Source organism: Danio rerio, chromosome 4 (genome assembly GCF_049306965.1).
Source record: "Danio rerio strain Tuebingen ecotype United States chromosome 4, GRCz12tu, whole genome shotgun sequence".
Classification (NCBI taxonomy): Eukaryota; Metazoa; Chordata; class Actinopteri; order Cypriniformes; family Danionidae; genus Danio; species Danio rerio.
Genome location: NC_133179.1, coordinates 70,092,179 through 70,164,267, shown reverse-complemented (window position 1 = coordinate 70,164,267; position 72,089 = coordinate 70,092,179). Strand labels below are relative to the sequence as shown.

At 39.0% G+C, this 72,089-nt stretch overlaps 1 protein-coding gene across 1 annotated transcript; it reads right to left on the bottom strand.

The window, feature by feature from the left end:
- Positions 1-27,944: 27,944 nt before the first annotated feature.
- On the bottom strand, positions 27,945-42,666 carry si:cabz01069020.1. Its single transcript, XM_002667438.7, has 3 exons — positions 42,627-42,666; positions 34,369-34,568; positions 27,945-30,937 (listed from the first exon to the last, which is right to left on the bottom strand). The coding sequence occupies exons 2-3, from the start codon at positions 34,466-34,468 to the stop codon at positions 30,021-30,023; spliced, it is 1,017 nt and encodes a 338-aa protein (XP_002667484.2). The 5' UTR covers positions 34,469-34,568; positions 42,627-42,666; the 3' UTR covers positions 27,945-30,020.
- Positions 42,667-72,089: the final 29,423 nt, after the last annotated feature.

The following is a 72,089-nucleotide window of genomic DNA, read 5'->3' as shown; positions in this document are numbered from 1 at the left end:
CGTCTACAGCACCTTGCCAAGAGAATTCTATGCATTCCAGCAACAAGTGCTGCGAGCGAGCGCTCCTGCAGTGCAGCAGGGCGCATTAGAGGCCAGGCGCTCTCGTCTGAATGTTGAAATGATGTGTCAAAATGCGTTTTCTAGGCTACAATAAAAAAATTATACAGTACAGTGCGTTTAATTTAGGCTATTTATTTATTTTTGTCCCTGTGCGCCAATTGGAGATGGAGTTCACTGCTGATATTCTGAGACCTTTATAGGGATGCTTCTCATTTCTTATTTGTGTATCCTCGTTTCCTTTCCTTGCTTTCTTTCCTCGTCTTTCCAGCCCTATAGGATGCGAGGGAAGGACGCAAGGAAAAGACTCAAGGACCGACCGAGGAATCGAATCAAGTGAAAAGACACGTCCTCGTATTGTTTAGCGTCACTTCAAAGCGTCAATTAATGCTGGATTTGACTTGCACGTTTGGATTAACTGCATGTCGTTAAAGTCATTCTCTTTTTTTCTAATAATCAATAAAGAAACATTCATTTAATAATAAAAAGGAATAAGCCATTCAAATAAAGAGCCCAGTCAGCAGATGACGGGCGGGTGCGGTTTTAAAATTTGGTCAAAAATGTTAGCGCGGATGGATGGCGGACGGATGATGAGTTTTGTGTTGCGGATGAAATAATAGCCCATCCGCGCATCTCTATTGTGCATGTTAGGCTAAGCCTCTTAATCTTTTGTGGAATTCTGGGTTCTTCTCTTATGAAGGGAACTAAATGATCTAAATTAATTTCGGGAAATTCCACACATTTTTAAATGGGCACTTTTCCCCTCCAATTTCAAAATTGTGAATGGTCCCCTCAAAAAAAAAAATAGCATCCAGTTTCCCCCTTTCCTCTCCTGACTTCCTACATTTTTTCGGAGCACTCTTTCCCCAATAGCAAAAGTGTTCTTTTCTTGCCTTTGACTTTTTGTCTTGAGGCTTGCATGTTTTTTTTTTTTTTTTACTGTAAATAACCCCAAGTTATTTAAGTTAGGTTTCAGTATTAATTATTTATCCTGCTTTTAATTACTTCTCTATTTCTTAAAAAATTGTGTTTTTGTTATTTATTTGAAATCCGCTTTGCACCAAGTTATTTAGCCTATAGAGGCCCTTATTTTGACGCGCGGCTTGCCGGAAGTGGTCAGGTGAGCAGATCACGGGGTTCGAAGAAGCGCGCCTAGCATAAGGGAGAGAGCGATCGCTTGCACAGAGCTAAAATTACATTTAAGGACTGATTTAAGAGGATTTAATGCATATTTGAGTTTGTTTTTTGTTCTGTTCATCTTCATTGTTTGAACACCTGGTTGGAAGGGAGAACAAGGTAGATAAGGAAATTTATATACATATTGCTAAAATTTGGTGCATCTGTTGGCTTGCTAATAATTTAAATTGCTATTTTTTTTTTTTTTTTTAAATTAGTCATATTTGCAGATACTTTATAATATTGTCACTAAGTTTATTGTTTTGTCTTATTATGTGAATTTTTATTCATTACATCTTTTCTATTTGTGTTTATTCATCTGTTCTTAGCTCTTACGGTGTTGTACAGTCTTTAAGGACGGCTGTCGCAACAATAAAGGCACAAAGGAGGACAGTGCAACATCAGTGCATGAGTTTAATCCTTTTATTTCTCCAACCGGGCTGTTACATTTTCGCCTCAAATACTTGGTCCTGCAGCTGTATGGCAGGCACAACTATCTCAGCCTGCAGGACATCTTCCACAGTATCATTGACCTCATAAATAAAACAACCAATAAGACATACATGTAAAATACAAAAATGGAAGCAAATGAATTTGTGAGTAAAACTTGCATCAAAAGACACAGGAACCTGTGAAAAATACAGAGCCTCCCTTCCAAACATCAATCGGAATGGGGAGAACTGCGTGGTTTGCTGTTTTTTGGTCTTGATGTTGAAAAGTACGGTGTCAAGATACTGGTCCCATGTCTGCTTCGGTTTTTCCAGACAGAGTTTTCCAAGAGCACTTGGGGGAGGGGGGGTTAAGAAAACGCTTAAAGATAATACCTTGTGTACCACTTGAAATAATAAACATGCTTGACTGGCATGGACACAGAATCTTACCTCTTTATTGTGCCATTCATTTTCTCCACCGACCCATTGGTTTGTGGATGTATGGGTTACCATACGGACCTGATTAACAAACTCCCTTCCTTGATCTGGTGCACCAAATCTATAAAATGTTTAGACAGTGCACCAGGAGACCTCCTCTGTGGATTTTGAGGGAAGGGGATATGCTTCTACCCATTTTGTAAAATAGTCGCGCACACACACACACACACACATGTATTGGTGCCCTTTAGATGTCATGGGCAGCTTCCCAACCAAATCCATCCCAACCAAGTCCCATGGTTCATTCACCTACACAGAATAAAGATATACAGAGGGATAGAATATTAAATATAATATAATACAATACAACTTATTGTTACAATTTATAATTTAACAAAATGTCAAACTGAGTTGGGTCCATTCTGGGAATAAAACCGTAATTTAATTGTATTTACACTGCTTACATTAGCACTATTTATTGGTTAAAAAGCTGACACTTACATGCGGCCTTACTTATAGCTGCCAGGAGAATGCATTTCAAATAGTATGCAGAACATCAGACGAATGTGTCGAAGGACACTGAGTCAAAGTGTTACAACTTGGATACATTTTATAGACAAAAACCTTGATGGGTTAAAGACTTTCAGGTGCTTGCTGGACATAATCAGGTGCATGCTTTTGTTTATTTTTAATCGGTGGCGCCTGCAGGCGTACGCCTGTTTGCACTGTGCGTACCTACCATAAGAGGGCGCGAATTAATGCCGCTTTTTATTTTTTAAAATTTATTTATATTTTATAAATATATTTTTTTAAATATATAAAAAAAAAAAAAAATATATATATATATATATATATATATATATATATATATATTTTTTTTTTTTATATATATTTTTTTTTATTATTACATAATTTAAATTGATTATTATACAGTATACACTACGATATATTTATAAAGCAAGAAGGATGACAACAAATAAAGGTGTGCGTTTTAAAGTGTGTATGTACTTGCATGGTGGGAGATGGGTAAACAAATCTATTGGCTTTAGTTTTACTGGTGGATTTTCCGCACCTAAAAATCACCATTCAGATAGCTATTGTTTTAAAACAAGGTTAAAATGAGTAAACGCTCTTTAAAACAGCAAAACTTAATTGAGACATTTGCCTAAAGGCCTAAAACTAATGAGACAAATACTGATCTCCACACGGGGTGGAGACTGCAGTCTCATTAATTCAGCTTTATTTGTATAGCGCTTTTACAATGTAGATTGTGTCAAAGCAGCTTCACATAAATGGTCATAGTAACTAGAACAGTGTGGTTCAGGTTTTAGTGTTTAAGTTCAGTTCAGTTTAGCTCAGTTCAGTGTGATTTAATCATTACTGAGAGTTCAAACACTGAAGAGCAAATTCAGCACCTGAGCCGGGGAACCGGTCTCGTTCATCAGACAGATCAGAACCAGCTGCTGCGCGGCCTCCTCGCATGGAACAGCTACCGTTCAAGGTGTTTTAAACTATTTTACCTGACAGACTGGCATAAATAAGCAGACATCTCATTTCTCACGAGTTTCTAAAGTGTCACTTTCAACCGAGTTTGTTCCACTGAGGTAAATGTTCAGTGCTGTTGTGAATATGCGAATTTTGTAAACGCCTGTCCTCCTCTTCCACATTATATGATTAAATAAATTAAATTGTAATTGATCGGCGCAACATGGGAAAGTTTAATTTAGGCTTCTCTAAAACTGAACATCTCACTTTAATTGAATTTAGCCTAGATTATTATTTTATTCAACCCAGGCTCATTGTGGAAATGTAGTCCCGTGGACGTTTCTGGAGACCGCGGAATACGTCCCGGCGGGTACGTACGGCTGCAGTTTTTGTTTTCGCGAATCCGCGAGAGGCCCCTGTTGCGCGCTTTTTCGCACCTCAGACGCCTCTCGCGAGCGCGGTTCGCGCCCACGCTGTTTTCGCGTGAACCCGCCGGAGGCCGCTGTCCAACTGACCGGATGATTGACTGCGCGACTGGCCAATCGGCCGACTCGGCCTCCTCCTTTCCTGAACCCAACCAATTTTACAGATCGACCCGCCCGCCCGCTCGCTTCCCTAAACCCGAGCAACAGTTTACAAAAGCCGTCCAAAACAACAAAAGCCCTGATTTTTTTTTATTCCACCGCGTTTTCGGATTTTGCCGCGTTCTCGCCCTGTCACGAAACTCGTTCACTTCATTTTGGGGATTCTGTTTTTGTCTTACCTGATTGCTGGAACTGCTCTTCCCCGGACTCGAAACCGGTCGCCGTGGTCGAGTCCTCTCCGCATCTCGAGCTTGTCGACGTACACGCTGAGCCCTCCACAAGGAGGTAAGGCAAGCGCGAAAGGGAACATCGTCACACCGCCCTGCAGCGTTTGCTTGAAAAAAATAAACGCAGCCATACGTACCCCCCGGGACGTATTCCGCGGTCTCCAGAAACGTCCACAGGACTACGTTTTCAGAATGAGCTTGGGTTGATTTTATTTGACAGTTCAGTTCGTGGTTTGGCATTGTTAAAGCATATTGCGGGTTTTGAAGCACTTCACTTCAAATGTTATTGGTTCTTCTATTTTATCTAGAAGATAACTGACCAAGACAAATATTTGAACAAAGAGACAAACAATACGAAATTGGTTTTAAAAATACATTTTTTTTTTCTAAGAAAAATATAGGCTGCAAATTTTATTTGTTTGAGCCCGTCTACTTCTCAACTGTGCGGGTGGATGATTGTCGGTCAGTGGAAGGTAAGAATTTAATTAATGCTTCACTATATTGTATTGTATCACAATTTTCTGTCATATATTTGCAATTTTTTTAATATGTCATAATTTTAAAGATTACGTCTTGAGCGTCTGATTTTTCCTTGGTGCTGATGTGCTTTTATTACATTTAGATTTCAGCGAAATATTAAAATTAAAAAGGAAACAAGTAATGTCATAACGAAAGCCCTTGAATAATGCAGCCGTTGACAGCAAGCATCAGTGTTTCTTGAGATGACTGGCGGAAGGGGGCGGTGCTGAATTTTTGCTTGCCTTGGAATAAAATCCTGCAGGCGCTCCTATTTGTAATAATCCATCATTTAAGCAATTTAGTGCTTTTTAAAAGACTCCCAACTTTTTATTAACTGACAAAGTTTTTTTTATTAAATTCAATTAAGTTAAACAACAATTGTGAATATTTTTATCCTTAAAATACAAATTCTTTTCATATACATAATTTGTGTTTTCACTATAAGTGTTCTTTAAAGGGCACATAGGTTACCCCTTTTTCATATTTATTAAAGTCTTTTGTGTCCCCAGAATGTGTCTGTAAAGTTTCAGCTCAAAACACCCATCAGAGTATTTATTATAGCTGTTTGAAGTGTCTGTATTATGCTGCGTTCACACCAGATGCGGAACGCACGTCAATCGTGAGTGATTTACATGTTAAGTCAATGCAAACGTGCGAATAGACATCCTGCGGCGCGAATGACGCAAATTGCGCGAATGGCGCGGGGCGAGTTGAGCGTTTTGCGCGTTTGACGCGCTTAACGAGCATTTCGCGCGAATCTCTCGAGTTCGAAAATCTGAACTTCAGCGTACATTCGCGCCGCGTTAACCAATCAGAAGCTTGCTCTTGTGGGGGCGTGATTGTGACGTAGAACCTGTTGTCGGTGTTCCGAAGGGAAATCCTCCAGCCTTCACCGAAAACAGTTCATCAAACATGGCTGGGCTCAGTCAGAAGCACCGCTGAAAGCCTCCGTCATTCAGGTTCAGTTTCTGGAGGAGTCTATGAGCTCACAGAGCTGGATGCATCTCTGAAAGGATGTAGTGGACTCAGACACAATCCTAAACGTATCGACGCTTTTTTTCAGTCTTCATAAAGCACATAAACACTGTTATTTTCTTCATAAAATCCATGTTAGCCATTTAGCTATGAAGCTAGAGGCTTCTGGCAGACAGAAGCCCTGCCCATCATGCGAATCCGCGTCTGTTCTGAAGTGAATTTGACACACGAATGAAGCGGGGTTTAACGCGCAAATGAAGCGAGTAAACTCAAATGTTCACACGGCTATTTACGCGCAAATAACGCGATTTATCCGCGCGTTCCGCGTCTGGTGTTAACACAGCATTATAGCTAAGAAAAGGTTGTTGCTGTTTTTTTGCACTGGGGCTTTAAGGCGAGTCATTCCCCCCCCCCACCGTTCCCACGTGCCTGTCAGCAACATGCCTCAACACGCCCTCGGCTGCCTCAGGAAGCAGATCTCACATAACGTTTGTGAGAAATACTACAGTAAGAACTTTACCAATCAGTGTGACACACACACACACACACACAATGACACACACACACACATAGCACAGACACGTAGCGCAGACACACACGCACATACATAGCATAGACACGCAGACACACACACACATACATAGCGTAGACAGTCAGACACACACACACACACACACACACACACACATTTATAGCGTAGACAGTCAGACACACACACACACACACACACACACAGAGACAGTGAGAGAGATGCGCAGCTGTGCTGATAAAGTGAATCTGAAGTGAATGGCTGTACTTCATTACACACGTTTTAAAACATGTTAAACTTGTAATACTCATTCTTGATTACGTCTGACGATGATTGATGATCCTAGCAAACTAAACAGACCTTTTATTCCCGGTTGCTTTGTGCTCGTCCTGTCTTGTCGTTATGATTTTATGCATTACTACGGAGACATGTTAATGGGCGCAGCTGTCAATCAATATTGGTGGGCGGGGGGAAATCGCACTCCTACGTCAAGTTGCCGTCGATCTGAAAACCGCTCCAATTGGTCCACCGTTCATAAGTTGTTAAATTGAAAAAAAAGGACTGGGTGTGTTTACATCACCCCAATATGACAGTATATACACTATACTTACACACATGTATGTCCTAACAGCTTGAAAAGTAGAATCTTCACTGTAGGTGCTCTTTAAATGAAATAGCTAGACATAATTAAAACATAAGCAATATTACCACCATTGCTGTATCATACTTTATATCGTAAAAAGTAATATATAGAGGGAAACCATTTTCCTCAGCAACTGGAAAACCTGTTCCATTTGTGTTTAAAATAGTGATGAAAATCACTAGAAGTTTCTTTAAACGGCCAAATAGTTGTGATTTTGATAATAAGGGTGAAAATAAGAGGAAGTGATGCAGTGGACGATGAAGAACAAACAGACAAAAATCCTCAGCCGCCGACAGCTGTTGTTACGGGCCAACCAAGCGGCAGCAAGGAGGTCAGGTGGTTTGGAGTGCGTTGTGAGCACCAATCACAACCGAAGGCAGAGGGGTGAAGCCCCTGGTGCTAAAGGAGCTTATGCTGCAGTATTTTTTCCCGGTGAAACGAGTGCTTGCAAGACCGGGAAATCCCACATTCGGAAAACTTCTGATCACTTCCTTAGGAGAAATGTTTCCTAACTACAAAACACGGTCTGAAGTGGCGCTACCCAGATAGCAGATAGTAATCAGCCCGAGCTCGGCTGCCCTTCGGCGCCTCTGGCTCCGACTAGGCATCGGCGAGAGTGTTTTCCAGGCCGAGTATGGCCCGCAGCTCGCTCCCACACATGTGTTTGTGATGCGGCTGTAAAGCACTGGCCCGATTCGTGTTAACCATATCTGGCCCGAGTCTGTCAGAGTCCGAGCCGCTTCCGGCAAGGACTCTCCAGTGTGGCGGCAGAACGCGGCTTTAGCCTCCAGAACAATTTTAAAACTGTCACGAGAAGTCGACTTTCCGAGGCAAAGACACAAAATTTAATGACAATTGCCTCTGCATCGGTTTCCCTTGATACGTTTTTTAGTGATTTTGTTTGGACTGTTCCAGTGAACTTTAATTTGTTTTTATAAATAAATAATTTAGTTTTTTTTATTATTTTCATTTTCGTTCAAATAAAAATATTAATAACCTTATGAAAGTATATGGGAAATGTTTATTTTTTGTTTTAAGATCAGTTTTACGTTGAGTGATGTCACTTCCTTTTGCTCCCGTCCCGCTCTCGTCAGAACTGATTTGGACTTGAATGAGACAGGTATGGTGTGAGTGAGCTCCGTCTTAAAAAGCTAAAATATAGTCGATTAGGGTAAAATGTTTGTTTATATCAGTGGATGACATGTTTTAATGATGGATTGAGTCAAGTAGTGTCCTTGTTAAGCATTATTTTCTTGTATAAAGTGAGTTTTGATGTTATAAGCTGTTATGGCCTTGTTTCAAGTTGCCGCCCGCGCCAATTTTTTAATGTCGGCTTATATATTCTTTTCCTGACGATTTTATTACTTAATGACAATTGCCTCTGCATCAGTTTCCCTTGATACGTTTTGTAGTGATTTTGTTTGGACTGTTCCAGTGAACTTTAATTTGTTTTTATAAATAAATAATTTAGTTTTTTTATTATTTTCATTTTCGTTCAAATAAAAATATTAATAACCTGATGAAAGTATATGGGAAATGTTTATTTTTTGTTTTAAAATCAGTTTTACGTTGAGTGATGTCACTTCCTTTTGCTCCCGTCCCGCTCTCGTCAGAACTGATTTGGACTTGAATGAGACGCGTGATTTTTTTTTTTCCCAAACCAGTTCAGCGCAAACCACGCCCCCTACGCGAAAACCCCACCCCGCTGCTGTGACACGCGCGATTTCATTGGGCAACGTTGTTACTTGTGTCTGAGAAACAAGTTCAGAGTGCACATCAATCAAGTTCGTCGTTAAAACGGGGACCGGACCAAGATGGCGCTCTAACAACAAGCGGATCGATGTGCTCTGTAAGCTCAAACATTGTAATTGGCTAGTAGTGTTATTAGTTGAAAGCTATTTTACTCTGTGCAAAGAGAGAATATAATATAAATACTACAGAATTAGTCCCTGTTTGTGATAAGATGGGTAAATCGGAGAAAAGGAAGAACAAAAACGTGTCTCTGGGGACAGCTAACGCTGCTAATGTTAGCAGTAACGTGAGTGAAACGATGGGAGCCTCATGTAGTTATGAAACGGAAAAATTACACAATTATTCAAAAATTAGTGTGGACTTTGACGAATTTATGATGTGTGAGGAAGAATTCCCTGCACTTCCAGAAACTCCATGCAAATCACCTGCTACAAAACAACGGAAAACTGAAAGTTCGGAGGTTGCCATTCTCTCCCAACTCGGAGCTCTTTCTCAATTAATAAACACCCGTTCTGATGCTTTAGAAAATGTGATCGGAGAAAACACAAGAGCGATTACCTCCATGAAGGAGGTAATTAATGAAAATACAAAACAAATTACAAGTGTGAAAGAAGCTATCGAATTTGTGAGTGCTGAGGTTAACCATCTGAAAAACAAGTATGGAGTGATGGAATCCACACTGAATAAGGTAGAGGAAACGTGCGTGGGACACGACCGAAGGCTGTCACAGTTAGAAAGTTACTCGCGGCGGTGGAATCTCAGGATGCACGGCATTCCGGAAAATGAAAGAGAGGATGTTCGTGGTAGGGTTATAGACGTTTGTCAGCATCTCTTACCAGAGGACAAGGACAGACTCTCCAGCGCCGTCGACACTGTACACCGGTTAGGTCGCAAGCAACCAAACAAGAACAGAGGAATTATTCTACAATTTGCTTCCCGTTTCTTTCGCGATGCTGTTTGGCGTGCAGCAAAGGACTCTGCCTTTTTGCGCGAAAATAACATTAAAATATCAGAAGACTTATCCCTTGCAGATAAAGAAAGAAGAAACAAACTATGGCCAGCAGTGGAGAAAGCAAGAAAAGATAATAAACGAGCATACTTCATCGGAAGTAGGGCTTTCGTAGAGGGAAACGAAATATTCCCTCCTGCTTGAGACTTTACATGGGAAGGTGTGATGTTAATATTAAGTTGGTTAAAAAAAATGTCTTTTTGTTAAATTGATGGCCTTTTTAGGACAATTAAAACTGATTTAATAGTTTACTTCGCTAATTTCTTATTTTTACACAGTTAAGCCAATAGTAAAGGGGTATTTTACAAAAAGGGCCTCAATTTGGAATTTGACTTTACAATTTTATTTATTTATTCTTTTTTCTTACCTTTCTATTAACACACCTGAAAAAAAATATATCACTGAATATAGTCTATAAAAACTTTATGGGCTAAAGTAAAATTGTTCAACTGAGTAGCTTCTATACTTTAGTAATTTAATCTGATTTACAAAAATTTTTTTGTTCTTTGATGTAAAATTTATGCACCTTAATTAACACTACATTATTTTTATAGTTCATATAGAGTTTGCAGTTCTCATCGTTCTGAATGAAGCTTTGCAAATCCTTTTTCGAGAATAATCTAGTTTAATATTCTAGGTTATATCTTCTTTGTTATGTCTCTTTCTATAATTTCATTTAATACACGAGGGTTAAGAAATACTCTAAAAAGAAAAGCTATATTTTTGTATATGAAAAAGTTTAAAACTGATTTTTGTTTTTTGCAAGAATGTCATTCTGTAAAAGAGGACTATAATTTTTGGAGATCTCAGTGGGGTTTAGATTTATGGATGGCTCATGGTACAAACAAATCAGCTGGTGTTTGCATCCTTAAAAATCAATTTAATGGGAAAATTATTTGCTCTGAATGTGACTCAAATGGCCATTATATTTGTCTTGTAACTGAAATATCCAAATCAATGTTTATCATTGTTAATATTTATGGGTTTAATCAACAAAAAGAAAATGAAAAACTTCTTGATCTAATAGAACAACACATTTTGAAATTACTTACTAAATACCCAAATGCTTTTTTAATCCTTGGCGGAGATTTTAATGTTGCATTGGATAATAGGTTAGACAGATGGCCTCCAAAATCACCTGATAACTCAAATCTTTATTTTAAAACTTTCATTGAACGATTCTGTTTAGTTGATAATTGGAGAGACACTCATCCTAATCAAAAATGTTTCACATGGGGAAATAACTCTCTTTCCAGACAATCCCGTATAGATTTGTGGCTTATCTCAAGAGATTTAAATAAGGCTAATTCAGACATTATTCCATCACCCTTTTCTGATCACAGATGCATCTCGATAACTATTCCTTTTTCAGAAACTGCCAACTTATGTAGAATCAATTCTTACTGGAAATTGAATTGTTCATTGCTTAACTATAAAGAAGTAAATGAAAAAATCGAATTTATAATTTGCAAGTACTGGAAAAAAGCAAACGAGGAAAATGTTTTTGGAAAGAATTGGGAGTTAGCAAAATATGAAATCGGAAAGTTTTTAAGAACATTTAGCAGTAAATTAGCGAAAGAAAGAAAAGAAAATGAAAATATTATAATATGCAAAATTTCTGATTTTCTATCTAAAACTATTTTGTCTGATAGTGAAAAGGTTGAATTTACCCATTATCAAAATAAATTAGATCAAATCTATCAGGAAAAAGCAGAGGGAGCATTTATTAGATCACGGAAAAGATGGTTGGAAGAAGGTGAGCAGAATTCTTCTTATTTTTTTAGATTGGAAAAGCAACAACAGCAAAAAAATCTAATTGAAAAACTTATAATTAATCAATCAATATGTGAAGACCAGAAGACTATTGCTAATTTTTGTGCTAAGTTTTATAATGATTTGTACACCTCTAAATTTAATAAACAAAATGCTTTAGATTTTTTCGAAACATTATCTTGTGTAAAAAAATTGGAGAATGCTGATCAGGCTTTTCTTGAAGCTCCAATCACATTAACAGAAGTTGAAGAAGCAATTAAATCATTAAAACGGAATAAATCTCCTGGCACTGATGGTTTCATTTCAGAATTTTACCATATGTTTAGTAAAAATATTGCTCCCTTCTTGTTAAGTGTTTATAAGGAAAGTACAGATAACTCTCTTCTCCCACCTACTTTATGCCAAGGTTTGATTACGCTAATCCCCAAACCAAATAAAGATCGAAATTTATTAGATAATTGGCGTCCAATAACTTTGTTGAACAACGACTACAAAATAATTGCTATAGTTTTAGCTAAAAGATTAAAAGTAATTTTACCTTCTATTATTGATGAAACTCAGTCAGGCTTTATGCCAAATAGACATATATCTAATAACATAAGATTAATTTTAGATATCCTAGACTATTCTGATATGATTGATGGAGACAGTTTCATATTTTTTTTGGATTATTATAAAGCCTTTGACACTTTAGAACATGGTTTTTTATTTCAAGCGCTTAAAGAAATTGGGTTTGGTGTTACTTTTTGTAAAATGATTAAAATGTTATATAAAAACATAAATAGCTCTATTAAGTTAAGCAGTGGTACTTCCCCAAGATTTTTTTTACATCGTGGAGTAAGGCAGGGATGCCCAGTATCACCTTATTTGTTTTTAATTGCAGTACAGTTTCTTAATTTACATATCAAAAGGAGTAATTTAAAAGGAATTACTATTGGAAGTACAGAGTTAATTATAAGTCAACTAGCAGATGATACAACATTGTTTTTAAAAGATTCATCTCAAGTGGCGGCTGCATTAAATACTCTACAAACATTTTCCAATGCATCTGGTTTAAATCTTAATTTAAATAAATGTGAATTACTTCCCATTAAAAATTGTGGTGTTTCCTCAATTTGTGGAGTAGCTGTTAAAAACTCAGTATCTTACCTTGGCATAAATATAACTAACGATAAAAATAGATGTGATGCTAACTTTAATCCAATTGTTGCAAAAACTAAAAGAAAATTGAATAGTTGGCTTCAAAGAGATCTGTCTATTAAAGGAAGAATTTTGCTCACCAAAGCAGAGGGCCTGTCTCGTCTTTCTTATGCAGCTCAATCTCTGTACGTAGATAAGCCTACATGCAAACTAATTGATAAAACTTTAACAGACTTTGTCTGGAAAAATAAATGCCACTATATGAAAAAGACTGTTATAATAAATTCGTATAATAAAGGAGGTCTTAACTGTATTGATTTCTGCTCTTCAAATTATACTTTCAAAATTAATTGGCTTAACCAGTATCTACATAAAGAAGACTCAATTTGGAATATTTTCCCAAAACAGGTATTTTCTATTGTTGGAGGCATTAAGTTTTTATTGATGTGTAATTATAACATAACCAAAATTCCTGTTAAACTTTCAAATTTCCATCAACAAGTACTTCTGGCCTGGACTTTAATTTATAAACATAATTTTACTCCTCACACATTTTCTATTTGGAATAACCAAAATATTTTATATAAAAATAAATCTTTGTTTTTCAGTGATTGGTTTAACAACGGTTTGCTTTTAGTTAGTCAGTTATTTAACAAAAGAGGTTTTTTAATGAATTACTTTGAATTTATTTCCGAGTATAACATACCAGTAAGTCCAAAAAATTTCGCCATTGTTATGGGAGCTATAACATCAGGAATTACTATGCTTTTCAAAAGTACCATTCATCTCACTCCTAAAAAAGTGTACCTTTCTGATCCGACAGAAACATTTGTGGGTAAAATTTGTTTTTCAAACAAAAAAGATAGAAATTACAAAATTAGATCTCTTTTTATTGAAAAAGTTGCTACATTGTCCCCTGTAATCTCTTATTGGAATAATATCTATAGAGATTTGATATGGGAAAAAATATGGTCTTTGCAACAAAAATATTTTCTCACCAACAAGGTCAAAGAGGTGTCTTTTAAATTGATCAACAAATTTTATCCTATAAAACAATTTTTGAAAAAGTTTCATTCTAATATTGATGTAAAATGTTCATTTTGTCAATTTCATACTGAAACTGTTATTCATTTATTTTGGGAGTGTAATTATGCTGTACAATTTTGGAAACATATTGGATTATTTATTAATGATAATATACAACAAGATGTTTCTGTTACTTTTAAAGAAATTGTTTTTGGTTATTATGAATCTGCCCCTACTAAGAGAAATGCTTGTTTTGTTATAAATTTAATTTATTTTCTTTGTAAATTCCATATCCACAAATGCAAATTTACTAATACTAAACCATATTTTCCTGTGTTTTTGCAAGAATTTAGTCATTATATACAATTAATTTCATTATCTAAAAATAAGAAAGCAAACAGAACTATTTCATTTTGTAATGACTTTAATTTATGTACTGTTCTTGATTCTTAAATGTCTTACCCTCAAGTTTATATCATGTTCTTTATTTTTATTTTATTTTTCTGTCTTTCTCTCTCCTATCTCTTTTCATTGACAATGTAATTCATATTCTGCATTGTAAACAAATATTGTTACAAACTTGTCAACTGTTTTTTTGCAAATAAAAAAATTAAAAAAAAAAAAAAAAAAAAAAAAAAAAAAAAAAAAAAAAAAAAGTTCGTCGTTAATGGATCTATTGTTGACAAACGGTAAACATTTCTTTCTTAATAATGTTTAATATTAATAATTTAGTCATGGAGATGTGAGTGTATGTTTTTATTATTTCATTTTTTATAGTGTTCATTTTATTTATTTTATCTTTATTTTATTATTTTCCATCGCCCTCAGGAGAGTACGATTGTAGTGCCAAAGATCAAGCTGCGGATCTAAAGGTAAAAAATACATTGTTTTTTTCATTAAACACACAAATATATGGCCTTGTTTCAAGTTGCCGCCCGCGCCAATTTTTTAATGGCAGCTTATATATTCCTGACGATTTTATTACTTGATGACAATTGCCTCTGCATCAGTTTTCCTTGATACGTTTTGTAGTGATTTTGTTTGGACTGTTCCAGTGAACTTTAATTTGTTTTTATAATTAAATAATTTAGTTTTTTTTTATTATTTTCATTTTCGTTCAAATAAAAATATTAATAACCTTATGAAAGTATATGGGAAATGTTTATTTTTTGTTTTAAAATCAGTTTTACGTTGAGTGATGTCACTTCCTTTTGCTCCCGTCCCGCTCTCGTCAGAACTGATTTGGACTTGAATGAGACAGGTATGGTGTGAGTGAGCTCCGTCATAAAAAGCTAAAATATAGTCGATTAGGTTGAAATGTTTGTTTATATCAGTGGATGACATGTTTTAATGATGGATTGAGTCAAGTAGTGTTCTTGTTAAGCATTATTTTTTTGTATAAAGTGAGTTTTGATGTTATAAGCTGTTATGACCTTGTTTCAAGTTGCCGCCTGAGCCAATTTTTTTAATGGCGGCTTATATATTCTTTTCCTGACGATTTTATTAATTAAACAGTAAAAAAAAAGGTGGATTATGTCTGTGAAATCGGCATGCAGTTAAAATTGTCAAAAGATATTGTCATGTTATGTCCAGTTTGTGTCTTTGTAGTCATTTGTCTTTGGTTTGGTAATCCGCTTCAGTGTTAATGGGGACAAGTTTGCAAGTAATGCAAGTTTGTGTGTATGTTTATTGTGTGTTTAAAGTAAAGAGAAACAAATTGTTTGATGTAAAAAAGGAGTTTGTTGTTGGATGAGAACTGATTTGGACTTGAGTGAGACAGAACAGAGAGCTGAAAGTGTGTCTTGTGTGGTGTTAAACACTGTCCTGTCCTTAATAAACCCCAGACGTGATCCACCAAAGCCAGTGGTGTCGTTGAATTCTTTATGGTGAGGGACGAAGTCCGCTACAGTTTGATTACGCACAGGCAAGCACCCAGTACAGGCTGACGCAGGAGGATATGAGTTATTGTTCATTTGTCGAATAAATAAATGGATAATTTAGCTTATATGCTCATCCTGCAAGTTCATTATTAAAATATAAATAACAAAAGCGATTAGAAAATATGCAAATTAATTAATGGTCAATAATAGGTTGTGACGAAATTTTTACAACCCTCTCCGTCAAAATGACAGACAATGACAAAGTCTAACGCGACCTCTGATATAGGGAGACCATTTTCCTCAATCTGGAAAAAATCTGTTCCCCGTGTTTTCAGTATAAATACATGCTCTCTATATAAGTGAGAAGGTTTACATGAATAACTCATTTAAAACATCACCGTGAGTTATCTAAAATAATGAAAGACACAGGTCATTAGAAAATGCAGTAGCGTTTATTTTTTCCATGGCTTAAATTGTTTGAAAGCCACCATGAGCTGATTCAGTACACGAAATTATGACGTCACGATACTGAATTTGCGCATGCGCTGTGAAGGGGGAACTAAATTCTCTGGGGCTGTTTCTCAATTCCAAGAACACAGAGAACGGACTTGCGTTCTTGTGGAGACCGGTTTTGCCAGGTGTCCTCGGAAGAACGAACTCAGGAGACCGCGAGGGCAGAGAACGCGTCCTTTGAGAAATGAGATGCTGCGTTCATCCTGATGGTCATGTGACCTTCACGCGTTTTAAATGGAAATTATTTAAACATTACAGCATTCATACAACGATTTATTGTTTCCCCCCTCTTCAAAATATATACTTTGCATAAAAACATTATAAATATACCCTGCACACTATAAAAAACAAATTTTAATACGAATTTCTGCAAACAAACACCCTTAATGTGTTTATTCCTTTATTAAGAAGTTCATGGTAATGTTTACTTTCACCGTTTGATTTAGGGAAACTCCTGAGGTAAATAAGTGATATCTCTGAACTTTAATAATAAATCTAAATAAAATGCTGCGCTTCCCACCTCCAGTCGCAATGACTTCTGGGACTTCCAGAGCGAGTTCGGTGCTCAAGTCTGCATCGGTGCTTCCTCGATATCAAGATCACATCCGGGAAGTTTCAAGCGTCCTACGTACTTGCGGTCTTGAGTATTGGAACTGAACTTAGGCAGCTAATGATGACGTTGCACGAGAACGCAAGACCGCATATTGAGAAACAGCCAATATGATGGAGGAAATCAGTAAATTGAGCTCTGTGTGCGCAATGTATTAATATACTTAAACATGCGCTCTTTTGACGTGCTAAAAATAGCAGGAACTACTAATGAACTTCTTTAAATTAGGTTAAAATAAAAGGAAAACTGCTAATCTGATCAGCAGAAATATCTTAAACCACAGGTAAATTAGATTAAGATGCAGACAACGTTTTAAAGTATTGCATGAGTTCTTATACAAATACATTTTTAAAATAATACATCAGAATGTATTTTTCTAAATTAATATAAAAGTTAGCTCAAGACTCGAAGAAGGATTGTTCAAAAACAAAGTTCTTAAATTTACTGAAATATTGTATTGTGTTAAACAGGTCTTAAATTTCCCAATCGGGCCAACACACATACAATCACCAGCACTTCATCTCAATTAATTTAAATTGTTTAATTTGATCTTACTATATATACACTTTTTAAAGCTCTCCATGTACTTATAACTACTTAGTGAGGACATTGACCTGGACACTGTTGTGCATACATTTAGTTTATTCAAAATAAGTGTGAAAAGGAGGTAACCGTTTAGGTAGCTAGCTTGAAGCCAGTGGTGCGGTCGGTAAGAACAGAGGTCCAGTCTAGTCACTCCATTTAGTTGTATTTTTTAGCATTGACAAGGATTTGTACTCAGGAGGAAAGGTATGTATGTGTTTGTGTATGTGTCGGTGATTGTGTGTGTGGTTTTCTGCAAGGAAATAACAGAAATACAATGTGCCAGTAGTCAGTAAGGAAATAACGAAATACAAATGCTTCAGTTTACCGACAAACAAAGTACATAACTAAACAGAAATATGGCAAACATGAGCATTTACGTCAACTTAAATCATACAAAAGCCACTTACATGGTCAAATACGCGCACACAGGAAAACAAAGATCAAATTCAGTCCTCTGCACAGTTCAGCCGTGTGCTGCCAGAGAATAGCAAACTGTGGGCACAGGTGCAGTTAATGAAGCCCTTGAGGCAGTCCTGATTGGCCAGAGATTGAATGAGGAGATTGGAGTGTACCATAATCGGAGCAGGGGTGTGACACTGAGTTTGCTGTTTAGGAACAACTTCTCAACAAAGTGCATGTATGCAGCAAGAGATTGCTTGTTTTGACACATTATTAAAAATATGTGGTTAAGAAATAACTAATTATTATTATTTTTTTTTTTGGATGAGGTGAGTAAAAATCTTTTCCATTGGCCCAGCCAGGCAATTTGTTAAAATCCTTGATTGATTAATTTTCATTCAGCTTAGTCCCTTATTTATCAGGAGTTGCAACAACGGAATGAACCGCCAACTATCCCAGCATATGTTTTATCCAGCTGCAACCCAGTACTGGGAAACACCCATACACACTCATTCACACACATATCCTGAGGCCAATTTAGTTTCAAGAGTTCGCACTTAGCTGATGATTATAAGCAAGTTTGGCATGCTGTCCCGGGAGAGAGCCCTGAGCTCGAAGGTTCTTGAGCCCTGGGCTCCCTCCCGTTTGGAGGAAGAGAGGGGAGCCTCGAGCTCAGGTAGATCTCGACAACTCCCCTTTTTATAATAGCTAAAGATTAAGATTGAAGGCTATTAAAAGATATGCTGCATTATTAGATTACCTGTATTGAAATTTAGATTTAACGATTAACTTGTTGTACATGTTTTTGGAATGTGGGAGGAAACCGGAGGACCCGGGGAAAACCCACGCAAGCACGGGAAGAACATGCAAACTACACACAGAAACGACCACCGGCCTGTTAAGGAACTAGAACCGGTGACGTTCTTGCTGTGAGGCGACAGTGCTAGTCACTGAGCCACCGTGCTGCCCTATGGAGGGAAAGGTGAAAAGGTAGGGGTGGAAGGGGGAATTCTTCAAATCGAAGATGACTGTAGTGAGAAAACCCTGGCTCTTTATAGTGGTTAGGAATGGCCTGATTGGTGGATCAAGCATGCTAATGCAGAACCAGCCGTGTTCAATCATAATCACGTGCTCCTCTCGAAATTAGTTTATGAATAAACTTCACTTATTCAATTCACCTATAGTGCATGTTTGAATAATAGAGGCGGGAATAGATTTGTTTTTTTAATCTAGATTAATCTCACCGTAATCTTGGTATGAATCTAGATTAAAATGGCTAATTGAATTCTGCCGAAGGAATTCAGAATATGTGTGCTACCCAAATAATGACCAAAAGTAAGTCTTTGAGAACGGGTTTCTCAAGCCAGGTGGCGCATTAAATCAGGGGCTCATCTCCCGTTTCCAGTAGTGGAGTGTGCTTATATTAGTGGCATTCATGAAGTAAACACCACAATCAAACTATTACTATCATGCAGGGCCGGAGTGGGACTCCTTTTCAGCCCTGGAGTTTCAAGCCTCAGACCGGCCCACCTCAGTTCACGACTGACTATATTAAAATAAGGTAATTTCCAAATCAGTTTCTAATGACACTATCACGTCTTTTTTTGAGAAAACAACTGCTTTAGAACTTCAAATGTCCAACAACCCTAACAGTATTATATGTCTTAACAATAAAAATGAAAAAAAAAAAAATAATAATAAATTACTAAGACGAGGATCGAACCCGGGTCTGCGGGGTCAAAATCTAACGTGCTAACCACTGAACCACAACAGCTGTTCAGTGTAAATTGAGAGCTGCGGTAAAATAATAAATAAAACGGCTGTGGTCAAATATATAACTTAGATAAATAAATTTAAAAAGTGTGACTACTGAGAGCACCGATTCTGGAGCTAGGGATACCGGCCCTCGCGGCCAGAAAACGGACCGGCCCACCGGGAATTCTCCCGGTCCTCCCGATTAGCCAATCCGGGCCTGCTATCATGTAGGACTTTTCGCCATACTTTCCGACAAGATCCGCACACGCGGCTGTCAGTAAAGGACCGCACACATACACACATTGTGAAATAATTAAATTCTATAACACTCTCACCAGTCCTTACTCCTTATTTGTGTCTAACACCCCAGTTTGTCATGGGGGCATGAATGAAATGTTCATGAGTGAAGGTAAAACTGCAGAACTGCAGTTAAAGTCGGCCAAAATTACAGGAAACTCTTACATGAAAGTACTTCAAAACACCTTAATAATTTTATTGTCTATTAAGGCAAGTAACTAGACTACAGATGTCCATGTAAGCGTAGTCAGTCGTGTCTTCGAAGTAAGTGAAAGATCCAGAAGGGCGTCCTGCTGATTTGATTCAGAAGGGCACTTTTTTTTTGTCAGACGGCTCACCGGTTTGACTTTCATTCACCGTCATTCAATTTTAAAAACGCCCGCTCCATTTTGTTTGTATATGTTTCACTGGAACGCGTAAACTCTACAGGTCCCTGATAGATAGCTGTGGAGCTAACGTTAATCAAATTCACCGCATCCATGTTAGCACGTCAGGATTGATGTGGTAATTTCACAGTAGAAATACAAACAGATTCGAAGACTCGTTCTCGCCACCTACAGTGCAACTCGGTCAGGTATACATCCGCTCTAAAATATCAAGGTGAAAGTCATCATAGCTTGAGTGGAATAGACCCAGCTCCCAACCCTACTTTGAGACTAGATTAACGACGATATTCTTCCGAGTCTTGCGTTAACACCGATAACGGCCCACCACTAGTTAATAACAAAAACCTTTTATTTATTTTAGAATAAGATTAAGCGTATTACATTCTAGCTTGTTTTTAGAAAATATAATAGTCGCCACAGTCCTCGACTTAATCACCTTCATGATTCATGCTCATGCACCTCCTTTATTGTACATTTAGTAGTGTTTAGTTAACCTTGTTTATTCTATTGTTAATAAACACTCATTTATTAGGCTGGCTTGAGAAACAAGCCAGACTACTGAAATCCTTCCTAAACTTATTATGTTTTTTTTTTTTATTCTTCTGAGACTAAATTTGCAAGACTATCTCCTCCTAGACCTTTCAAGCTATGACCACCAAACTCGCACCTGACCTCCAAACTATTCTGACTCGTGTTGCTATATCTTTTCCGACTGATCCGACTTTCGGTTTTCCAAAACACGTCCCGGGACCGCCGGAAAAATCCCATAGACTTAACATTGGACCAAACTTTGTGGCCTCATAACTCTGCGTCAGACTGTCACAGAAACTTCTAACTGGGCTCATTTAACTCAGACTATCTAACTGCCAATAACTAATGAGCTTTTAACTCTCTGGCCACGCCCTAGCAACCACTTTTGGACCCTAGAAACTGTCCCATAGACTTCTATTCAAAAGACTCTCATTGACTTAACATGGGATCAAACTTTGCGAGCTCATGAACTCTGCATCAGACTGTCCACCAGACTAATGGCTGAGCTCATTTAACTCAGACTACCAAACTGCCAATAACTGATGAGCTTTTAACTTTCTAGACACACCCTAACTACCAGATACTGCACCCTAGCAACAACTGTCCCATAAACTTCTATTGCAAAAGACTGTCATTGACTTAACATTAGATCTAACTTTGTGACCTCAAAACTATCTATCTATCTATCTATCTATCTATCTATCTATCTTTCCTTTTCAAACTGCTTCTATCTATCTATCTATGTCTGTCTGTCTATCTATAAACTGTTTTAATCTATCTATCTATCTCTCTCTGTCTGTTTGTCTGTCTATCTATCTATCTATCTATCTATCTATAAACTGTTTTTATCTATCTATCTATCTATCTATCTATCTATCTATCTATCTATACTTTTTCAAACTGTTTTAATCTATCTATCTATCTATATATCTATCAACTGTTTTTATCTATCTATCTATCTATACTTTTTCAAACTGTTTTAATCTATCTATCCATCCATCCATCCATCCATCTATCAACTTTTCATCTTTTCATACTTTTTAAAACTGTTTAAACTAAACAAACTATTTCCAACAGACTTTCTCAAGCCAGCCTAAAGTTTGTCTTGACGAACTTTAATAATCTAGTTACAATTATGTCTTCCTTGTGTTGATAATACACCAATAGGCTCTACAAGCCAGACAACGTCTAAACACTTAACATTAGCCGCTTTTCCACTATCGTGCTGAATCGTTCTTTAAACAGAACTGTTCCATTCCGGGCCAGACAGCACGGATACGGTTTCATTTTCCACTGTCGTGCTGCGACAGCTCTTTAAAACATTACACAAAACGCATCAGTAGTTGCCTTGGTAACGCAATGTAAACTGCTCCCTTTGTTCAATTAAAGTTAAATAAGAGCCGAAACTAGTTTTTTTTTCATAAAAGCGAAAGCAGCCATGTGACTAAACACTGTTATGCCGCTCTATCAAACAGGGGTGCTAAATATAGGTACATGTGCACCCTTATTTATTTATATGTTGCGCAGCTCTGGCTAAATTTTATTTGGAGGGAAAATGACCAAACGTGATGATTGAAAATAATTGGAGGGGAAATAAATAATATTTAAAATCTCTGAACAGAACAGTAAAATAAACAATGATAAGACAACAATAATAGTGCATTTGCATTATAGTGGCAGAAATATAATTTTGGACAGGTCTTGTTTAAGGTGATCGGGCACTTTCACTAATAAAAACACAGCACATAAATTATTTTATTTTTAACAATTAATTAAATTACACTCCATTTTTATATCAAAAGTTGATAATGATATAAAATACACTACATTATGATGGTAAAATGAAACCAATTAAGCGATGGCTGTTATTTGTTTTACTATTCAAACATTAAATAATCGGGGGCGCATGTGCTGACCCCAGACACTGGCGTGCTTGTCTCTTTTCGTTTGTTTGTTTGTCGCGGTAAAGTTGGTGCTTGCTCGTTCGCTTGTTTTAAAGTTGTATTTCTAAACTAAATGCAGCAAGTGAAAAAAAAAAAACGAATATGAAACAACACATATATTGCAGGATTTAAAGCATATAAAGCACTATTATATTTAGCAAAATGCTGCTCTATTATCTTTTTATTTTGATCATTTTATTTTTATTATAATAATTATTTTTGTGTTCATAATTAACTAACAAGCTGTAGGCGAATTATTGCTTGACGTTTTAGAAAATATTTGCATATATTAAAGATCACCAAGAACAAAAAACACAGAAACATGTTACATGCCTCATAAATGTCATATAACTTATGTCTAACTGAATCATATAATTGCCTATAGCTGAAATGATGAAAATTGCTCTTTTTATTTTTATAAAACATTTGTCAAAACTTGATATTTTTTGAGTAAAAGCAATACTGACATTTAAGAATCCATATTTATTTAATTCATTCATTCTTTTGATTTGTTTATTAGTGCATATGCTATAATATAAATCATACAACAGTACCTTGGACAGTTACAGTGCCGCTCCGTAAAGCTTTCAAGCAGAAGTCTTTTGGACGGCCGACATTACAACACGAACACGCCGTCCTTCAGGTGGTCTCGCCGGTATTAACAAGCTGTCCTGGCTTTGAATTAAAAAGTGCAATTATTTCCTCGTTGTTAAAAAAGTCTGCAAGTTCGTGTTCCATGGATATAGTGATGTTGTTGTTGTGGAATTTGGACATCGACGATGCAAAGCGTGACTTTATTCGCTTTATTCGATGCGCAGCAGGAAAAAAAAGTCAGCAGCGCAAGTCGCTGGCATGTCTCTCCTGGTTCAGAGCGAGTTTTGTGCTGTGAAATTCAGCGCTGCGTGCAATAAACTCACATTCAGGCAAGCGACGTAGGTCTGTATTCAAGTCAATAAAATAATAACTTTAATGAATAAAATATCTTCGTAAGAATGTGATGAGTTATTCACTTCTCTGCCAGAGACTGCTCTATGGTTTTAAAACCCTTTTCAAACTGTATCGTTTAGACCTGGATCATTATTTTATATTAAATGTACTGTAGTTTATTGAGGATGTCTGATGACTAGCGCGCTTCTGCTGAGCCAGCTGTAGTAGCTTAGCAACCGAGTCGCGACGTCAACACACAGAATCTGTCAGCACAGTTCAGCACGGTTGTCTAACCGTGCCGAGAATTCCGGGCCGAGAACGGTTTGTAATCGTGCCGCGCCGTTCCAGGCTCAGTGGAGAAACAACCGTAACCGTACCGAAGTGTTCTTAGAACGGTTTGGCACGATAGTGGAAAAGCAGCTATTAATACTAATTGATGTAAAAGGAGTAGTTCTCAACCTTTTCCACTTCGGGGCCCACCTCCTTCTCCGAAAATTTTTCGAAGGCCCACGTCAGATTGTCTAGAGAAAATGCTTATTTTAAACCTTTATTTATAAGCAAAACATTTCTTTTGCTTATACTATTATTATTTTATTTTTCTACTAGTGATGTGCGGATCGATACTAAAATATCGATATCTCCTATACCAGATTTGTATGTTCCAGAATCGGTGATCTTATCAAAATATCGATATTTCAGTCATTTGGAGCAAATATGTAGTTCACTGGAAATAGAAACACAGCAGAAAGTAAACACAATTACCCTTGTTCATCTGAATGATGCCAACTTAGTCGGAACTACTTGTTCCTCCGCCTGCCAAGTCATGTGCGCAATATGGCGCTGTACAACTGCAGAGCACGCTAGCTAGCCACTCAGTCCGCTGGCCTGGCACATGTTCTTCAGTCACACTCACGCTGTCATTAGACATGGGTGACCGCAAGCAACCCTACTAAAAGAAAACAGCTTAAACCAGCCAAGGCTGGTTTTTGCTGGTTTCCCAGGCTGGTCATGGCTGATTTTAGTCAGGCTGGTTTTAGAGGGATTTTGGCCACTTTTTAGCTGGTCCTAAATGGTCAGGTTGGTCTTAGCTGGTTATAGCAGGGCAAGCTGGTCTTAGCTGGTGTTAACTGGTCAGGCTGGTTTTAGAGGAGTTTTGGCCACTTTTAGCTGGTTTTAACTGGTTTCAGCAGGTCAAACTAGTCTTAGCTGGTTTTGGCTGGTCAGGCTGGTTTTAGAGGCGTTTAGTCACTTTTTAGCTGGTCTTAGTTGGTCAGGTTGGTCTTAGCTGTTTTAGCTGGTCAGGCTGGTTTTAGAGGGGTTTTGGCCACTTTTTAGCTAGTTTTAGTTGGTCAGATTGGTCTTAGCTAGTTTTAGCTGGTCAAGCTGGTCAGACTGGTTTTAGAGGAGTTTTGGCCACATTTTAGCTGGTTTTAGTTGGTCAGGTTGGTCTTAGCTTGTCAAACTAGTCTTAGCTGGTTTTAGCTGGTCAGGCTGGTTTTAGAGGGGTTTTAGCCACTTTTTAGCTGGTCTTAGTTGGTCGGGCTGGTGTTAGCTGGTCAAGCTGGCTGTTCTTAGCTGGTCTTAACTGGTCAGGCTGGCTGGTCTTATCTAGTGTTAGCTGGTCAGGCTGGGGGACCAGCTAAAACCAGCTTAACCAGGTTGGAAGACCAGCTAAAACCAGCCTGACTAGGCCGAGAGACCAGTTAAAACCAGCCTGATCAGATTTAAAGACCAGCTTGACAAGCCTGGCCAGGCTGAAAAACCAGCCTGGCCTGGGTGGGAGACCAGCTTAGGCTGGTTTTAGCTCTTTTTTCAGCAGGGAAAGTATGTGTGGAGCTACTTCACATACATAAACTCAAACGATGCGATTTGTGACACGTGTAAAAAACAGTGAGGTACTGTGGGAATAACACAAACCTAATCAAACATCTACATAGAAATCCCATGACAGAATATGACTACGTCATGACTGGGCAGTCAGAAGAGGAGGAGAGGAGAGGCACAGGTGCTGCTAGGGCGAGACAGACATTGCTTCCAGAGTCCTTAGGTGCAGCAGGCAGGCACTATCCAGGTACAGAGGGAGAAAATGCGACTACGTGGCATTTTTGCATTTTTTGTGACAATCATAATACAACGGAAAAAGGTTCAAAGCACTTTCATGGGAACCGGAATAACATGTTACTAAACCAAAAGGTGTAAATGTTTTTTCAAGATGTTCAGGCAGGCATTTTAAGATATACATGCTCAGATGCTGTCAATAAATATGTAAGTTGGCTCTTTTTTGTATGATAATTCTTCATTAATAAACAAGAATAACCTGTAATATGTCTCGTATTCAGGGCCGGCGCGTCCATAGAGGCGACCTAGGCAGCCGCCTAGAGCGGCAGTATAGAGAGGGCGGCGTCCGCAACACCCCCCTTACCACCCGCGTCCTCAGTTATGTCCGCGACACCTCCCTCACCACCCGCGTCCTCAGATATATTCGCGCATAGGCGACAGAATAGAAAGGGCAGCATCAGCGACACCTCCCTCTCTCCCTCAGCACCCGCGCATCCTCAGTTATATGCGCGCATAGGGTGGCAGAATAGAGGTCCATGACACCCGCGCGTCCTCAGTTATTTCCGCCCATAGGGCGGCAGAATAGAGAGAGCAGCGTCGGCGACACCTCCCTCAGCACCCGCGCGTCCTCAGTTATATCTGCGCATAGGGCGGGAGAATAAAGGTCCGCGACGCCTCACTTCATTTTCATAACCTGTCACTTTCGTTTTCACATTGGGGTTGAGGGCGGCGTAATCGTCCTCTGCCTAGAGCAGCAGTTCAGCTTGCTCCGGCCCTGCTCGTATTCAGTATGAAGTGACACTTAAGTACACTGCCTGTTACTTCAATTTCCCAAACAGTCATTTTTGGGCAGTATTGGATCAATATCGCTGATACTCGCCTTCATTTTACTTGGTATCAGATCGGAAACTATTTTCTACAGTGTTTTATATATTTAAAAAATCATTATATATATATAGAAAATTTAATATAGAATTTATATTAACATTTATTTTATTTATTTTTTAAACACACACAGATTCAAAGCTCCTGACTTCTCCAGGTATTTCTTTTTACAACTGCTGAGTATTTATAAAAATACTGCTGCTTTGAATTGGACTGACTACTATTCATCTATTGATCTACATGATTGAAAAAAATTGCCACATGCAAACTGGTTATGACTCTAATCATCATTACCTTTACATTTGAGTGACCGTTTGCTTTATACAGCTGAGCATTGGTCCTAGTTGATGTGCAGCGGTCTGTATTTGTAAGTCTGTATTTTACAGTGAGGCTCTTTTTGCACCAAAGTAATCAATAACAGAAAATGGGAAATTCCGTTACACCCAATCATTTTTATATAAAACATATTTAATAATGAAATCAAATAATTACAGTACAATAATCAAGTTAAATTTAAGCTATCTCGCAACCCACCTGCAGGATCACTGAGACCCACTAATGGGCCGCAGCCAACTGGTTGAGAATCCCTGTGTTAAAGGGCACCTACTTCACCCCCTTTTCAAGATTTAATACAAGTCTTTTGTGTCTCCAGAATGTGTCTAAAGTTTCAGCTTCTGCTCTGAACACTATGTAGCTGTTTTTTTTTGCCTGTGCCTTTAGTGCTGGTTCTCCCCGCCCACCGTTCCCAAGTGCCTGTCAGAGTGTGCCTCAATCTTCGCCTCGGCTGCGTCAGATAAACAGCACAGTGACAGACATAACGGAAGCAGGTCTCGCGTAACGTTTGTGAGAAATACTACAGTAAGAACTTTCCCAATGATTATTTGATGTATTTGTTGTCCAGTTGTTTAAGCATCATTCATTTAGAAACCAACTAACTCTAGTGACTCTTACCGTACGTTCACACCGAAAGCGGCGAGAGCGTCAAAGTAGCCGGAAGTCATTCATTTTCAATGAGAGTCGGCGGCGAGGAGCAGCGTGGCGCGTCTTTACCGGCGTGGGCGTTGAGGAGAGTTGAAATCAAGTCAACTTTATGGTATTGAGCTATGATGCGGTTCGGTGGCATGCAATCAGAATGAAGACCTCCACCGCTTGATAGGAGTTCAAAGAACACAGACCTGTGAACTTTGGTTCCGACGACAGTTGTTCTCAAGGATTTGATGATTGCGGTCGCCGAATTTCCAATTATTTACAATGTTTTCTCACACGAACATGCATTAAATAAGTTACTGGCGAGTTACTGATGTGCATTAATGTTATATATATATTTATCTTTAATACAGCGGGAATCTCACGCAACGTGACAGTACAAAACAGTATAGCTGCTTCAGGATATATCAGACATATTGGATAAATAGAGCAAAGCCACACCACACGCATTTTGATCTTCCATTGTTATATGAATTTGCTAAGAAGTGCGCAGCATTTTCATGCTAGAAACATGTGTTATACGGGAATGTAACTGATATGCTGCAATGGCTCCTTTAAAAACAAGATCAATGTAGTGAGTTTTGACGCTCTCGCCGCCGAAGCTGAAGGCAGACATTGTTGTCGCCAGGGCGGCCAGAGCGACCTTGGACGCTCTCGCCGCTTTCGGTGTGAATGTACGGTTACAGTTAAAATATCAGAATTACTGTGAATGTTATTACTGTAGAAGTATAAACATAAAAACAAAAAAATACATTTGTTTTAAATGTACAAAAATGATGATGGCAGTAACATACACTTTTAGAAATACAATAAAGGTGAAGATACACATCTTTACTTTCTCAGTTGCAATATAGTCTACAACTCTTTTCGCAATGTTGACAAGAGTAAGGCTCCCCTCCAGTGTGAATTCTCATGTGGACTTTAAGCTTTCCAAATACCTTGAAACTCTTTCCCAACTGTTGGCAAGTTTAAGGATTTTCTCCAGAATGAGTTCTCATATGTACTGCGAGGTTTCCTTTCGTTATGAAACTCTTTCCACAATGTTGGCAAGAGTAGGGCCTTTCTCTCTCTTCAGTGTGAATTCTCATCTTGACGTTAAGCTTTCCAAATACCTTAAACTCTTTCCCAAATGTCGGCAGGTCTAAGGGTTTTCTCTAGAGTGAGTTTTCATATGTACTGTCAAGTTTCCTTTTATAATGAAACTCTTTTCGCAATGTTGGCAAGAGTAAGACCTCTCTCCAGTGGGAATTCTCATGTGGACGTTAAGCTTTGCAAATGCCTTGAAACTCTTTCTACGCTGTTGGCAGGTCTAAGGGTTTTCTCCAGAGTGAGTTCTCATATGAACTGTCAGATTTCCTTTCGTAATGAAACCCTTTTTTGCAAAGTTGGCAAGAGTAAGGCCTTTCTACAGTGTGAATTCTCATGTGGACATTAAGCTTTCCAAATACCTTGAAACACTTTTCACACTGTTGGCAGGTCTAAGGGTTTTCTCTAGAGTGAGTTCTCATATTTACTGTCAGGTTTCCTTTCGTAATTTAACTCTTTGCGCAATGTTGGCAAGAGTAAGGCCTCTCTCTCTCCAGTGGGAATTCTCATGTGGACGTTAAGCTTTCCAAATACTTTGAAACTCTTTCCCAACTGTCGGCAGGTCTAAGAGTTTTCTCCAGAGTGAGTTCACATATGTACTGTCAAGTTTCCTTTCATAATGAAACTCTTTTCGCAATGTTGGCAAGAGTAAGACCTCTCTCTCTCCAGTGGGAATTCTCATGTGGACGTTAAGCTTTGCAAATGCCTTGAAACTCTTTCTACGCTGTTGGCAGGTCTAAGGGTTTTCTCCAGAGTGAGTTCTCATATGTACTGAAAGGTTTCCTTTCGTAATGAAACTCTTTTCGCAATGTTGGCAAGAGTAAGGCCTCTCTCCATTGTGAATTCTCATCTTGATGTTAAGCTTTCCAAATACCTTGAAACACTTTCCACACTGTTGGCAGGTCTAAGGGTTTTCTCCAGAGTGAGTACTCATATGTACTGAAAGGTTTCCTTTCGTAATTAAACTCTTTTCGCAATGTTGGCAAGAGTAAGACCTCTCTCTCTCCAGTGGGAATTCTCATGTGGACGTTAAGCTTTGCAAATGCCTTGAAACTCTTTCTACGCTGTTGACAGGTCTAAGGGGTTTTCTCCAGAGTGAGTTCTCATATGAACTGTCAGATCTCCTTTCGAAATGAAACTCTTTTCGCAATGTTGGCAAGAGTAAGGCCTCTCTCCAGTGTGAATTCTCATCTTGATGTTAAGCTTTCCAAATACCTTGAAACTCTTTCCCAACTCTTGGCAGGTCTAAGAGTTTTCTCCAGAGTGAGTTCTCATATGAACTGTCAGATTTCCTTTTGTAATGAAACCCTTTTTCGCAAAGTTGGCAAGAGTAAGGCCTTTCTACAGTGTGAATTCTAATGTGAACGTTAAGCTTTCCAAATACCTTGAAACACTATCCACACTGTTGGCAGGTTTAAGAGTTTTCTCCAGAATGAGTTCTCATATGTACTGTCAGGTTTCCTTTTGAAATGAAACTCTTTTCGCAACGTTGACAAGAGTAAGGCCTCTCTCCAGTGTGAATTCTCATGTGGACGTTAAACTTCCCAAATGCCCTGAAACACTTTCCACACTGTTGGCAGGTGTAAGAGTTTTCACCAGTGTGAGTTTTCAAGTGGGCTGTCAGAAAAACCTTTTGACTAAAACTATTATCACAATGTTCACAAGCGTAAGGCTTCTCTCCAGTGTGAACTCTCATATGTACAGTGAGGTTTCCTTTTTTATTGAAACACTTTCCGCAATGCTGACAAGCGTAAGGCTTCTCTCCTGTGTGAATTCTCATGTGTATAGTGAGGTTTCCTTGTTTGTTGAAACACTTTCCGCAATGCTGACAAGCGTAAGGCTTCTCCCCTGTGTGAATTCTCATGTGGACTTTAAGATCTCCGAGCATATTGAAACTCTTTCCACACTGTGGGCAGGTGCAAAGTTTTTCTCCAGTGTGAGTTCTCAGGTGGGCCGTCAGAAATACCTTTTGACTAAAACTCTTTCCACAATGTTGACAAGAGTAAGGCTTCTCACCAGTGTGAATTCTCATGTGAACTGTTAAGTTCCCTTTTTTATCGAAACACTTTCCGCAATGTTGACAAGAGTAAGGCTTCTCTCCGTTGTGAATTCTTGTGTGGACTTTAAGCTTTCCAGGTTCCTTGAAACTCTTTCCACACTGTTGGCAGATGAAGTAACTTCTACTTGCCGTCTTTTTAACTTTAGCCCATGAAGCCCTGCCGGGTTGTAAACAAAATATTTGTTCGCCAGTTATAAGATCAGGATTTTTACACTGATTTGTCTCTTCCATTTCATTCTTTACTTCAGTCTCCATTTTCACTGCCATCACGCCTAAGGCAAAGAATAAATAAATTGTTAACCTCAGTGTACATATAGGCACAAAATGACAGACATCAAAGACATGTAAAACATCAAAACCAATATGTCCACTGGTCCTACAACCATATAACAAATGAAGGAGGTTGTCTCCTGTTGATGTCAAAGTGCATTGTTCTGCAAGACTTTAATATCTGATCAGGCTCCCGTCTTTCAGAGGGACCTCTTACCTGAATACTGAACTCACTTAAAGGAAAGCCAAATTATTTTCAACAGAGGCAGCTACATAAGCCTTAAATCAGTACAAGTTTTACCACAGCTCCAATTCTTAAGCTATCATGACCCTACATTTCATTTCATGATAGCGGTTGATGCATCTAATTGCATAACTGGTGCAGTCTTCTATTAAATGACATGAAAGACCCCAGCTGAAAGAAATGATGCTATTGTTGTTGGGTGCACTTTATCCATTTCAAGATATTATGGACCACGAGTGCCAAATAGTTGCTGGAGGGCCGCAGCTCTGCACAGTTTAGCTTTAACCCTGAATAAACACACCTCATAAAACTAAATGAGTCCCTCAGGCTTGTTTGAAATCTACAGGTAAGTGTTAAAGCAGGGTTGGATCTAAACTCTGCAGGGCAAGAAACTGGTAGAAAGTTAAGGCCATACTGTAGCCAGAAACAAGAGGAGTATAGTACATAGTAGAACCTTATAATTCCAAGGTGACGATATGTCTGAAACAAGATATTCAAAGAAGTCCAAAGAATATGTTGATTCGTAATAAATTACAGCATCTTTCTCTCTAGAGGGAAAACTGTAACATCTAATTAGGCTCCTCTCCTTCAGAGGGATCTCTTAGCTGAACACTTCCGGCCACATATGGCAACTACAGTATAGTAGCATTCGGGACTAGAAACCCCAATCGCACTTGAATTTCCACTTCTGGTAGTACCCTTACATCATAGGTGTCAAAGTGAATTTCTAAAGGGCCCAAAATAATCTTGAACACCTTAATTAATTGGATCAGGTGTGTTTGATTAAGGTTGGAGCAAAACTGTGGCCCTCGAGGAATTGACTATAACATGTGCCTTACATGGTATGCATCATGCATGCAGAAAAGTTGCAATCAACTTCACTTAGACAGGTGTGGTGTGTGCCGCATAGCAACAGTCACCATTCTCACACAAAGAGATAGATGTAGGGACTCATTGGCAGATTTCAGAATCAAAACCAGTCCAACCCTGATTCTAAAATCTTGCTCAGTGTTATCTGGTCCCAGTCATTTAAGGACTGCCTCATGGGGTTAAAACACAGGGGAACCTAACACAGGATAACTAATTTGACCATTTCTGCTAATACTTCTTTAGCAGATGTTCCCCCTGACCATTTCTGGGCACAAAATTTGGTAATGTGGTGGACCAAACAATGGTGCTTTACAAGCCTTTTGGCAGAAAACCTAACAAATTATCTCACAAGACATTTTGCGAGACTCTTCAGGTCATGTGCTACATGTGCCTATACATCCTGGTAGATGTACGCTTTTGAAGAGACAAAGAAACCCAGAAATGAATGCACATGAATGAAAGTAAATTGGGACGCGATTGGGTCAACAAAAACCTTCCAATCAACCTCTTAAAAGTTTTAAGATCATCAAAAGCACAAGAAAAACTTCTGCTAACCGACTACCAGTAGAGTCTTTCACCCTGGCAACCCAGCACAACCTCCACTCACGAGCGAGTGAATCCCAAGGACGTAACTGAAGTCACCAACTAATCAGGAGCGCCATGTTTCCCCAAGTCCAGCAAGCGAGGGAAGCTCAAACTCGAGCAAAAGCGTGAGTATTACAAACAAATGTTGTGTCTTGCTGATCTGGTGGAGACTGATCTTAAGCGGTTAAGGATAAGCCAAATTTCTGCTTTTGTGGTTTTTCAGGTGCGAGTCTAACATCTAGTAATAAGTACTAGAATCAATTTGGACAGTTGTCAGCTCAATTCTCATTTTAAGAACGGCCTCTGTGTGAATGTGCATTTGATTGTTGATTAAGTAGTTAAGTAGTTTCATGTATTAAGGTGTAGCTCAAAAAAGTGCGTTATGAATCACTGTCAAATTGTTGACAAATACCTTGCTCAAATTTGACCCTATACTGGTTTTATGTTTGGCCACAGAAGTAATATAAATGAGATTGGTAAAATACACTGCCTACTAGGCTTGGGCGGTAATATGGTATACCGCGGGTTCTAAAAATATCAACGGTATCAGTTTCAATACCGTTATACCGTCATAAAAAAACAATGCACTTATATAGGAGACAAGTATTAAATATTAACTGTTATTTATTAAATGCCTAAAAATGCGTGTGCGTGATTGTTGTCACGGGACAGTGTGAAGGAGAGCGAGAGGTGAGGTAAGATGGCGAGTCGCGCACCAAGTGACCTGATCTCGAAAAAGAACACAACCTCTGCAGTTTGGCAGTATTTCGGGTTTCGACTGAACGAGAAGAGAGACGCGGTACATACGAACTAGAGCTCTGCATTCCCGCTGCTGTACTGCGGGAGCAGCGGGACCCGACCAGATTTCTTGCAGTGTGGGAATAAATTTCCAAATAGAGCGCATGAGCGCTCAGTAACTGGTGTAATTTGATTGGGAGCTGGCGATTTAACAATATCGCTCCCGAGCGAGCACGCGGGTATCCGTGTGGATGGTGTTTGTGTGTGTGATGCTGTGCGTTGCTGGCTTGGTGCCGTCTATGTGTGTGAATGAGAGAGAGCGTGGTGCTGTGTGTCTGTGTATGTGTGTATATACAGACAGCTTGTTATAGGCTATCTGGACTCTGTATCATCTAGCTGGGAGGTTTTTGGTTTTGCTCTTCTGTTCGCGAATACATTACCCCCCCAAATGACAGCAAACCTAAGGTCGCATATACGGTATTCAAATTCTGAATGGTTTAGGCACAAGCCAACAGTTTGGTGATTCTGTCTGAGCCCTAGATCTTAATTGTTTTTATTATGCACTGTAATACCGAATACTGTGGTAAAATATGGAGGTTTGACGGTATCAAAATTTGGATACCGCCCCAGCCTACTGCCTACTATTTGCTGGACAAGCAGTCAATAAAGTGTAAGCTTAAATTTGAGTTAACTCAAGTGATTTGAATCTTTAGACTGAATCTTAAGATCGTTTCGATTCCTTGAAAAAAGCTCAAATTATTACAGCTTAAAATATTACAGCTACTATGCATTTTCATATCATTTAAAAATAAATTGTCCAACCCCAAGGCTAAGTTAGTGTTTGTCTACTCATTTAATTTAACATGTGTGTCCAAATGAGATAAGTTATTCAAATAAAACCGCAACAGTTGACACTCTCAAAACAGTCTTCGAAAACATCATTAATTTCTGTAGAACTGAAATAAGGATCCAATAGTTCGGTTAATAAAAACCAACCTGTTTGTTCCTCAGGATCTTCATGTTTCAGTGTGAACACTTCTGCAATCCTCAGACCTTCAATCTTCACGTCCTCACTCTCCTCTTTAATAAACGCCATCTTTATAATAGTGTGTCACATGGGAGCTGATTGAGGAGCCCCAATTTCCAAGTTTAAAAGTCTGTACACAGGAGGGTCAGTCAGTCTTAAATGCCATGATCTACCAAAAACAAACAAAAAAGCAACGGATATTAGAATTGGCACTGCAATTCAATCAATTCAGAGAGTACGTTCACACTTAGAGGTAAGAATCGAGTCACACTTTACTAAAATAAACTCTTGTACAGCATTTATCAAACCTTCAACATTTTAATGCGTTACTAAAACTGTTAGGTCGGCACAGTCACTGTTTCGAGCCCCAGCTGGCCTTTCTGTGTGGAGTTTGCATGTTCTCCCCATGTTGGCGTGGGCACGGGTGCTCCAGTGTCCTCCACAAGCCTGAAGACATTCACTTTAGGTAAATTAGGGAATACGCTAAATTGTCCTTAGTGTGTGTGTGTGTGTGTATGGCGATGCAAGAAGGTTGCTGGTTCGAGCCTCGGCTGGGTCAGTTGCCGTTTCTGTGTGGAGTTTGCACGTTCTCCCTGCGTTTGGGTGGTTTTCCCCACAGTCCAAAGACATGTGGTACAGGTGAATTGGGTAGGCTAAATTGTCTGTAGTGTAAGAGTGTGAAGGAGTGTGTATGGATGTTTCCCAGAGAGGGGTTGCGGCTGGAAGGGCATCAGCTACATAAAACATGCTGGATAAGATAGGGGTTCATTCCACTGTGGCGACCCCAGATTAATAAAGGGATTTAGCCAAATTGAAAATAAATGTATGTGTGTATGTACTGGTCCTCCAGGTTGGGGATTGAGTGTTGGGCTCCAATTCGTAAAAATTAGATGTTATGAAACACCAACATGGTGTGGCTTATGCAGAGTTCAGACTGCATTATTTTTAGCACCGATTTTGACTCGCCGACAGGTTTTGAGAAATCGCAGACAAAAGCCTGAAATCACAGGCAAATCGGGATCATTCACGTGAGTGACAATCACACAGTGTGAACTATCAAAGACGTGATCCGAGATAATCCTGTGAGATGTGTTACAAACCCCTGATGCTAGGGCAGGGGTGTCAAACTCAATTCCTGGAGGGCCGAAGCCCTGCACAGTTTAGTTCCAACCCTGCTCCAACACACTTACCTGTAGGTTTCAAACAAGCCTGAAGGACTCAATTAGTTTGATCAGGTGTGTTTAATTAGGGTTGGAACTTAACTGTGCAGAGCTGCGGCCCTTTTGGAACCAAGTTTGACACCTGTGGTCTAGGGGGTTGTGGGGTTTGACATTTGATTAATTAAAATATATTTATATAAACAGTGAATGAGTGCAAAAAGACAACCAAAGTAATGCCAAAAATGTGTGCTTTTATTTACAATTCCCAAAGTGAACAACAACGAATTAATTAAAAATAAAGAATAAGTAAGGCAAAAATATACTAATTTACAATATTTACAACACTGAGACAAATAAAGATGGGAAAAACAAGAGAGCTGGCAGAAGGGACGCAGGCGGTGCTAAAGAAATGAAAAGAACTAAACCCAACCTAAATCTAACTTCCCAGAAGCATCTAGCTAACTAACTATGTGGAAAACAGTATAATTAACACGCGAAGATCTTCCGAATCCTAACTATCTACTCTATCTAGCTATCCAAAAAGTACAAGGAGTGGCGCTCGCCCATAACCTAATGTCCTAAACAGCAGAGTGTTGCAATATGTATGTCACGTGACCTTCTTACCTATCCGCTTCGTCCAAGCCTCGTATACAACGATAAACTAAGAATGATGTACGAATAACGGACGGATAACGTGCACACAGAAACGAGCAACAACAAAAAACACAGTTAGACGGGTTATTCCTAAACGCGCGCGATAAATACCAACAAACGACAAAGCAGAGAAAGAGAAAAATGCAAGGGACTAGCGAGTGGTCTGACGCGCGCTTTTATGACGGGTGGTCTTTGCTTATTGGATGTGACGTAAAGGCTGATTTATACTTCTGCGTCAAACGTCGGCGTATGCTACGGCGCTGACGCACAGCCCTTCGCCGTGGCCGTCGCTGATGTGCACCTTTCAAAAATTGTAACTACACGTCGCAACGACGCGTAGCGTAAGCTCTGTGATTGGTCGGCTTGGTAGCGCTGAAGAGTCTGGGCGGGACTGAGAGAAGCGCGAGTAGTGCGAGCTGGACGCTAGCCTAATGGAGCGATTGTTTACAAGTGTGGAGTCCCGTGAAGGAGCTCCGGATGGAAAGTTTTGTTTTGTGTTTACCTCATAGTTAAAGTTGTTGCACGTCCGCCGGTTCCTGCCTCAAAATGAGCGAGGAAGTGAGCAGGAAGTGAAGAAACTCGACACAGAGGAACATTTACACCTCACTGCCAACAAGCGTTTCGGAAGTGTTAATGCAGACCAACAAGAGACAGTGCGCAGAAGTATAAATGCACAGCTGCGCGCGTTGCCTGCGCCGTGGGTTACGCCGATGGCCACAGCGAAGGGCTATGCGTCAGTGCCGTAGCATACGCCGGCGTTTGACGCAGAAGTATAAATCAGCCTTAAATCTGACTTCCTGCACTAATCTGACTCAACCTCGCGTGCGGGCACAGCGGTTTATCAGAAACCTTTTATCGATCATTTCTTCTGCAATTGACAGCAAGAATGACGTAGAAGCCTTGTCAAATTGATAAGCAGCACCTAAATGTGTTTAAAAGAATTTTTTTAAAAAGGCCAAAATGAGAGGAATTTATACGGCATTTCGACAGTGAAACCACCTCATATTCACTGATTATAAGTTCAGTATTTATTACACGACGGTCTCTTCTTTACATTCCCATTATAACACGTTTAGCTCTGCGTTCTGCTCTGTTTACATTTACATGCTTAGCCAGCATTACATCACAGCACTCTGAAACTATTTCGTCACTTCTCATATCTATAGTCCATTCCAGGGGTGTCAAACGTACGGCCTGCGGGCTGGATCAGGCCCACAAACAGGTTCAATGCGGCCCGCGACATGATTCTGTAAAATAGAAAAATGAGCTGCGATTTGCACTTACTCCTGGTCTGTGATGGATTACTTCAAACTCGGCGCAAAAAAAAGTTTGCGTCTGCAACTAGTAGGCAACACGTACGTCTGTTTATTCACAAACTGTGCATGAAGTGAAAGTAAAGGGTGTATTTTTTGTGTGAACTATTTAATATATCTGCATAGTTGTCCAAATTAATGTCCTGTGAGTGTTTTCAAACGGACACTTGACCATACAGGAGGATCTGGAGAGGCTCAATGGTGTTTCTGCCATAAATAAACTGGCCTATGAGCTTCGGACACACTCTCGCAGATCGAGTCCATCAGATCGACGCGTTTCAACAGATTTAGGGTGTTTTACTGTATTTTACATTTGTCTGTGTGTTTTTGAAGTAGATATTTAATAGTAAATATTCAATCAGCTGGTGTTTTGCAATCTCCCTTGGACCTGTGGTTCTCTTTGAAACTATATGTACAAAAATTGTATATATATATATATATATATATATATATATATATATATTAGCGCTGTCAAAATTAGTGTGTTAACGCATGCGATTAATTTTAAATAATTAACGCGTTTAAAAAAATTAACGCAGATGCAAGTTTTTTTTACTTCCTGTTGTGGTGGACGTGTGTTTAACATGCAAGAAATGTAAATAAGAAAAATAAAAAAATAAGCACTTTTTGAAGGCAAGTTCCTGTATAAAACAATTAGTCGCATCACCAGGCTCTCCAAAGTTTCATGCAATTTCGGGTGTTTCATTTTTAACTTTCGACTTCTGTTGTAAGTTAATACCGCATGGCGAACAGAAAGAAAATCCTCCGCATTTCGTGACTCGGTGTTCCTTTAAGGTAATAAAATCACTGCTTAGGCTACACGGCAGACTTTTAATAAGAGTATAATCTTAATCATATTAAAATCAGAGTATTGGTGTCTTATGTGAATGTACTCAGAAAGTCTCTGGTGAAGTCGCGAGCTGTCAAAGACAGGGCATTACTCTGCCTTTCAGCATGAGTCCTCCAAGTTTAGCGTGTTTCCTCATTAAACGCAATAAAAGCGTATGCTTCGCGTTGTTGTGTCAATCCTTGTGAAATACAGGAATACTTTAGGACGCTTAGATTAAGCAAATTTGATGAGCGTGATCATGCGTGTTGAATCTGAGGGGAGTCGCTCCAGTATGGAAGGCCGTTGGGGCCAAAACGTCTGCAGCGCGTTGTGTGATACTCCTAGTCTTAGCAACTAGATGAATGTAAAGGAGGATTAAGCTAAATTGTTTCTACTCTATAACTAATGTTCTCAACTCACAGCAATAAAACTTTACAATGAGTGCAACAGTTTGCATTCTATAGTTTATTATTTAAATTTTTCATTTTCCATATGTGCAATTCCTGTATTTTGGCATTTTTTTTGCAGTTCACTTAGAATCCAACATGGAAATCAATGTTTTCTTTATTGGCATTGATTGTTTTGAAATTTAAAATGTCATTAACATGCCTGTGTTTTGATTTCTTTAATAAATATGGCTGTCAAGCCAGGATCTTGATGGTTTATTGTGGGTATGTTGTTTACATGAAGAAATCTGTGTTACAAGTTAAACAAAAATTCTATTAAACAATTATATTTTGAATTTTAATAGTTTTTGTCTTGCGTTTACATTAATTTTACATTTGAATAGCCAAAATTACAAGTTTCAGTATTTTAAATGCGATTAATCACGATAAAGTTTTTTTAAAAAGGTGCGATTAATTAGTTAATTTTTTTAATCGATTGACAGCAGTAATATATATATATATATATATATATATATATATATATATATATATATATATATATATATATATATATACACATATATACACATACAGGGCTTTACATTAACTTTTTTGATCACCAGCCACTGTGGCTAGTAGATTTCCAACATTACTAGCCACTTGCCATTTTCACTAGCCACAATTTTGTTGTTTGGAAAATATATTTTATATAAATAAGTGTGACTTTGACATGCTAAAATGACTTGATTTAGATGTTGTCCCAGATCAGCAGTTACTACACACAAATGGTTGGTTAATCTCATATTAAAGAAATGTTATTGTAAAGGATGATAATTAAACTATTAACAAAAATAACTGTAAGCAAAAGAAAGCAGGTAAAATACCACGAGTGATAGTGAAAGGATGATCACGTGCCTGAGAATAATTAAAACGAAAGCAGTGACTGCTGCTGCTGCTTACAAATATTTATATTTTTCATTCTTTAGCTCTTAAAAGCAGCAGGACTGTGGGTACACGAGCATCGTTTTTTGGTCTTTTTCAAAAAGAACCGAACGCAAGTGAACGGAAAAAAAGCGCGAGTAATCATCCTCCCATACGGTTTTCACCTGCTTTGTCTCGCGCAAACACAGTTGTTTTCACTCGTGCTGTTTCTCGATTCTAAGATCACATTTGCACGCATATTGGGCCATCCTTATTGTCGAGTCGAACCCTGCTTTCAGAAAACTACAATGTAAAAATGATTTTCAACCTGCCAAAGTGGCTAGTGGGAGCGGCTGTCTTACCCCCCAAAGCTGAAATCTACCCGCGGGTGTTAATGTAAAGCCCTGTATGTATGTGTGTGTGTGTGTGTGTGTGTGTGTGTGTGTATATATATATATATATATATATATATATATATATATATATATATATATATATATATATATATAAATATATATATATATATGTATATATATATGTATATATGTGTGTGTGTGTGTGTGTGTGTGTATACGTGTAGTTTTAAAATATATTTTTAATTATTTAGTTTTAATTTTATATATAATTCAATTTTTAAAAAAATTATATACTTTTTTTTACTTAGAGGGCACAACAAATGTATTTTAAATATATATATATATATATATATATATATATATATATATATATATATATATATAAAATACATTTGTTGTATAGCCATATCGCACTACTACTCGTGTGATATTGCTCATATACATATATATATATATATATATATATATATATACACATATATATATATATATATATATATATATATATATATATATATATATATATATATATATATATATATATATATAAATATAACACATTTGTACATATATTTATAATAAATAATGGTCCAGCCCACTTAGGATTAGATTTTCCTCCATGCGGCCCCTGAGCTTAAATGAGTTTGACACCCCTGGTCTATTCGCTTTCATCTCCTTGTTTAACATTCAGTAAAACAAGTTTAGTTTAAACAAAAGAAAAAGTCTAGGATATTTTTACATGGAGTGAAAGACTTTTTCTCTTTAAATATTTTCGATGTGTGCACTGTTTAATGATCGTGCACAATACACACATGTACATGTGTAACTAAAAAACAGCTGATTTAATTGTTGCTTATAAATCCAACGACTGTGGTATACAGGATTACTTACAACAACACTGTAATTGTGACATAAAATACTGAGTTTCATATTTACATTCAATGTGGTTCTTTTCTATCCTACAATGTTTGTTGTGTCACTATGTGTTCGATGAAAAATACACACTGTGGGATGTGTTTTTAACAGAAATATTTTGTAAACTGAATTTAGGAATGTAAATGTTGAAAACAGCAGATTACTGGCAACCACAGCTGCTGGTATTTTTCCATAAAATCAAAAAATGAAGAAAAAAAAAACAGCAAAACGGTATTGTGCCACCATTGTGGAGGATAGTAGCGTCTGTGTTCAAGTCCAAGATGAACTGAGAATATTTGATGTTATGCTGCATCTTCTTTTGTTTAAAGGTAACTGTGTAGTTACTAATGCAGTCAAAATCTGTTTGCTAATTGCAGTCACACATGAACACATTATTGCATCTAAAGACTTTACATTTTTCTGCTCTAAGCTATGATTTTGTAAACTGAACATTGTATAAGTTCATGAGATATTGGTATTTTTCGTACATTTATACAGTTTTATAAAACTTCTATATTTTTCACAGAAAGATTCTGGCAACCACAGCTGCTGGTATTTTTTTTCGAAAATTTAACAGATATTTTACACAATAAGGGTTTTCTTAACACTCTCTTGCTGTTGATAATGTTAACATTTATCTTCAATTTCACGAGAAACCTTTAACAGCACTGATAGTTTGATACTTGGTTAATAATCAATATAATTAGTGAAACTGAAATATGCGTTAATGTAGTTATCCATCCATAAAACGAGATGGAATTACAATTAAACTGCCGTACAGCAGTTAAATCCATTGAAAATGAAGTTGATGAATAATTTTTGATGGACAATGCAGTTCCAGCTTTATAGTTTTGTATTGATACATTCTTTAATATATGTTTGCTGTACCTAGAACTCAGTATGATTATAATTGTCATGTTTGGATAGATTACCATTAATGACAAAAAGACGAGCTCTATTTTTATTATTTATTTTTTGTTGTTTGATTATATATATATATATATATATATATATATATATATATATATATATATCCTCATATTTTGTATAATTTGTAAACGCAACGAGGTTATTATTTTTGTAAAATGTTGTATTTCAATGTGTACAAACTGAAAACGAAAAATAAAAATATTATGGAAAAAAAATCCACAAAAATTATTGTGGTAAAACCAATGTTTTTGGTCGCTTTTTTTTTACTTTGAATGTCTCTGCTATGTACGGAGGATGAGCGAGAGCTCTGAGATTTCATCTAAAATATCTTGGTGTTTTGACATGAATGGAAAAACTCAGGGGTTTATAATGACACAAGGAAGACTAATTAATAACAGTATCTTCATTTTTAGGTGAACTACCCCTTAAAGGGGTTAAACTAATCAGTACATGTTACACGAGTTTCACGGAAGCATTTAACATTGAAATAAAATCTGATGCACTGATCTGATGCACTTATGAAAGCTCCAATCCGATTCAATTAAGTTTCTAAACGCTCGTTTTCTCTCATCACTACTTGCCAGGGACAAAACGTGTGTAACCAGGAATAAACTGACTGAGATTATACAATACACTTTTCCAGTAAGCACTTTACCAGTAAACAAAGCTTTACATTATCACAGGAAATCATAATTCATTTGTAATTAATATGTAAATAAAACAACACTCTTTAAAAGTAAACCGCATTAACAGAAGCACTCACCAGTCGAATCATAACAAACAGATGCGCGACGCAGATTTATGGCATCATAACGCCTGACCAAAATAAAAGTCCTGGTCGCGCGCATAAAGATTTATGCGCATTTTTAAATATTTATAATCGGGTCTGTTTTAAATAATACTCATCACGTGTTATAATAATAAAATCAAATGTATTTAAAGCTACTGCAGGTGATCTGACTAATTAACTGACAGAGAACAGAAGTTGAGGACTGAGATAAGAAAGCTGCGAGTCAGTAAAGTATTGTGTGCATTGAAGAGCCGCTGAGCTAACAGCTGACAGGTCGGGAACACACACACACACACAAACACACACACACATACCAAGCGGCAACCTCCCACTCTCCCTCAGGAAGCCAATACGGAAGTAACTAAAACTGCAATTCATCCGAAATTCCGCTAGTCGTGGCCGCTCCTGGCTCCATAATAGAGCAAATTTCAATTGAGCCCACTGTTAGAATGGCCAACTTTACAGCAGAAAAAAAGGTGTTTACAGCCTGGTACAAAAAAAGATTTAGGTTAATACAGCTAATATTACCCTTCATGACAACTGTGAGGGGGGTGCATTTTTTTTTATAACTCATCCGTTTCCTTTATAGTAAGTTTGCATAATTAAGGGCGTGGCCACTTGAGTGACAGCTAGGTCTCGTTGGTCGCCGTCACGTCACCTCAGCTGAATCCTGCAGATTAGCCACTGAACTCGGCATATTTATCGTATTTCTGTGTTGTTTTATGTGGTTTTACACAGTCAACTGCCTTTTGGACTTGTTTCCTACAATTATTAGATGGCATGGCATGCTGAGGGCACTTAATTGTGCTCACAAATGATTCACGTGGCCTCCGTTTTCCATGTGACTAAAGTTATATACTTATATACCATCTCTATACATGTATTTGTTTTATTTAAGTTCATTTATCGTTTATATTTATATTTAGAGCTGTAATGCACTGCAGAATCTGTCAGATTGATTAGCTGTAGGCTCTAGAACAGTCATCTGAAGCGTTGTCATATATGTTACAACCGGCTCAAAGTTGCAACATTAGAGAGACAATACGGACCAGGTAAATTGAAAAGAGAAATGATTTATTAACAAAATGTATAATTAACAAAAAGTATTTAAAGCAATCCAAGTCAGTATAGGTGAAAGTCAGTAGTGAAAAGCATGTGTATGGACGTGTACTGAGCTCATGATCCAAACACAAAACTAAATCAAAAGCGCCAAGCAGAGACGTCCGGCTAATCGAGCTCTCCTAGACAGAATGCCGGACTCCTTATAAACACCCCACGATGAGTCTCAGGTGGGATGACCCACCCACCAATCTGCAATCATGCATGCAGGCTCTGCAAAAATCACACAAAAAACACACACATACAAACAGGTCCCACATGGGACCTAACATCTCCCCCCCTAAAAAAAAGAAAAAATATAAATGCCAAATACCAATAATTTCTCTTCACCTTTTTATACTATTTTTTTCCCTATTTTTTATCTAAACTTGAAACATTAGTACTGCTTAAATTTTCTTAGGATGAAACAGTATATAAGTAAAGCTACAGTTTGGCATACTCCTGCCCCATCTCCTCTCCTCCAGCAAACCGGATCCTGAAAGCATTTAAGAAAAAGAAGAGACACAACAAGACCACCACCAAACAAGAAACTTACCCACTCAGTCACATCACTCAGGATGACCTCGAGACAAACAGTCAGCAAACACATTGTCCGTACCCCTTATGTGTTTAATTAGCAAATTGTAGGGTTGTAAAAACAAAACCCACCGCATCAATCTCTGACTGGGACTTTTCAATGTATGTAGAAAAATTAACGGATTATGATCTGAAAATACAACAACTTGAGAACCACCTCCCACATAAACTTCAAAATATTGGAGTGCCCATATTAAAGCAAGTGTCTCTTTCTCAATAACAGAGTAGTTTACCTGATAGGAGTTAAATTTCCTTGAGAAATAACAAACTGGGTGGTCCACACCATCCAACCCAGTTTGCAAAAGAACTGCACCTGCCCCAATCTGACTCGCATCCACCTGAATCATAAACGGCTTGTCAAACTGCGGTGCAACAAGAACTGGATTTGAGGAAAGCAGAAGTTTAACATTGTTAAATGCTTGCTGGCAACCAGAGGACCAAACGAATGGAACAGACGCTTTTAATAGATTTGTTAATGGGGCTACTACAGAAGAAAAATTTGGGCAAAACCCTCGATAATAGCCCGCCATTCCCAAAAAACGCATTAAATCCTTTTTTGTAGATGGGACGGGGAACCCCTCAATTGCCCGCACCTTCTCTTTCAAAGGACGCACGTAACCATGTCCGACTTCCCTTCCCAAATAGAACACAGTAGCCTTGGCAAACTCGCACTTTGCCAAATTTACTGTGAGTTTCGCCTCCAATAACCGCAAAAATAAAGCACGAACACGCTCCAGATGTTGTTCCCATGTATCGCTACAAACAACTACGTCATCTAAATAGACTGCACAACCCGAAAGTCCTGATACAACCCGATTCATTAATCTTTGAAACGTTGCCGGAGCGTTTCGCAATCCGAAGCTCATTACAGAATAGGAATATAATCCGGAAGAAGTCACAAATGCAGTGATCTCTTGCGCTCGAGGTGTTAACGGAATTTGATAGTAACCCTTTAACAGGTCGAATTTACTTACGAATTTAGCAGCCCCTACTTGATCCACGCAATCTTCGACTCTGGGAAGTGGAAAAGCATCAGGTTTAGTGATCTTATTTATCTTTCGATAATCTGTACAAAATCGGTATGAATTATCAGATTTTTTTACCAATAAACAAGGTGAAGCCCAACTAGAACAAGATGGTTTTGCCAAGTTATTATCAAGCAAATACTGAACTTCAGCCTCTAACGCCTGTTGCTTTACCCGTGGCGCTCGGTAAAAACGCTGACGAACAGGTGTTGCGTTACCAACATCCACATCATGTTCGATCAAATGGGTGCGAGATGGAACATCGCCAAACAACTCTGGAAATTCGTGTATCAGCTTTATTAATTCTCCCTTCTGAGAAATAGTTAGATGGCGCATTAAATTCTCTAAATTAAGAAGCGTCTCTGTATTGGATAACCTAGGTTGCAGCACACAATCAGTTGGAGCCTCTTCTTCCTCCATCTCCGGTACAATTTCATCTGTCTGAGAAACCGTTAACACAGCAGATGTTTTACAATCAGTCTGATCACGGGAATAATATGGTTTCAACAAATTTACATGGCACAACTGCTCACTTTTCTTTCGATCTGGGGTTGAAATAAAATAATTTAACTCTGATATGCGGCGAGTAACTATATAAGGGCCTGAAAATTTTGCTCGAAAAGGTGAAGCAGGCAAAGGCAACAGCGCAAGCACCTGATCCCCAGGAGAAAACTCACGGACTTCAGAATTACGATCAAATAACTGCTTCATTTTTTCCTGTTTCTTCTCTAAATTCTCTCGCGCTGTCTGACCCGCAAGGACCAATCTCCTCCTAAACCCATTAACGTAGTCCAAAAGACTTCTCGGCGGCTCCTCCCCCTTTAAACAATCTTTTAACAGTGCTAACGGGCCCCGAATTTTATGTGCAAATACCAAATCATTTGGGCTGAAGCCTAAACTAGACTGGATTACTTCTCTAGCTGCCAAAAGAAGCCACGGTAATCCCTCCTCCCAGTCGCGATTCAATTCAGTGCAATACGCACGCAGCAAACTCTTTAATGACTGATGGAAACGCTCCAGCGCGCCCTGACTTTGGGGATGGTACGCACTCGACTGCTGATGACGCACTCGCAGTTGTTTTAAGATCTCAGCAAACATTTTAGAGGAAAAATTTGTTCCTTGATCACTTTGAATGATTCGCGGTATACCAAAAATGGCAATGAACTGGGAGAGAGCTTTAACTACAGCTTTCGTAGTAATCTTTCGTAACGGAAACGCAGCAGGGTACCGGGTATTTTGACACATAACCGTCAATAAAAACTTGCTTCCCGATCTTGAAGGTGGTAACGGTCCCACACAGTCAATTAATAAATGCTCAAAAGGCTGCCCCATCACTGGTATGGGACACAGCGGAGCAGGTTTAAGTGACTGATTGGACTTTCCTGTCATTTGACATACATGGCACGTTTTAATGAATTTAGAGACATCCCTCTTTAACAAAGGCCAATAAAAATGTCGCAGTATTCGATTATAAGTCTTTTTAACACCTAGATGACCTCCCACGGGACCATGCGCCACTTCTAGAACCGCCGTGCGCATTTTTGTGGGCACCACAATCTGTACTACTAGCTCACCTCCACAAATCTCACTAGAAGACATCCATTTACGCAGTAACATCCCGTCTTGTACGAAATACCCAGCTGCTGCACTGTGCGCCTCTTCAGGGGACAAAATAGCATCGAACAGTGGAGACAACGTAACATCCTCCTGCTGCGCAGCTATAAGCTCTGCACTAGAAAAGGTAGGAAGAAGAGACAGACCAGGCACATTACACTTTTTCAGAGGAGTTGCATTAAAGTCGCCCTGCACAGATTCATCTAATTTGAATTTAGAACGAGTCACGGCACATGATGGGAAAATATGGGAATCCCCCGCAACGAAATCATCAGATACAGGCGGCGTAATGACAATGGGTAAAGGAGATGCGTCTGGCCACACGCGCTCTCCCGCTAGGTTGTTACCCAAGATCACGTCTACTCCACCCACTGGAAGTGATGGACGCACACCCATAGTGACCTCACCATTCACAAGCTCCGAATGCAGTACCACTCTGTGTAAAGGAACAGCCGTACAAGTAAGAGTGATGCCTTGCACCAGCACATTCTTCCCCAACCCAGACTCTGTGGAAAAAGGCAAAACAGAATTTAAAATAAAAGATTCAGAAGCTCCCGTGTCACGCAAGATCTTAACGGGTACATTTTCACTCCCTCCCGGCAATGAAACGAATCCCTCTGTAACAAACGGAATATAACTCGGATTTAACTCAGGCCTTTTACATGATTCAACAAAAAATGAATCCCCTTCAAAACGAAGTTCAGGGTAAACAGAATCAGCAAGTAAAACAGATGAGCTATTTTGCGACTTTGAACCTTTACGCATATGCTTATTTTTTAGGACAGGGCATTCTTTTTTCCAATGCCCCTCCTCAAAACAATACCTGCACACAGAATCAGGAATGGGTCTTGATGGTATGTGTAACATTTTCTCTGCTTTAAACTCAGGTTTTCGAATATTTGATCTCGGTTCATCAATAGGATAATTCCTACCCCTATTCATTCGATAATCACTCACCCATCTTTTATGCGTTACCACAAAATCATCGGCTAACACGGCAGCCTCACTCGCAGTGGCTGGCTTATTCTCATTAATATAAGTGGCAATGTTTTCTGGAATAATATTCTTGAGCTGTTCAGTAAGGATCAATTCCCGCAACCCCTCAAAAGTGCGCACATTAGAGGTGGAACACCAGCGATCAAAATGTGTAGCCAATTCACGAAGGACTTCAACATGAGTTTGTCTGTCATTTTTTCTCCAAGTACGAAAACGTATGCGATACGCCTCAGGAACTAATTCAAACGCTTTAAGAACTGCAGATTTTACCTTTTCATAATTTCTACGATCTTCCACTGAAAGCGCAGTATAAGCCTCTTGAGCTCTTCCCACAAGTACTGACTGCAACATAATTGTACGGTCAGCGCTTGGCCAACCTCGTTCATCAGCTACACTTTCGAATAAAGAAAAGAAAACTTCAGGATCTTTTTCCATTAAATTTTGGTAGCAACTTTAAATTGCTTACCAAGTCACCTGCTCGATTTCGTTCCCCGACGCCGTCTGCTAAGGGTCTCCCATCAGCCATGATTTTTAATCGTTCCATTTGTAACTGATAATCTCTAGCTTGTCGATCTAATTCTAATTTTTGATCATGTTTAAGTTTCTCATATTCGATTTCACGCTGTTTTACCAACTCCTCTGCCTTTAATCTCGCCAATTCAACCTCTTTTTCTTTTAGTTCTCGCTCGCGCTCTGTTGCCTGCTTGTACATTTCTTTTTCATGAGCCTGTCTCAACTCTAATAATTCTTTTCGCTGTTCAAACGATAAATTACTCTCCGAAAAATCAAACTTACCCATTCCCTCATCAGCAGTCTCAGATACCGGAATTAACACGCCACAATCAACTAATGCGCTCTTAATCAAAGCTCTCAATTCATTTTTTCGCAACCGCTTATCAATTCCCGTTAATTTATAGTTATCAACAATGTCCCACAGCTGTAGCTTTGAACACAAATTTAACTTCTCCTCTGATGGAGAACTAACAAAGTCTTCCAACGAAATCATCCCAAAGAATAAACTTACCCAAATGCAGTACTAATAAATACTTACGACTTACATCTAAACTTCGGACATAAGCAATCGGCTCATAATCAAATATCCCCCTAACTAACCCACATTTCCCACTAACTAAACTTACCTAACTCTTCTGTGTTTTCCCAAGAGTCAAGCCTCTTTAAGCAGCTAATACCGCTGGTGCACAGCTGAACTGTCGGCTCAGAAATGCAACCACGGCCGTGCACTTAACCCAGGAAAACACCAAAAAATAAAAAAAACAATAACCTATCCGGGGATCACCAAAACATATTATGAGCCGAACTTACCTGTCCGAAGCCAAACGAACGCTCTGCTCTGCCAAAACATGCACCTGATTCTCCTTAACAATTACCGGTCCGCATGCCTCTCAATAAGACGAGCCCCCATATGTTACAACCGGCTCAAAGTTGCAACATTAGAGAGACAATACGGACCAGGTAAATTGAAAAGAGAAATGATTTATTAACAAAATGTATAATTAACAAAAAGTATTTAAAGCAATCCAAGTCAGTATAGGTGAAAGTCAGTAGTGAAAAGCATGTGTATGGACGTGTACTGAGCTCATGATCCAAACACAAAACTAAATCAAAAGCGCCAAGCAGAGACGTCCGGCTAATCGAGCTCTCCTAGACAGAATGCCGGACTCCTTATAAACACCCCACGATGAGTCTCAGGTGGGATGACCCACCCACCAATCTGCAATCATGCATGCAGGCTCTGCAAAAATCACACAAAAAACACACACATACAAACAGGTCCCACATGGGACCTAACACAGTGTTATGCTGGATTTCATCATAGTCTCACATTAACTAACACAGATTGTATCTGAAGTGTTTGGAAGTAATTCGCGTTTTCCTCCTGTTGAAAAACGTCATAAGAACAATGTTTAGTGGCTCTGTGTATTACAGCAGCGTTTTTAAAAGTCTAAACACTTTATTGATATAGTGTACAACCAAGCACAAGCGGTCAGAATACAAACGAGTCACAGGTGATAAAGTATTAAGCGTTTCTCCCACAGTATACGTGTGTCTGAACCAGGTCCAAGCTAAATGCCAGCAGGTGTGTGTAGCTCCGCTCACTCTCTGCCTCTTTGCCCTTGTTTGGTATCCCGCCGTGGGTGTGATGACGCACAAACAAAATGGCGACAGTTGGCCGCGCCTACTTGTGGCTTCTTTTGCGCTCTTTAGAAACCTATGGGTGACGTCACGGATACTACGTCCATATATTTTACAGTCTATGACACACATACACTGTATTTCAGACGGCAGACACGTGAACTAGGAGAACGTTTTTCTCTCACGCTTGAACCAAATTTGACAGATTATGTGTGACAAAAACACTCCGTAATCCACTCAAAACGCTATTGAAATCCATTTTCGGATGGCAAATTAGTTGTAAACGCTGTAAACGGAAGTTCTAACATTTTACCGGAAGACTCTGGTCGTTATGGGGGCATCCATGCAGCATCCAAGAAAGGTCTATTTGGATCAGACCATCATCTGCCACTGGCTGGACATTTTAGAATTGAATTTAATACATTTAATAGTATGTGATTTAACTGAAGAAAGGGTTGTGTTCTTTTATGCTCCTGTTTATATTGATACTATTCATCTAAATGCTTTATTTTCATCTTTACAAGCTATACAAATCGAGTTACTTATTACTTATTGGTGTAATTTTTGTAAGTACACCTGCATAATAGTAATAGTAGAAGCGAGTGGTATTGTGCCTCTCGTGTAGGGTATGCGGAGCTAGTGTTGTTCCCATAGTGATAAACTTCCGGTCAGGGCCGGAGCAAGCTGAACTGCCGCTCTAGGCAAAGGACGGTCACGCCGCCCTCAAACCTAAAGTGAAACCGGGGGGGAAGGGGGGGGGGGTCTATTTTGCCGCCCTAGACGCGGATATAACTGAGGCACGGGTGGCGAGGGTAGTTTAGGGGACGCCACCCTCTCTATTCTGCTGCTCTAGACGCGGATATAATTGTGGGCGCGGGTGGCGAGGGTAGTTTCGGGAACGCCGCCCTCTCTATTCTGCCGCCTAGGTCGCCTCTATGGAAGCGCCGGCCCTGCTTCCGGTGAACGGTTAATGTGACTTTTTTCATTTTATACGGTTCCTTTTACAGCATCGATGTTGTGATATAATTAAAATACAATCAGTTAAACAGACTTTGGCATTCATTTAGTTGCTAAAGCGTAAAACAAGATGAAAAGAATGTCAGAATGGGCAGGCTAGCGCAGAAGCTTCATTGAATATACTGGGGTAAAAAAAAAATGCTTATATTATAAAGACATGGCGGGGGAAACGTAGTTTAATGCAGTGCTTTTTGTACAATCTGAGACCCACTTTAATTGGATATCAGTCATTTTTAAAGAAAACAGACCTTATACGCGCCGATTTTGCATTAGCATACAGTTCACCGGAAGCAGTTAACCCATGTTACTGACAAATTAAAAGCCCTTGAGCATACTTCCGCATATACCCTATTGTTAGTAAATATTAATTTAGTCACTAATGAGTAGTGATGAGAGAAATCGATTCTTTAGAAACCCAGAGACAATTCAATTAATGGCATTTAAATATGATTCAGACTGTTTTGTTTATTGCATAACAACAATAGCATACAAAAATAGATGACTACACTACTTAAATTTTTTCCTATTAACATCAAAGAAACAAATCAATAGAAAAATCACAGGGTGGCACAATGGGTAGCACAATCAAATCTAAACCATCCACTAACATCATGTTCAACACAAATAAATATGTTACAATCGGGTGCGGTTATCTATATCTGTAAGCAAGAAGGTCGCTGGTTCGAGCCCCGACTGGGTTAGTTGGCATTTCTGTGTGGAGTTTGAATGTTCTCCCTGTGTTCATGAGGGTTTCCTCTGGGTGCTCCGGTTTCCCTCACAGTCCAAAGTCATGCTAAAATAATATAAGCAGAATAAGTTAAATTTGTCCGTAGTGTATGAGTGTTTCCCAGAGCTGGATTGCAGCTGCATAAAACATATGCTGGATAAGTTGGATGAGAAACATTAGGGATGCGCAGATCTGCTCAAATGTAGTCAGAATAGGTTGCCTCATATCATCAACCCACACCTATCAATTGCTCTGATATAGGTAACCGCACCCGATTGTAACATAATTATTCAATTTATTTGTGTTCAACATGATGTTAGTGGATGGTTTAGATTTAATGACATTAGAGCTAATTCACACTGTAATATGAACATTTACGAAATGTATTAATGATAGTAAAAACACACAGATTGTAAGTTGCTTTTAAATAGTGAAACAAAGTTTGTCTTCACCCAGACAAGTAGACATTTCTTAAATTTACACTGACTCACTGAGAAAATGTTGGATTCCACACAATTCCTCCTTGTTGAGTCAACACAAATCGATTAAGCTAACTGTCTTTGCAAATTTAAGTGGATTGAACATAAAACAATTCGGTTGTCCTAAAACAAACCTCAAGAATCATGTTGATTCAGCTCATTTTAAATAAGTAGTTTGAAAACCCAGCAAAAAAAAAAAAAAAAACATTGTTGAGCGTTCCATTCATTCATTTTCTTTTCGGCTTAGTCCCTTTATTTATCAGGGGTTGCCACAGCGGAATGAACCACCAACTTATCCAGCATATGTTTTACACAGGGGATGCCCTTTCATCCTACAACCCATCTCTGGGAAACATCCACACACACACTCATACACTATGGACAATTTAAACAAACAACTTAAATTCAATAATGTTCAATTTAATTTGTTTGTTTAAATTCAGCCCAAATAAATTGTTTACAACCACTTAACATAAAAAATAGCGTAAATCCAAGGAATCATCTTTGAATATTTTTTTTTTCAGTGTACTGCAAATGTAGTTTATTCAGTTTACCTATAGCCGGGGCCAGATGGAATCTGCGGACGTTTTTTGCTATTTCTGCGGAGAATTTTGGTAAAAATCTGCGGATTTCAGCGGAATTATTTTTAGAGTATCCAGCGGAGTTTCATAACTAAACCCTTAATATATGAAACAAAAAGTAATAAATTACTGAATAAAAACTAAATAAATTTAGATTTACACATTTACTCAAGTTAAAAAACAGAATTAATAATGGGCTAAAAATCTGCAGAAATATGCGGAATTCTGCAGAAAATCTGCGGAAATTCTGTGCGTGCAGATTCCGTGTGGGCCTACCTATAGCACATGTTTTTGGACTGTGAGGGAAACCCATACACAAGGAGAACATGCAAACTTCACACAGAAATGCCAACTGACCCAGCTGGGGCTCAAACTAGCGACCTTTGCTACCCACTGCGTTACCGTGTTGCCCTTGAGTGCTCCATATAGACTTTAATTTGAATGTTACTGTTGCCAGCAGTGCAACACCCAAGCTATATGTTTTGCCTCTACTTCTACAGAATAGAACCCTCCTGTCCGTCCTCTGACATACATTTCTTTAAAACAGGAGCCTGTATATAATTATGTATAACTATGTACAGTTGCTAATATTTTAGAGAATGCAGATAATATTTGCATAACTAATGACTGATCCTACTAGGGTTGCCACCCGTCCCTTAAAATACGGAATTGTCCGAATTTGAGAATGAATTTGCGCGTCCCGTATGGGACGGGTTTTGTCCCGTATTTTTAATCAGTTTTTAAAAGTAGCAAGTCTCCTGCAAGTCATCCCACGCGCATTTTTATGAAGTTGCCTCATTTTTTTTTACTTTTGATTGGTTAATACTTGACGTCATCTTTAGTTTGATTGGTCTTTTTAACTGTCCAGTGAGGTGGGCGGGTCTTTTAAGCAGAGAGCGTTCTCTGTGGCTTATGGTGGTCTGTCAGACATGCAATAACATGGAGAAAAATCAAAGCACAGTCAGACAGTTCTTCGTACCGAAAGTCTCTCCCGAAGCAGACATGGTAATGACAGTGTAATTATTATCAACAATATTTACGTTAGTTGCTAAATAAATGTTCAAAATTTGACCCAGTCTGTGAAAACCTAGATGGAGTTTTTTTTTTTTTACTTACCGTTTTCTACATGAAATAAAGAAAAGTCTGTGAAAATAATAAAAAAAAAAAAAATGTATTTAATATTAACTATGGGTGTCACGATTTCGATTTTTAATCAAAATCGATCTAAATTTATGCTCAATTTCGATTATCGAATCAAAAAATAGAATCGTCGATGCTGCCACGCTACCATGTCACGTCAGCTTGGCTTGCCAAGCGGGAAAAAAGCACGCTTGTTGAAGTGCTTGTTAAACGGCAGACGCAGGAGACCCGTCGACAGAACTTAAACCCTCTCCTCTTTCAATGAAGTCGCCGGTGTGTAAGCATTTTGGATTTCCAGTTAGTTATGTTGACAACGTTCGTGTTGTCGACAAAAAAAACACAGTTTTGCAAGCTCTGCTATGTACGTATTAGGGTTCATCCGATAGACAACACCGGCATCGCGATCCTCCGCCCCGCCCCGCCCCCATTGCAAATCCGCTCGCAAAAAGTACACACTCAGGCCGTGTTTATACTAATATGTCTTTGTTTTTAAATGGTATTTTAGAACGACAACGATTTGACATCCACAGTAGCATGTGGTATTTCTGAGCAGCCCTCTTTCCTCATTACCGCTGAAAACGCACATCACGTGACCACAGACACAGACGCACACACAGCCATGCGCTCGAGACATCGGGTCCAGGCAGTCAGCGGTTCAGTAGACTGCTTCAGACTTTCACTCACAAGTACTTGGTAATTTTAGCGAACACCTCAGATACTGTTGGCTGGTTCCTGTTGGTTGTGCACCTTTTTTACCGACGCCATTATAACGACACAGATCACTGCCTATTCACGAGTCCCACAGAAAAAGAGATTGACAGGTGGTAATTATGTGTGTATCTTGCCTTTATTCATTTACTGTATGATTTGTTTATAGGTAAAGCAAAGACCATGCAGGTCAAGTAGTTTAAACGGTAGGCTACAAATAATTAATTCGTTATTAATTAATTATTCATAATCGAAAATCGAATCGAAACATGACTTTAGAATTGAAATGTAATCAAATCGAGGATTTGGAGGATCGTAACACCCTTAATATTAACTGAGTAAAACCATGTCAACAACTGAAATCACAGTGAAATGAATGTCTTAACTCAAACTTAGGTTTGGTCAGGATTTTTACACACTGGGTCACATTGTAATTTGTAAAAATTCAGTAAATACAATGCAAGTGGATCACATTCCGATGTAATATGATTCATTTGTTAAGGTTAAGTCAGACACATAAGGATTAATTTATTATATGAAACATTACATTTGATACATTAAAGGTGCAGTAGGTGATTGTCTTCAGAAGCATTTGTTGTTGTGCTGGTTGAAAGTCTCTTCACAGTCTAATAGTAATGATTGAAGTAAATGATCTAAATGTATTTATATGTATTTTTATATTTTGGGTAAAGCATAAAACTAAAAAATGTTCATCCAATTAAATAGAGTCGGACCGACATCTCTCATAATTCCGATAAGTAGGCGAATCTGTCTGTCAGCAAATGCAGATTTGAACAACTGCGCAGCTGTTTGTACGCATCTCCGCCGACCGTTGTTGTTGCCGAGCGTTCACGAGAGAGGGCGTGCGCACGCGATCGGTGAAAACCTGCTTAATCAAAACTTTTTAAAAACCTGAATCAATATTGGAGTTACCTTTGCTGGAGAAAGGATGAAACAATAGCTGAAGGAGTTCTCTCAGACAGGTAATGTTTTGTCTTAAAACTATTTTAGCTTCATGCAAAGCTGATGTAACGTTAGATGGTGTTGTTACAAATGGGTTATATCTTCACAGAAGTGTTGTTCAGCCACTAAAATCTTTTGATAAAAGATTGATAAGACTATTTTCAGTTTAAGGGACCTTTTACAACATATATAATATATTTTTTATGTCTTCATTGCATTGGCAGAAGCCAATCATATGCGTTTAGAGCCGGAAAAAGAATTGATCCGCTCACCTCTCCAGTCCTCTATCGGGTCTGAGCCACTCGTTCATCACGAGCCAATCATATGCATTTAGAGCCGGGAAAAGTTTTGATCCTTTCATCTCTCGAGTCCTCGGGTTTGAGTCATTCTGTCACGTGATGAAGGAACGATCATGGCTCCTATCGGCTTAGACTCTGCATTGATTAAGATTATATGTGACTGTCAGTGTAACGTGAACGAACCCCTGACATTTGAAGACATGAAGAGGTGAGCTGAGCAAAGACAACAATACCTTCATAGACAAAAGAGCAGGTAAACATTGAAGTATTATTTTCTCCTTGTTATATTCTACTTATGACTTATTTGTCATGCAGTCAACCTTTTGGGCTAGTTGTAGATGTGTTTGGAAGCAATTCGTAATATTTTAATAATATTTTGGCAAATTGAACCAAATGAACAAAATGACTCGAAAAAAGATTCGTTCATCTTGATGAACGAGACTCAAAGATCCGAGTCAGTAAAATGATTCGAACTTCCCATCACTACTAGTCGCTCTTAACACATGAGAGAGGGTTTCTCTGCTGTGCTCGTGTTTAAGGAGGCGTGGCTCTAGACGGCAGGGGAGGGACTGTGATTCAGAGATTTATGCTAGGCTGTTAGCATTGTGGAAGATCACCTACTGCACCTTTAATAAACAACACAATGCCCATGTAAAGACAATAAACTAGTAAATTGCAACTTTCCATATTTTAAAATAAGAAATAGGCTATGTTAAAACTTTACTAGCTAATGTGTGTAGCCAGTTTCTGTGCTGATTCCATGTTTAGATAGGTGTCACTGCAAAAATTGGTCATCCAAAGCCTGTTTTTGTGGTTACTGTCACACTTTGTTTAACCTATTTTGGCCGATGTTAATTATTGTCAGCTATGCCTATGTGTTCAGCTACGATTATATAATCATTAGAGAAGTCTGTTGAATTGTAAAAGAGATAGACTGCATCTACTTGCATAGATTTCAATAAAAGAGAGTTTATTTTAATGCCCAAGTGTTGGTACTTACCAGAAAACATATTTTAAGTGGCGGTTAACAACCACTGGCATGCTATTGCGCCTGTGATCGCTGTGGTCTAGGCCCCCAAGGCATGTGGCCCCCTCTGCAGTATGCGTCCCTTTTTTTTTTTTGTATTAAAAGTGGTAACCCTAGATCAGGGGTGCTCAACCCTGTTCCTGGAGATCGACCTTCCTAAAGAGTTCAGCTCAAACCCTGATCAAACACACCTGAATCAATTAATTAGGACCTGAACAGCACTTGATAATTACAGGCAGGTGTGTTTAATATGGGTTGCAACTGAAATCTGCAGGAAGGTCGATCTCCAGGAACAGGGTTGAGCACCCCTGCCCTAGATCCTACTCACTGCAAAGAAGATGATCTAAAACCAAGCTCTGTGGCACTCCACCCTTAAAATAAAAGAGACATCTCAAGCACAAGCGGATAGATAACTTTCTATTGTTTCTGGAGAGTGTTATGGTATGACGCGACAAGCGCGAGTGATTTACATGTTTAGTCAATGCAAAGACGCGATTAGACATCCTGCGGTGCGATTCGCACAAATGATGCAGCACAAATCAAGCAAATGACATGGCGTGAATTAAGCGCTTTAGCCTATGATTTTTTTTTATAATCTTTTTTATTGTTTTTAGCATAAGAAATAATCAATAACATAAACAGAACAAAAAAAAAACAACATAAAAATAAAAAATTAAGGGGGGTTACAAAGGCCATTTCAAAATACACAAATAGTCGGACACAACATAATACAACATCATCCAGAAAGCATAAGGAAATACATAGAATTAAATATGAAACAAAAATAATTTACAGAGAAATGCGTAGGCTCCACGATTCGACTTACTCCAGACCAATCTCACTTATAAAGAGTTACAAGTTAGCATTACTGATCTAAAACTTAACTGGGCTCCAGATTTTAAAAAATGTGTTTAGTTTGTTTGTCATCCCATATCGCTTTTCCTCCATGGGCAACACGTAACTTAAGCCTTCTAACCCAAATTTCGAAGACAGGCACATAATCTGACTTCCAATTTTGTAAAATTATTTACTTTGCTAATATCATACACAAAGATACTGCCTGTGATATATATTTATCTCCTATTTCTGAGGTGTCTCCGAAAATGCCCAATTTTGGATCTGGTAACAGACTTATCCCGTATACTTCAGATATAAAATTAAAAATGCTCTGCCAAAATGAACTAATTTTATGGCATGACCAGAATGAGTGAGCCAGTGTACCTTCAGAGTTTTTACATTTGTTGCATTTGTTTCACTTTTGAATAATGAAGTCTGTGTACAACTTTAATTTGAATCAGTCTGTGTCTCGCGTTGATAGAGCAATCATGAATTTTGGAAAGATAATCTTCCCATGACTCATCTGATATCACTGTATTTAGCTCTTTCTCCCACTCTTTCCTAATTTTGTCAGTGTTTGAATTAACCTCATCCAATAATAAGTTATAGAAAAAAAGAGAGACAGTACCTTTTTCTATTGGACTATGTTTTGTTATATTCTCAAGTGTCTGGTGTATGGATATATTTTCAAAACCAGGAAAATTTTCCCTAGTAAAATCCCTTATTTGTAAATATCTGAAAAACTCAGAGGATTGAAGATCATATTTTGATTTTAACTGACTAAATGAGCCAAATGTATTATCAACATATAAATCTCTTATATATACTAATGTCATGGGGGGCAAGGAGGACCCAAATGCAGAATTGACAAGAGAACACAAGGTTTATTTTCAGGAGGTAAACAAGGCTATGCAGGAGGACAGTCAATAGTGCAGGACGATTTCAGGAGAACAGGCTGTTGAGGGGAGGAGACTCAGGATGATACAGAGGGAAGTGTCTTAAGAGTCAAAAAGTAGCTAGGCGAACCTCTGGTTAGGGACAGGGGTGGCAAACAGATTGATCATCAAGGGAAGGGGATCCACAACCAGCGATGACTCAGGAGGGAAGTGACACAAGCAACACAACAGGACTAAACGGCTGGGGAAACAAGAAAATTAAAAAGAAGAGCAAGCAAAAAACAAACTAGAACTAAGTAAATATGAGAAATAATTAAGAGGGGAAATAAGAGCTCAAAAAAAAAAGCAAATAAGGAACTAAATAAAACTACTGAAACTTAAAAGGCTTAAAGAAATAAGCTATAACTAGAAATAAAACAAAGCAAAACACAGAATTAACTAAAGATTAGGGCTAGACTGAGGCTAAGGATCACAAAAATAGCTAAATGAAAACTTGAAATTAGTCTTGAGCTGCAAACAGAAATAAAAGTTGAAAAATGACAGCAACCTTATTGAAAGAAAAAAATAATAAATTAACCGAATCAAAAGGATAAATTAATTCAAGATAAAGATCAAAAAGTAGTGATGTGACGTTGTGCGCAGAGGCTTCGAAGCATGTATCAAAAAACGATACATCTCGCAGTGAAGCAGTGTACCGGAGCTTGATTCGTTTTGCCATCATCACGTGATCAGTGACGTCCGAAGCTTCATTTTCGCCTTTACCCACGTGACTGCTTCGAATTTTGATTCAAAGGTTTAAACACCCTCGTAGTAAAGTGTATAGCGAGAGATTAGGCGTCGATTACATACATTTGTACTGTTTCAAAGCCCTGCACCGGTCCCACACACCAGTAATTAAACTAAAATACAATAGTAATTTTTAGTAAAAAGGTTTTGAACCATACTAAAGTGTATTAGCGTATTTTTACAACTATCTTAAAAGAAAACCAACGCATATCGTAGTATTGTCTTTAACAGAAACCATCTGGCGAGTGTATCCTTAAAGTATCACTCACATAACGTCCTTCTAGAGCACTCGCCTCCCATACAGTTATCGCTGGTTCGATCCCTGCTTGGAGTAGGGCTAATTGTATTATGATAAACTTTTGAATACCTTGGATTTTACCACAGTCATCAGTGGTGTAATGTAATATATCTTATGTAAAAACTACAGTAATTGAGTAATTTGTTTATATTGCTGTTGTTGTTGTATTACTACATGAATGAGTTGGTCAGTTGTGAACATTTGACGTTATGGCAACACAGTGCTTTCCCACACTTCCACCAGAAGAGGTCCTCATCGAGCTCTGATTTAGAAAGCTTCGAGTAGCGAACCTTTTTCCGATACAATTGAGTCGAGCGCTTCACTGGTTCAGAAAGCTTCATTTCACCATCACTATCAAAAAGACTTGTACTAGACTTAACAAAGGAAACAAAACTAGACTATAAAAAAAACCTCTATCATGCACTAAACAAGATAAGCTAGACAAGCACACGAAAGACAGTATGACGAACCGGCAAAGACAAGTGGAAAATGAACTCAATATAAAGGGAGTAGAGAGCACAAGGAAAAGGTGAACATAATTAGACAAACGAGGACTAAACAAGGGGGCGAGGCATAGGAAAACAAGGAGGCAGGACAAGAGGAGCACATGGCCAACACAACAAAAGAGACAACCATGTGCTAATACACAAAACAAACAAAGAGACATTAAACACAGGAGTGACAGGGCTGTAAGGGCTGGATCCTGACAACTAATCCTTTTTCTTTCCAGCGTGAAAATATTTTGTCTTGAGTTCCTGGAATAAAGGCATGGTTTGAACTTATTGGGCAATCCAAATAAGGGAGACCGAGGGATAGTTTAATCCGTTTCCATATCTTAAGAGAGTTATTTATCGCAAAGTTTTCCGTGTAAATTTTTGATTAAACTTTTAATGGACTATTCAATAAAGCTCTCAATGATGTTGTCTTACAGGAGGTTCTTTCTAGTAAAACCCATTCTGGTATTTCTTTAATGCAGCGCTCAACAATAAGGACTGCCCGGTGGCCCAGGGCCAGGGTGCGAGGCGCTCTGGACCGTAGACAGAATTGTTACTGGCCCGATTCGTAGTGCCTTGTCACAAAAGTTCAGTTTGTCTGCGACTATTTGTCAATTGCATATGAATACAGTCTTAGAATCGAGAAACAGTTTGTGCTTTTAAGCCTTTAAATGCTACCTTCTCAGTGATGTTGTAAACACCATATTGCTTTTCGGTTCCTTCTATCTGATTGTATGTTGTGAGCATGTCGTTTTTTGTAACCTGGTAAAAAACAGTACAGGGAAATTAATTTATGAGGCTAAAAGAATGTCTTGGAAGCAGACATTTACGAGGGTACAATGCGAAGATATGCTCATTATACATTTTTTAACATTTAAAAAATATTAAAATTCTAGATTCAAACACATTTTTGACACAATATAAAAACATGTGGCTAAGAAATAGCTATTAACTTAACTTTTTTTTGGTGGGGCCAGTGAATATATTGGCAGGGCAAGTAAAAATCTGAACCGCTGGCCCAATTGGGCCAGTAGAAAAAAATCCTTAGCGTTGAACCCTGTAATGTCTTCTGGAGTATGTCTCGACCAAGCAAGGGACTGTAAATTTGCAGGCCAGTAATAATGTTTGAACGAAGGAAGGTTGAATCCTCCTTTTACTTTAGATTTGCTGGACTGGAAGTGTTTTTTAGATATCCTAACAGTTTTATAATTCCATATAAATGAAGTTATTACAGATTCTAATTTTGTGAATAGTTTAACTGGAATAAAAACTGGAATGGACAGAAATAAATATAAGAATCGGGGAAGTGTTACCATCTTAATTGCGTTAATTTTTCCTACCATAGAAATTGGTAAAGTCATCCAAAGTTTTATATTATCTTTTAACTGATTTAATTTAACATGCCAATTGGGTTTTAACAAAGCCTCTGCCTTTTTTGTAATATTAATTCCTAAATGTGTAAATGAATTATGAGTTATTTTAAATGGAGTAGATTGTAAAAAAATTATATCAATATCCTCAGTAAGGGGCATTAACTCACTTTTGTCCCAATTTATTGTAAAACCTGACAATTTTTTGAATGACTCTAATAAATTTAGAAGGGTTTGAATGGAATTCCGGTTTTGTCATATAAAGAAGCACATCGTCTGCATATAATGATATATATTGGGGTCTATTATTAATTAAAATAGGGGAGATTTGACTATTCTGCCTATGATTTGCTTGAGTTAATAAGGAGCTTGTTTTAGTAGTGGCATTATTACGACGTGGCTTCTGTAGTTGGAGTCCTGAGGGGAAATCCTCCTGCCGACATGGGACTTACCACTCAGCAAACTGGGAACCAACTCAGTTGGAAACATCGCTGAAAGCATTCGTCATCCAGGTGCAGCCTCTGGAGGAGTTGATGAACTCACAGAACTTCTGAAAGATCTGATGGACTCAGACTTTGCACCGATCGAATCCACGCTGTACAGCACATTGATCAACTGTAGTGGTTTTGAATTTTGCTCTATAAATAAACTGAGACATGCATTAAGTTTTGAGAAATGCAAAATGAACAATAATTTTTCGTTGTTGCGTTGAATGTCCTTTTTTTTAATGTCTGTTGCTTTGCTGACCATTTTTTATTAATCAATTTTTGCTTTAGACTTGATGGTGCTGAAAAAGGAAGGAGAGAAAAGTCAAGATCTGAATAAAATGGAAAAGGGGAAGGATGTGTTAATTCTTTTTAAGTAAATTCCTTGTTATGCAAGCTGCCAGTTTGGAAGGTGATTGTACCAGTTTTGATAAGAAGGCTGAGACTACACGAAACAACATTGAGAATGAAACCGATTTGACTTTGTTCATGTTCTATTTGTTTGTGGATACTTTTAACAGGTCCGGGGTCAGCTCTGAAGAGCTCAGTGGCTCGCGACTTCTGTCTCTATCCATCTTGGAGGAAGATGTGACCCCACATCTGCATACCTCTTTGGAAACTGTCTATTTAAGATTGTAAGCTAGGGATGTCCCAGTCAGGTTTTTTTCCCCTTGAGTCCCAGTTAGAGATCTGCGCGGGACTAAATTTTGAATCCCGCACCCGCCAGGTTTTAGCCCGACCGCTCCCGCTTACAGTCAGCATTTGTTGTCCCGCTGCCCGACCCGCCCCGTTTTCTACCCGCCACGCCCGATCCCGCTAAAGAGCGAAAGGGAGAACAAAACCGAAAACCACCCAGCTATACAGAGTCCAGACAGCCTATAACAAGCTGTCTGTATAAACACACACACACACACACACATAAGCACCAAGCACACACACAAAGACAAAGCTCTCTCATTCGCGCGCGCACTAACACACACACCTCTCATTCGCACGTGCGCGCACACACACACAGCAACAAACAAGCTAAACACAGCATCGCGCTATTTCATTTACACACATACATACGCGTGCTCGCTCGGTAGTTGGGAGCGATATTGCTAGACGGCCCGCTCCCGTCCCAAATTAAACCCGTTACCGACCGCTCCCGCGCTTTATTCGGAAATTTATTCCCGCGCCGCAGAAATCTGGTCGGGTCCCGCAGACCTCTAGTCCGAGTCATTTGATTTCAAGTATCTACCAATACGAAATTCGATCCAATACTTCTATAATACATAATGAAGAAATAATGAAGAGTGAAGAAACAGATCCAGGATTTTCCCTATTTTTTATTGAATTCACCTTATTTTAACGTTCAACAAACAGAGCACTTTTTGTGAGGTAGCTTGAACAATCAAGTAATAAATAACAGAAATTCTTCACTTTTATACTTCGGTGCAACAGTGAATATATATACAAAAAATTTAATTTAAAAACAATTAGCACCTCAACTGGACGCCTACCTAGGGAGGTGTTCCAGGCATGTCCCACCAGGAGGAGGCCTCGGAGAAGACCCAGGACACGCTGGAGGGACTATGTCTCTCGGCTGGCCTGGGAACGCCTCAGGATCCCCCTGGAGGAGCTGGAGGAAGTGTCTGGGGAGAGGGAAGTCTGGGGTTCTCTCCTAAGACTGCTGCCCTCGTGATCCGGCCCCAGTAAAAGCGGCAGAAAATGAATGAATGACTTAAAGTACCCGGCAGACAATCCCAGGTTTACATATCTTACAGTTTGCTATGGCAATGTTGTTGTCATCAACTTAATATTAACTCCACACAGCAGAAATATTCGCGCTTTACGCTTCAAGCTGCTTCCGTGTTCACTTTCTCGGCATTTAACCAATAGACCAATTCTCATGTTTGTAAACATTTAGGATGCGGACGCAGGGAGGTGGCAGAAAAAACGGGAGCGCTAGTATTTACAGCCAGGGAATGACATCCGATGCAGTAGTTTGTTGTTGTCTTCGAAATAAGATATATTGATCACATATTATATATATTATTTACATGATGCTTTCAGCATATTATAGCAGCTCGTCACCCAGTGATAAGCACAGTGATTCGACAAAATTAGCGTTACAGTGAGTGAAGTTCATCTGACAGGTCCATTTGCGATAGCACCGCTCCAATGGATATTGGATAAGACGAAATGACCAAGCATCCAGCCCGAAATATACAATCTCATTGAAGCTCCAAGAGATTTTACAGGAGAGAAGTTAAAGGTCTACAAGTCTTTGGATGCCAACAATGTTGTTCTGTGTGGTCATGTGCAAGAAATAATGTTTCATGATTACCAAATTCAACACTATAACAAACACTATCATTTCTGCAATCAAAAACGAAAACGAGTGATGAGTATGGTCGTCACTTCATTCAGCTCCCAAAAACGTCTGCAGTTGGCATTAAAGCAGTGTGGTGTACGGTAAAAGTTAAGCTTTCTGGCATTATACAGCACAACATGTTTCCTATTGCAACCCGTATTGTCTTTTTTTGCAACCCATGTGACGTCATGTGTGACGTAGGTTGGTAATTGTGGTCTTGTGATGCTGCACACATTGCAGTTTCTGTGTGAAGTCAAGATGAAGGTCTAACTCTGTGCCACCGCATACCTATAGATGTGTTAAAAAAAATATAATAGAATGTAAAAGAATATTCAAGTCCTGTTCAGGAGGTAGCATCCGATTCAGATCAAGTCTGAAACCGCAGGATCGGGCCCGATTTCCGATCATGCGATCGCATCTGGACATCCCTATTGTAAGCAAGAGCGGCCTACGAATTCTTTGCGTGTGTTGAAGCTGGCTTCTGCTGATGAAACTGCAAACAATCCGTTGTAAACTTTCTTTTTATTTAAATGTCTGCCTCTGACTCGTCTTCATTGGTCATTTGCCGGTTCTCCAACACTTTTAACTTTAACTATTGGTTTGACGTGTTCACATACAGCTGCTTAATGGTCGTTGAAGAGTGAACAGTGTGTTCTATGCAACCGATGTACATTTAAACGGCAAAATTGCATGCAATCTCCAAGCTAACATATTTAATTTACACTTTCAATGTCTTAGTTATATGATGAATCTACTTACCATCCACTCCCATCTCTTCTGCCACTGCCTCCCATGCCTTTTCTTTGGCTTGTAGGTCTTTATACATGACAGATGTCGGGTCATACAGGACTGTTTGTTTTTCAACTTCGACTATGAGACGAGTGTCATCCATAATATCCTTTCTGTTGTGGCACTGCTACTTCAGCTCTGCTTACTCCCTATGTTGACTCTGCATTTGGCCGTTTACTCTGTTGCACTGTTTACACGTGCAGTGTGAAAGAGGTGTGACATTGTGACTTGGAGTTTGTGCAGTTTGACATGCGACATGCTAAATTGTACCATGTGAGCTGGGCTCAAAGCATTTCAAAACATCTGGGCATTCCACCATTAACCATTTCAAGATGGCCATGGCCCCTTGACCTTTCCCCTTCCCCTGAACATTTGCAAAATGTTTATTGCTTGTAAAATTAGTGGATGATGGTTTTGATCTCTGGATTTTGGTTGATCTTACACGAACTGGAAGCTAGACTAAGTCAACTGTACTGTTTCTATATCAACGTCAACCTTACGTTGTCAGGAATGGGACAGGAAGGACACAAATGCAGGTTCAAATTAAAGATTTTAATGAACAGCAAAGACAGTAGTCAGGGCCACAAAATAGCAGCCAAAAAATAACACAAAAATCCAAAAAGATCAAACAAATAGTCTTTAGGACCTCCTCCGTTACCGGGTATGTTAAGAAAAAATTAAAATTTCCGAGGGGAAAAAAACAGAGTCTCTCGGCCAGTGGCGCGCTGCACACAAGGTGAAGAACAACAAAAAACGGCCGGGGTTAAGACAGCAAAAAATATATTGAGAAAAGAATGTCCTTACAAACTCCTCCGGTAGAGGGCGCACTATGGCCCGGCTGTTTTAGATGTGACCGATGAGAGTGAGCGAGGGAGAGGGGAAGCCGGACGGTAGGTGATGTCGGAGAACTCAGTGCGGAGGGGATGACGGTGCCCGAGAACAGAGGGATATGAGCCAAGAGGGAACATACACAAGAAGGACAGAGCGCTAGAAGGTAGATGACGGCCAGGCGAAACACAACTGGAAGGGATAACACCAACCAACACAACAGGACTAGAGAGACAACCCGGAAGACAGTTACACGGACTGACACGCAACGATCTGACACAGGATGGCACACAAGATTGAACTAAATAGGGGAAGGAGCATAACTGAATCCAGGTGAGACCAATTAAATCATGATAATAGTAAAATAAGGTAACAAGGGGGAGGGAGGAATATTACGTTGAGCACAAGGTGACAGAACAAAACATCCACACGTGCTAATGATGTGAGAACATAAACAAAGGCGGCGTGATCAAACCAGGGGTGTGACATACGTGCCATAGCTGGTACAGCATCCTGAAGCATGGGCAGTGTGCACTGATAATGATCCTGCTACATAGGGGGCATACATAAGCTGGTCCTCGGAATGGTGGTGAGAAGGGGGCACAGTTTCCTGCACAGGGCCGTGCAACGGATTGGTCACAGGATGGAAGAAATTGCTGGATGTAGGAACTCAAGATGCTCTCTGTACGTAGTTTCACTTGGCATAAGGAGAGCACCAACGATGTGGGCTGGGTTCAGTTGGGAGATCTCACTACCACGAAAGCCAGCCATGGCATTTGAAGGGGTCGCTGCCTTGTTCCAGGCCTTTGAAAAGATGGACGAAAACAAGGTTCTGTCTAGCCTTTTACCTACACTCTCTCTGGTGATGACCCTTCCCTCCAACCTCCAGTGATGTTTGAGGCTCTTGAAGAGGATGCTGTCTGCTTGCTTGCAGATAGTGTGTTGTGTGAGATGGAAGGCCAATGACGTAGACATTGTTATCCTTCATAAGGTTTAAAAACTCCATGTTATAAACATGGGAGCTATGTCCATCAAGCAAAAGTACATGTGGATGTGGGTCATCTCTTGGCAGCCTTTGCAATCTTCACCATGGTGTTTGGTAGGCACCCTAGGAGTCACCTTTTGCCTTTGAAAATAATCATTGTGGTGCCATACCCACCAGCAGCATTCAAACTGGCAAGGCAGGTGGTGGTCTTGCCCTTCTCACCGGCTGTCCCTTCAAAACATGGTCCCCCAACCTCAGCAGCCACCCTCTAGGACGGGAAGTGGTCCTGCAAGCCTCTCTCGTTGCAGTTTCAAATAAGGCCTGGTGTAAATTTAAAATAACTTAATGACATCTTCATGATAGCTGAACCACTTCATAACTACGGAGCGGTTAAAGCCAGATGCTCTGGAAGCAGAAAGACCCTTAGGTTTTCTGACACTCAGTGTAAGGTTGCGCTTGAGGAACCCCTGAAACCAGGTGTAGCCAGCTTCTTCGCCACAGAGAAGCCTTTTATCCCTTTTTTTTTTTTGGAGCAAATCGAAGGCAAGTTTCTGAATATATTCCATTCTTAAGGGAAATCCCCTTTTCACAAGTGTCTTCACCAGCTCTGCGAGGACATTTTTGACTTCTTTTGGAGATAAAGGGCTTCCTTCTGATGATGTTTATGTGGTCCCCTGTGCCTTTAATGCTCCAACTGATTCTGGTCTTACTCTCTGTGTCAGATTTGTGTTCCTACTCCATTGTGCCAAAACCAGTAAACGTGCATACACATTCTTAACTGAAACATACTTAAGGAGTTTCAGTGGACAGTACTTCTAATGCAGATTTCTTTCCTGCTGGACTCTGAAAATAATAATAATAAAATATAAAGTTAGTGTAAAGTTACTTTGTTTTTGATATGTACAATTGCTGGCATGCGACTTTTAATGCACAAGTGATTACTTACCATCAAAACATGACACGATGCATTTTTTGGTGTTTCCATCACTTGGCTGGATGCCTGCCGGTCGGTCCCCAGAGCTTGGCTGACGTAGCTCCTTCATACTATCTCAGAAATTCCATTGGCCGCTAGTAAGTCGGTGAAAGGAAACAAAATGATTTTCTGTCTCAAGATTATACATCTGTTATAATCACCGGCAGGGTTGCCCTTGGAGGCTCCCTCACAAACTACATACCCCATAATGCCCTTCACTAACACACCAGTTCCAGATCACTGGTTGATTTTACACACTAAAGCTCATAATGACTGATTACTGGGACTATTTACGTAACACACCCACTCAGTCTTGAGTCTTGTTTCCATAGTGAGCATTACAAAGTGTTTTGACTCGTTGTTTGTTTACTTTTTATGCTGTTTTGCCACCTGTCTTTGACCTTCTCACCTGTGACCAAGATTACTCTTTTGGATTCCCATTATGCTTCTGTTTGTCCCTGTTTTGAATCTTGCCTGTCTGACTACTTAAATAAATCTGCATTTGGACCCTCACCTTTGTTGCTACTCCAGTCCTTACAGGTATCTGGCCGTGGCCAGCGTTGCCAGATTGGGCGGTTTTGCAACAAAACGCCTGCCCCCCTAACCAAACCAGCCATCACCTCCCCTCCCTCCCCCACTTTTCATTCTTACAGATGACTGGGTGGGATTTTTTTTGCACTTGGGAAGGTTTTCGATATCTGAACAAAAATAGCCCTGCTGAAAAATCTAGCTTAAACCAGCCTAAGCTGGTTGGCTGGTTTTAGCTGGTTGACCAGGCTGGTTTTAGAGGGGTTTTGGCCACTTCCAGGCTGGTTTCCAGCCATTTCCAGCCTGGTCTTAGCTGGTCAGGCTGGGAGATGACTATCTAAAACCAGCTTGACCAGCCTAGCCAAGCTGGGAGTCCAGCCAAAACCAGCTATATCCAACTTAAACCAGGCTGGTCAAGCTGGTTTTAGCTGGATTTGGCTTGTCAATTTTCCAGCCTGACCAGCTAAGACCAGGCTGGAAATGGCTGGAAACCAGCCTGGAAGTGGCCAAAACCCCTCTAAAACCAGCCTGGTCAACCAGCTAAAACCAGCCAACCAGCTTAGGCTGGTTTAAGCTGGATTTTTCAGCAGGGAGATTACATGAAAAGTATAACAAATAATTATTATATATTTAAATCTAATCGTGTGCCTTGTTTTATGTCATTACCTGTTTTGTTATTAATGTTTGTGAAGAAATGCACAATATTACCTGTAAATAATTATTAATACAAATGTGGTTTATATTTATGTTGAGACTTATAGAATTCTTTTTTAAAAATCTCAGTCCAAAGGAGTCTTGACTTTCACCACAAATGAGCACTGAAGAAGGAAGCATTGACCATTATAGTAAACTGTAGAATAGACTGCCATGACCACAAAAGGAGGAACTCTTGTTTGTGTCGTCTCTTCTTCCTGGACATAGCTTTCCATTACTGTACATGCTACAGCAAACATTGAAACTAATGATGGGTCGTTCATGAACGATTCGTTCTTTTTGAACGAATCTTCAATATGACTCGGGAACTCCTCTCCGGGAGTGATTTGTTCATCCGTGCGTGTGCACATTTGTGTAGTATAGTGATATCGCGAGAAGAGCGAGACTTGAAGGACGAGAGTTAGAGATCAGACATGGAAGCACTGAGTTGAGAGTTGTTAATAAAACAGTTAAGTACCTGATTAAAGTCTGATGATTATTGAATTCAACAACACAACATAAATGGCGACGAGGATGAACACTTTACAGATCGACTAGGATTATCATTTAATCTTGGAAGATAGGATAAACAGGCGGTCCTGACATGGAAAACGACGCTGCTGCAGGGGCACAAGCGCCGCCAGCACATGTGGCTCAGGCACAGTTATCACCGCCTATTCCATTAAACCTCGGAGCTTCGGATTTGTATGCAGAATACAAAACATGGAAAGACTCTTACCGTTTTTTTGAGCTGGCCAGCGGAACTATCAACGCTGCTGATGTGGTAAGACGTGCTACATTTTTGCATTGCATTGGTGCACCTGTGCAGAGGATTTTTGCAAACCTCCCTGGACCTAATCAGACATTTACAGAAACTGTAGCTGCCCTGGACGCTTACTTTATTCCACGGAAAAATGTTGTGCTTGAAAGACACAAATTCAGACTGAGATCTCAACTAAATGATGAAACAATTGACGCATTTGTGAATGCATTAAGGGAACTGGCAAAATTATGCGAGTTCGGCGCTTTGGAAAATGACATGATACGAGATCAACTCGTAGAGAAATGTGCACTTAGACGGTTAAGAGATAAACTGTTGCAAGAAGAAGGGCTTACACTGGAAAGAGCATTAACTATTGCTAGAATCTGTGAATCAGCCCAAGCTGAATCTAAAGTGCTCTCAGAAAACAGCGCTAAAGAAAAAGATAATCAAGTTTACTTTATGAAAGCTGCCAGAACAACAGACGGAAAATTGAAGCAAAATGCCAACAGGGGGCGACCTGAAAAGAGTAACAGCGACACCAAGTGTTACAGATGTGGATTGACAACACATAAAGCAGATGACTGTGGTGCAAAATCTGCAACCTGCCTGTACTGCAAAAAACGGGTCATTATGCACGAGTTTGCAGAAAGAAAAACAACTCAAAAGAGGACAAAAGTCACAAAAATAAATCTAAAGATAAGATGGACCATAAAGACAAACCCATAAGAGCAGTAAAGGACAGTTCTGATTCTGATGACTTTGTGTATTCAGTTAATTCAGAAGGAAAAGAGACCATTAAAGTTAATGGACAAAAATTGAAAGATTCCATCGCTATCTGAAGAAAGCCTTCAAAGCTGCTAAAAGTGAAGGAAGAAAATGGAGAGAAGAATTATCGAAGATTCTACTTGCTTATCGCTCAACACCACACAGAGCATCAGGTGAGACACCAGCCAATCTGATGTTCGGACGAGATGTTCGCACAAAGTTACCTAGCCTCCTCACCGAAAGTCGAGATACAAAACACATCGAAAGTCATCATAAACTCTACAAAGAAAAAATGAAACAGTATGCAGACATAACAAATCGAGCTAAAGAACACAACTTTAAGTTGGGAGACATAGTATATGTTGCAAGTATGGAAGATGGAAAGCTAGACTCGAAATATAGAGACACTCGCTATGTATTGCTCAAGCATACGTCAGACAGTTCGTTTGAAATTGTCAATGTAGAAGATGGATCCAGGATCGTGAGAAATGTGAAACACTTGCGCCATGTACCTGTTCCATTGGAGATCAGCATGCCAGATTCTGCTGAAAACTGGAGTGTTGAAGGAGCTCAAGAGACATTGTTGAAGTCAGATGTTTCAGAGCAGTCACAGAATTCCTCAGTTACAGTACCAGAGACTACTAACAAGCCTGTGACTACTCGTAGTGGTAGAGTGGTTAAGAAATCTGCTCGTTTCAAGGACATGATTATGTAGATGTTTACATAGGCCCCGTTTTCTGATTGTTTATTTAGTTTAGACTTAAAAGAGGTTGAGTAACAGTAACATGATAAGATGTTTAAGTTTGTGAAGATAATTTGTGTTTTGGGGTTATTTAAAGTTCTTTAATACTAAAGATGGGAGTGATGTAGTATAGTGATATCGCGAGAAGAGCGAGACTTGAGAGACGAGAGTTAGAGATCTGACATGGAAGCACTGAGTTGAGAGTTGTTAATAAAACAGTTAAGTACCTGATTAAAGTCTGATGATTATTGAATTCAACAACACAACAATTTGTGCAGGTATTATCGTTAATTTCAAGTCTTCATCACATTGGAAGAAGCCAATCATATGCGTTTAGAGCTGGAAAAAGAATTGAACCGTTCATCTCTCGAGTCCTCGGGTTTGAGTCTTTCTGTCACGTGATGAACGAACGATCATGACTCC

Coding starts and splice junctions, on each gene's coding strand:
- si:cabz01069020.1 (XM_002667438.7), bottom strand. CDS start 34,468: ATGGCGTTTATTAAAGAGGAGAGTGAGGACGTGAAGATTGAAGGTCTG. Junction 30,938..34,368: donor AGATCCTGAGGAACAAACAG/GTTGGTTTTTAT, acceptor TCTTTGCCTTAG/GCGTGATGGCAGTGAAAATG.